We start from the raw sequence: 72089 nt of genomic DNA on the forward strand, positions 1-72089 counted from the left end.
AACAATTTATCACTTATATAGCACTGAAAGGCGTACACAACACTGTACATTTTAACATTTAATAGACGGTCCCTGCTCAGAAGAACTTACCATCTTGTACAGACAGACATGTCATATAGGGTTAGGGATGCAGAACCCAAAGTGCGAGGAGTTTGGAGTTGAAAACAGTCTTAAAAAGGTGGACTTATAACTGGGCCTTGAGCACTGCCAGAGATAGAGCCTGCCGTAGGGATTCAGGCAGCTTGTTCCAAGCATATGGCGTAGCAAGGTAGAAGGGACGAAGTCTGGAGTTGGCAGAGGAAGACAAAGGGTGGAGCTCATGGGGAAACATAGGGGAGATAAGTGAAGATAGTGAAGGGTAGCTGAGTGAGTGCATTTGTAGATCAGTAAGAGGAGTTTGAATTGTATTCTGAAACAAATGGGAAGCCAATGAAGTGACTTTAGGAGAGGGGTAATGCGAGTATAGCGGCTCTCTTGGAATGAGTCATGTAGCCGAATTCTGGACAGATTGGAAGGGAGTGAGATGGCTAAGTGGAAGGCCAGAGAGTAGTAAGTTGCAGTAGTCTAAGTGTGAGGTGATGAGGGCGTGGATAAGGGTTTTGGTAGTGTGCTCTGCTCAGAGAGGAAAGGTCAGATTTTGGTAATATTATAGAGGAAGTAGCAGGTTTTAGCAATATGTTGTATCTGGGTGGTGAAGGAGAGAGAGGAGTCAAAGATGACCCTGAGATTATGAGCGGACAAAACAGGGAGAATGAGAGTATTGTCCACATAGACAGAGAACGGGGGAAGTGGGGAGGTGGGTTTTTAAGTGGGAAGAGGAGCAGCTCTGTTTTAGCCATATACATTTTTAGATGGCGGCGAGACATTCAGGTGGCAATGTCTAACAGGCAGGCTGAGACTCTGATCTGAGTTTCAGTAGAGATATCTGGTGCAGAGAGGTAGATCTGGGAGACATTAGCATAGAAGTGATAGTGGACACCATGGGAGGAGATCAGCGCTCCAAGTGAGCAAGTGTAGATTGAGAAAAGGAGTGGTCCCAGGACAAAGCCTTAAGGTACACTATAATCGGTGCGATGGGAGAGTGGAAGAAAACTAGGAGAGAGACGAACTCTGGAATCCCAGCGAGGACAGCGTATCAGGGAGTAGGTAATGATCAACAGTATCAAAGGCGGCAGACAGATCAAGAAGGATGAGGATAGAACAGAGGCCTTTGGATCTGGCCAGGAACAGGTAATTGGAAACTTTAGTAAGGGCAGTTTCTGCAACGTGATTCTATCTATCTATCTATATATATCTATAGATATATATATGTGTGTGTGTGTATGCATTCCAGAGCAGTACACTCTAGACATGTAGGCACTGATATTCAACACCTGTATATGTAGGTTCAAATATAAAACATTCACACTTAACCAGGAAGATGGATTCAGCAAAAACCAAAGGAGATACAAGGTGTTCATACACCAAAGGGACCCCCCCTCAGAACCACAATTTATAATACCAAAATAAAATTATTATAGCTATATTTATTTTGATGTTATAAACTGCACTGAGTTCTCACGATTTTTTTTTTTAAACGCATATTCTGCAACCATTTCCCAAGAGAGGGTGTAGAGCAGAACTAGGACATTTCTCCATAGAACTCAACATACAAAAAAAACAACAAAACCCTGATTCTGGTATCTCCTCGGTAACAGTACCAGGCACACTGTGAAGAAATATAAAATATTACAAAGTCCCCTCAGGAAATATATACAGACGAGTCACATTATTACAGTAGACTCTCAATTAACTGGCACCCATGGGGATTGATAGATTGATTTATTTATAACACTTGTATCTCACATATCAACCATCTATGCAGATAAATGTAGTTTCTGGTTGCTTGAATTACTATTAAAAATAGGCCTAATTTACCCCATACTATGCCATACCATAAACTGTTTCAGACAAACTACCAGACATGAAGTAGGGAAAGCATGGGTGTACTTAGGTGTGATGTGCCAATTTCCACTAGAAATTGATTTTATTTTATTTAAAGTATTACAGTATTTTTTTTTTTTTGCTTCAGTTCCTGGTAACTGAGAGTCTACTGTATGACCACCTGCTAATATCCAGAATAACTGCCACTGGCAGTATGGATGGCAGCCAGACGCCATGGGAGTGACTCAATAAGATGTTGGGTGGTTGCTAGAGGTATCTGGAGCCATGCAGATTGCAGTGCGTCTGACAGTTGTCGATTGAGGTGGTCCCAAATGTGCTCGACTGGGTTAATGTCTGGGGTATTCAGAGGCCAGAGAAGTAGCTGGAAGTCTTGGTGGTGCTTTGCGAACCACTCGCAAACAATTCTGATGGTATGACATGTCGCATTGTCCTGTTGAAAGATCCCATTGGCCATAGGAAAGACTGTCAACATGTACAGGTGTATTTGATCGGTTGAGAGTGCCTTCCAGAGGTATCAAGGGACCCAAACCATACCAAGAAAACATTTCCCAGGCCGTAACGCTGTCTCCACCAGATTGTGGTTTCATGCTTGATATACCAATGAGCACGCTCAATCTGATATGGTCTGCTATCCACGGGCGAGGGAAAGTGTTCAGTTAACCAGTCTTCCAATACCAATGGGAGTTGAGCATCAGAAAGTTTAAGGAAACAGAGATCTTGTCGCGATCTATTTTGCACATCGTCAATTTTTCCCATGGCATCTCGGACCTGTAGGTTTGAGTCAACGCACGTGCGCTTAACAATATTAGAAAATACACCATGGAGAGAGATGAGTTGCTCAGTAATCGATTGGAAACGAGAGTCCAAGGCTCCCACTACTGTGGCGGTGATTTCATGCTTTAAATGAGACAAGTTAATGTCCAGTTTCTGGGGGGAGGTAGGTGCCATCTTATCCTCTGCGGCCTTTCCGTGTATGGATTTATCTTTTTTAGAAAGTCTAGACTCCATCAATTCCGGAGATTTAATGATATATTTGTCCATAGAGTTATATCACACACTGCTAGGATGGTGAAAAGTGCAAAAACCCAAACGGGATGGTAGATGTACAAAGATTCTAGGGGGTCCTCCAGGCAGTACCAGGCGTTACGTGGTCTCGGTTTGATAGTGATTTAACTCTTATTTTGCAAGCTTGATAGGGCCTTAGTGTCTTTCCTTATATTTTAACAGAACTTGCTATAAAATAATAATAAAAAACCCCACAAAACCTATATACATATGATTTAAAAAAGGTTTGGATAATTTCATAAAAGAGAAGTCCATAGGCTATTATTGAGATGGCTTGGGGAAATCCACTGCTTATTCCCAGAATAAGCAACATAAAATTTGATTTACTACTTGAGATCTAGCTATGTACTTGTGACTTGGGTTGGCCACTTTTGGAAACAGGATACTAGACTTGTTGGACCTTTGGTCTGTCCCAATATAGCAATTCTTATGTTCTTATGAGTGTAAGACAATGTATTTTTAATTATATCTGGGAGGAAACTATGGTAAAAACAGTTGCTGAAGTAACCCAATTTAAATCTATTGGGTCTTCTATTACAAACCAGTGTATTTTTTTTACTCCTTTAGCTCATGCACTGTTTCTCAGATAAATACAACCTCTAGAAATCAGAAGTCTTACATCTCAGCAGCAATCACAGAAAGGCAAAATACAAATGCATGACCTCTAAATCCTACGATTAATATAATGTCTCCAAGTATGGTAGGTGTGTAACTGGGTAAACACCAAAAAGTCCAACAGGACAGAGAACCCACGGGTATAAAAGAGTACAAAAGGAAGTGGGAACGGACAATGGCCTCCATAAAATAGTTAGGTCTTTTAGAGCATTCTTATAGTTTGAAAGGAGTGTTCAAGGCAAATTGTGGATGTTAATACATTCAACAGTGCAGGGGCAATAAAGAAGCCAGAATGCCCTACTAATCACATTTAACCTGGTGAATATATAAAGGATGGTCTGAAAGTGAGCACAATAATCTAATCTACTTAAAGAACTAATGTAAGTATTGGACAAACTTGTACAGTTTGTGTCCCAATGGGAACTCCACTAACTTGGAACACGAGGACATTATTGGCCAGACTTTACAATAGATATCCTGCAAACAGGATGGTTGGATAGGCTGGAGTAAGCTTGGACAGCAACTTCAGCAGTTGGAACCTAGGACATTACCAGGTGGACTTTAGTCTATGGCCCAGAAATATCAAAGAAGAGACAAGTTAACTTAATCATGTATCTCTAATGAGAATAACTAATGGGCAGACTGGATGGACCGTTCAGGTCTTTATCTGCCATCATTTACTATGTCATTCCCAGAGGAACTCGAACCGGTTAACAAAACGTAATCTTAAGAACATTGATAACAATAATAGAAGAGGGAGAATCAGTGAATGTCAACATGTTGTCAACTAAGGAGTTCTATCAGTTATCCCAGGACAAGCAGGCAGCCTATTCTCACATATGGGTGACGTCACTGACGGAGCCCCGATGCGGAAGCCTCGCAAGCAGACTTGCTTGTAGAAACTAGAAATTTTGAGTCAGCCATACCGCACATGCACGAGTGCTTTCCCGCCTAGCACAGGGTGCGTCTCCTCAGTTCTCCACGGAGCCGAGAAGGCCCTCTGACTCTCTGCATTCAACTTATTTACTTCGTGCCTTCTCTCACCGCGGTTTGTGTTGTTTTTTCTTCACGAATCACTGTATTTAGTTTATTTCTTTTATTTCTTGTTTAAAAAAAAAAATATTTCTTCCGTTTGGCTGCCGGGGCAGGCTGCTCGGCCGCAGCCCAGGGGCTTCGACCTTGCAGTGGCTGTTTTTCCTATGTCCTGACCAACAACAGGCTTCAAGATGTGTAACCAGTGTCAGCGTGCGATTTCTCTCATGGACCCACATAGTAAGTGCTTCAAGTGCCTTGGGCTAGACCATCACCCGAAGTCGTGCGAGCGCTGTGCTATTCTTCAACCTTGAGCCCTTAAACGCCGTCTGCTTTCAGTGGAGAAGCTCTTCGGAATGGATTCGACCTTGACTCCGAAGCCGACCTTGGTCTCACCTTCAACTGAGGCTCCTCCTGCCTCCACTGCTTCGACGTCGAGCCTCATCAGACCTCCTTCGTTTGCAGCGGCTCCTTCCTCAACGTCTTCTGTATCTTCCCCTGTATCCTCAGGTCAGATAGCTCAGCAGAAAGTTCCAGCGATGGTGCTTAAGGTGTCTAAGACTTCCAAGTCGAAGCACATTTCCACTGCCTCTGTGGAACCTCCAGCCACAGCAGGTGGTCCGGTTTCAGATGCGGATCCATCCTTGCCGGCTTCTTTCCAGACCATCTTAGAGCAGCAATTCATTCAGTTCCTTACTAATATGGGACCGAAGCTAGCTACTCTAATCCAGCCTGGGCATTCTGCAGACTCCTGCGAGGTCGAGCCTCTTCCTATGCCTGAGACTGAGACTACACACTCTATGAAGGGAGCAGAGTCTCTGCGAGTGTCTGGTCTGGCATCTATGCACGTAAAGCAAGGAGCAGGTTCTTTGCAAGTGCCTCGACAGGAATCCTCATACAAGGAGCAGAGTCTTTGGGAGTGCATCGAGGTTCCTCCATCAAGTCTCTGGAGCTTCGATCCACAGCTTCCAGCCCCATCCATTCCTTGGTGCCATCAACTGCTTCCATCTCCGGGGTGAAGTCTCCTTGAACTTCGAGATCTGCTTCCAAGCACCGTTTTCACTGACGTTCGAGGCCTTCATCGAGGCATACCCCCAAGCATAGCTCTTCTTCCAAAGAGCGTCCTTCTTCAACTAAGCCTCGATCTACACCGACTCCTCGATCGAGGTTTCCACTTCCACACCTCGAAGACCCAGCGGTTTTGATTGCTTTGTCCAAGTCTCCCTATTCTTTTGATGCCTTTTTTTCTGCCGAAGCCTCATCTTCGACCCAGGCTGCCTCGACGACCTCGAGTCCTTCTCAAGGCAAGGCATTGGCAATCAGCTATCTTTCTCCTCCTTTCTTCATCAGATGGCTATTGACTTGGATCTTCAATTGGATACTGGTTCTAAATACTCTAAGGAGTATCTCAAAGTCATGCATCTTCCTCAGCCTCCGGCAGAGTCACTTAAGCTTCCTCTTCACAAGCTTTTGTTCAGACTTTTACCAGATGCCTGGAGACACCTTATGCAATTCCAGCTGTTACAGGCAAATTGGACTCCAGATATAAAACTCTTCATTGCAAAGGTTTTGAGAATTCAATGTTATCTCACCAATCCCTACTTGTGGAGTCATCATTGAAAAGGTCTCAACCTTCTAAGGTTTATGCTACCGTTCCTCCTGGAAGGGAAGGGAAAACTATGCACAAATTCAGATGTCGCGTCTATCAAAATGCCATGATGTCCTCTAAAGTCCTTAATTACAATTTCCATTTTATCACTTATTTTGAGTTCCTCATTACTCTTTTGCCTAAATTTCTTAATTATTTAGATATTCAAGCACTTTGAATTTTAAGAAGTCTTAGCTTCTCTATCACAACTCAGATTACATCTACTTCAGTCTTCTTATGATGCCTTTTGAGTTGTCTGCCAGGGCGGTGGCTTGTTCTGTAGCAATGTGCTGCCTTGCCTGGCTTCGTACCGTTGACATGGATCCTAATCTTCAGGACCGCTTGGCTAATGTTCCTTGTGCAGGCAATGACCTCTTCGATGAATCCATTGAGGCAGCCATTAAGAAATTGTCTGACCATGAAAAATCCTTTGCTCCTATTGTCAGACCATAGCCTAAGCCAGTTCCTGCCAAGCCTGCACGCCCTCCTCCTATTTATCAGAGGCGTTTTGCTCCGAGAGCGGCTCCTTACAATCGTCCGCCTCCTAAGAAACAGCAGACCCAGAAGCACCAGAAACCTCAACCTTCTGCTGCACCTAAATGTACGCAGCTTTTTTGACTGTTTTAAGACAGAGCATAACCTCCACCGTTCTGTCTCTGTCCTATTGGAGGTCTCTATCATTTTTACCACCGATGGGAGACAATTACATCCGACCTCTGTGTGCTGTCAATCATCAAGGAAGGATACTCTCTTCATTTCACTCAGGTTCCACCAGAGCTCCCTCCAAGAGAGTATCCTTCCAGTCCATCCCAGACCACCCTTCTTCTTCAGGAAGCTCAAGTTCTGCTTTGTCTCCATGCCATCGAACCAGTTCCTTTGGAACAGCAGAACAGGGGGTTTTACTCCAGTTATTTCCTTATTCCAAAGAAGACGGGCGATCTGCAACCCATTCTGGATTTTAGGGCTCTCAACAAATTTTTAGTCAAAGAAAAATTTTGCGTGTTATCCCTGGCATCCCTTTATCCCCTCCTAGATCAGAACGACTGGTTATGGTCTCTGGATCTCAAGGAGGCTTATACTCATATTCCCATTCATCTGGCCTCCAGCCAATATCTCAGATTTCGGGTGGGGAATCTGCATTATCAATACAGAGTGCTGCCCTTTGGCCTGGCTTCATCTCCCAGAGTGTTCACCAAGTGCCTGGTAGTGGTAGTCACAGCTCTCAGAAACCATGGTCTTTAGGTTTTTCCCTACTTGGACGACTGGCTCATCAAGATTCTACATCTCAAGGGGTTACTGTAGCGACCCGACGGACTACGTGGTTCCTACAGAGTTTGGGATTCGAAATCAACTTTCCCAAATCCCAACTTCAACCCTCTCAGAATTTACAATTCATCAGAGCTGTTCTGGACACTATCCAACTCAGAGCATTCCTTCCGCAACAACGTCTGGAAGCTCTCCTTCAACTTTGTCATGCAGTGACTTCCCGCTCTTCAATCTCAGTGAAACACATGATGGTACTACTGGGTCACATGGCCTCCATAGTACATGTGACTCCTTTTGCCAGACTTCACCTCAGAATTCTTCAGTGGACCCTGGCATCTTAATGGCGCAGGTTTGCGACCCACTTTCTCGACACATTGCAGTCATTCCTTCATTGAGACAGTTTCTCCGCTGGTGGATGCTCTCTTCCAATCTCTCCAGAGGCTTGCTGTTTCAAATGCCCCCTCATCAGAAGGTCCCCACAACAGATTCCTCGACCTACGCTTGGGGCGCTCATCTCGATACTCCGTATTCAAGGCCACTGGACCAGTAAGGATTGTCAGTGTCACATCAATCTGTTGGAACTCAGAGTGATTTTCAAAGCTCTCAAAGCTTTTCAACATCTTCCTCAAGATCAGGTAGTCCTCATTCGGACGGACAACCATGTATTATGTCAACAAACAGGGAGGGATGGGATCTTCCTCCCTTTGTCAAGAAGCTCTGAAGGTTTGGGACTGGGCAATCCGCCACAACACCTTCCTGAAAGCTGTCTACATCCAAGGGGTGAAAAATTGCTTGGCGGACAACTTGAGTCGTCTTCTGCAACCTCATGAATGGACACTCCATTCCTTGCCTCTTCATCACATTTTTTCACAGTGGGGAATGCCTCAGATAGATCTCTTTGCAGCTCCCCACAATCACAAACTGTCTCAGTTCTGCTCCAGGATCTATTCTCTTCATCGCCTCGAGGCAGATGCTTTTCTTCTGGAATGGACAAATCTCTTCCAGTATGCATTCCCTCCATTCTCAAGACTCTTGTCAAGTTAAAGAACGACCATGCCACCATGATTCTGATTGTTCCTCGGTGGCCGAGACAATCTTGGTACTCCCTTCTACTTCAACTCAGCAGCAGGGAGCCATACCTTCTACCAGTTTTTCCATCTCTGCTTACACAGAATCAGGGATCTCTGCTTCATCCCAACCTGCAGTCTCTACACCTGACAACTTGGTATCTCTCAACATAACCCCTCTTCAGTTTTCTCAATTTGTAAGAGACATTTTAGAGGCTTCTAGAAAGCCTACCACTAGACAATGCTATCACCAAAAATGGACTAGATTTTCTATGTGGTGTTTTTTTTCACGATAAGGAGCCTCAACATTCCTCCTTATCTTCTGTTTTAGACTACCTTTTGCACTTATCCACCTCTAGACTCAAGTCTACATCAATCCTAGTCCATCTCAGTGCAATTGATGCTTTCCATCAGCCTATTGAAGAAAAACCCCTTTCTGCTCATCCGGTGGTTTCCAGATTCATGAAAGGACTTTTCAATGTCAAACCTCCTCTCAAACCGCCTCCAGTGATTTGGGACCTCAACGTTCTTCTTACTCAATTGATGAAGCCTCCATTTGAACCAATGTCTATGGATCATCTGAAGTATCTCACTTGGAAAGTGGTGTTTCTCATTGCCCTCACTTCTGCTCGAAGAGTCAGTGAGCTGCAAGCTTTAGTTGCTGATCAACCTTTCACAGTTTTCCATCATGACAAGGTGGTTCTCCATACTCATCCTAAATTCCTCCCTAAAGAGGTTTTGGAATTTCATCTCAACCAATCCATTGTTCTTCCAGTGTTCTTTCCAAAGCCTCATTCTTATCCTAGAGAATCAGCTCTTCATACTCTGGACTGTAAACGTTCTTTGGCTTTCTATTTGTAACGCACCAAAAAACACAGAACTGCTCCTCAACTTTTTGTCTCCTTCGATCCAAATAAGTTGGGACATCCTATCTCTAAGTGTACCATCTCCAACTGGATGGCTGCTTGTATCGTTTTCTGCTATGCCCGGGCTGGATTACCCCTACAGAGTAGAGTCACAGCCCATTAGGTCAGAGCAATGGCAGCTTCAGTAGCTTTCCTCAGATCTACACCTATTGAGGAACTTTGCAAGGCTGCTACTTGGTCCTCAGTTCATACTTTCACTTCTCACTGGATGTTTTCTCCAGATGGGATGGCCATTTTGGCCACAGTATTACAAAATTTATTCTCCTAAATTGCCAACACTCCCACCATCCCATTCTGGTTAGCTTGGAGGTCACCCATATGTGAGAATAGGCTGCCTGCTTGTCTTGGGATAAAGCACAGTTACTTACCATAACACCTGTTACGGTAAGTAACTGTGCTTTATCAGTAAGATATTTTGTAAACAGATACGTTTTCAAGGTTTTTCTAAAGCAAGTCAGCGAAAAGAGAGTTCTAATAACTGAAGGAAGATCATTCCAGATTTTCACCATAGTAAATGCCAAAGAATGTGAAAGCCTACCTAAAGTTTGAATCCCTTTAATGGAAGGGAATATTAATTAAATTTATGTATGTTCCTCATAGACTGAAGATAAGAATTAAAAGAGGAAATAATGGGGAAAATATCCCATATAAACTCTTAAAAATCACATTCGCACACTTAAACTGAACCCTCCAATATATCGGAAGCCAGTGCAATGCCCTCAGCAATGGAGTAACATGATCATATTTATTTTTACCATAAATTATTTTGGCAGCCGTGTTCTGAATAAGTTGTAATCTCTTCAAGTTACATTTACTTAAACCAATGTAAAGGGAATTGGCATAGTCTAGATAAGCCAATATTATAGCCTGAACCAATATAGTAAAATGATGTTGATGAAAAAAACTGCAAACTCTCCTTAGCATCTGTAAACTAAAAATTTATTTTTAGATATGTTATTAATTTGGTTGTCATAGAAAGAGTGGAATCCAAAACAAATCCCAGGATTCTAGATGAATATTCAATCTTTAGTGGAATATAGGGAACACTCAGTGTGGCAAGGTAAGAGGCAAAACTTATGTGTAATGCCTTGAGTCAAAGCAAGTATCTTCAAGCAAATGCAGTACTCAATAAGTGGCCAGTGATAACAGCTGAACAATAGGGTAATGTAATCAAACTTAGAAGCATGTGGAGGATCCGAAGTGCAGGCCAGAGTATATCACTTTGCAATGGTCCAGTTGTACATGGTATAAGTGTTGGTGCCCATGCAACAACCTAGGCTCTATTCTATAACTGAATCTGGGCACCCAGATGTCATTACTAATACTATCTTGGTGTACAGATTTTGGGCACCTAATCTTTAGCACCATTTAGAGAATTGCCCCTAGTAAATAATCAAATATTCCCTGCTTTCCAAAACACATCTTTCAAATGGGCTCCTGGAGTTACTATTTAAATTCTCAGTTTAGAACATAAACCCCCACCCTTTTACAAAACCATAGCACGGTTTTTAGCGCTGGCCACAGCTCCGATGCTCATATGAATTCTATGAGCCTTGGAGCTGTTACCACCACAGCTGGGGCTAAAAACTGCACTACGGTTTTGTAAAATTGGGGGAAAGTGACTATGTTCTGATACTATTGGTGAAAATAAATGTGAAGATATTCCTTTTGCAGTTTCACCTTAAATCAGTGCATAATTTTCCTGACCAGTGCTTTAAATCTTAATTTAAATTAATGTGATTTAGATTCATAATACTAGTCAAGAAGCAGAGTGAACTTTTAACACCGTTTTTATTGGATGAAAATAAAAAATCATCTTTTACAACAAACTGGTATTTGTATAAAGACTCAAATAGACATTACCAGCTAGGTATAAAATATTGTTTTACAATTAAATAAACCCACCACCCCACCTCCTCCCTCTTTAGCCAACCACCCCTTTATTTTTTTATTTTAATTTCTTATATACAGTACTCCCCCGAAATTCGCAGGGGTTCCGATCCAGTGCCGGCGGGTGAAGAAAATCACTTGCGGTCTGCTTCGACCGCCTCTTCCTGTAGTAAAGTTGGGCTACACCAATCAGGAGCTGCTTCGACACTGGATCAGTGAGCAAAAGAAAGCACAATGTAGCACTTATTACCTAAAACAGAATCTTTAAACAAGAGAAGGGCACAAACTCCAGCTCTTTCCCTCCTCTGAAAACCTTGCTCTAGACAGATGTTAATTCCTTTTCTTCAGATGCCTCCTACCCCTCCGCCAAAGTACTCCTTCTCAAAGCGCAGAAAATCTGCCTCACTGAAGACGCTCTTCTCTTCCTGTCTTTTCTTGTCTTTCTCTGCTGGATGATCTTTTGACTTCCTGCCCTGGTTCTGACTTACAATCTGTGCAAAAGGAAGAGAAGAGAAACAACAGTTTAATGGTCTTTTTCCTTCTTTACCACACTACATCATGAAGGGATACTGGACAAGAAAATAAATAGCTTTAAACTCTCAGCTCAGCCCTGGGATCTGAGCCTTCATTTTGCAGCTACTCAGTTTTCCCCTTTATTTATTTATTTTTAACTTACATGTTACCCCCCTCCCTCCACACTAGTTGTCATCTTTGAGTGAAGATATACAGTAATTCCCTGCATCCCCTCTCCTTAGGGTGTCTGAACACTACCTTTGCATCCTTCCTACCCAAGCAAGGTACAGTGGTGCCTCGCATAACGGACGCCTCGCACAGCGAACGCTGCGCACAACGAACTTTATGTCTTGATTCGTACAACGAACTTCGTTTCACACAACGAAGTCGCCCGAGCTGCATCCTTCCGCGCAGGCACTGCGCTTAACTGCCCTCTCTCCGCCTGGCTCCCTCTTGCCCCCCCCCGACTCCCCGACACGATCGGGGCAAGAGGGAGCCCAAGCCCTCTTGCCCCCCCGACTCCCCGACACGATCGGGGCAAGAGGGAGCCCAAGCCCTCTTGCCCCCCCGACTCCCCGACACGATCGGGGCAAGAGGGAGCTCAAGCCCTCTTGCCCCCCCGACTCCCCGACACGATCGGGGCAAGAGGGAGCCCAAGCCCTCTTGCCCCCCCGACTCCCCGACACGATCGGGGTAAGAGGGAGCTCAAGCCCTCTTGCCCCCCCGACTCCCCGACACGATCGGGGCAAGAGGGAGCCCAAGCCCTCTTGCCCCCCCGACTCCCCGACACGATCGGGGCAAGAGGGAGCTCAAGCCCTCTTGCCCCCCCGACTCCCCGACACGATCGGGGCAAGAGGGAGCCCAAGCCCTCTTGCCCCCCCGACTCCCCGACACGATCGGGCCAGGAGGGAGCCCAAGTCCTCCTGGCCACGGCGACCCCCTAACCCCACCCTGCACTACATTACGGGCAGGAGGGATCCCAGGCCCTCCTGCCCTCGACGCAAACCCCCCCTCCCCCCAACGACCGCCCCCCCCAAGAACCTCCGACCGCCCCCCAGCCGACCCGCGACCCCCCTGGCCGACCCCCACGACACCCCCAACCCCCTTCCCCGTACCTTTCTGTAGTTGGCCGGACAGACGGGAGCCAAACCCGCCTGTCCGGCAGGCAGCCAACGACGGAATGAGGCCGGATTGGCCCATCCGTCCCAAAGCTCCGCCTACTGGTGGAGTCTAAGGCGCCTGGGCCAATCAGAATAGGCCCGGGAGCCTTAGGTCCCTCCTGGGGGCGGGGCCTGAGGCACATGGGCCCAACCCGACCATGTGCCTCAGGCCCTGCCCCCAGGAGGGACCTAAGGCTCCCGGGCCTATTCTGATTGGCCCAGGCGCCTTAGGCCCCACCAGTAGGCGGAGCTTTGGGACGGATGGGCCAATCCGGCCTCATTCCGTCGTTGGCTGCCTGCCGGACAGGCGGGTTTGGCTCCCGTCTGTCCGGCCAACTACAGAAAGGTACGGGGAAGGGGGTTGGGGGTGTCGTGGGGGTCGGCCAGGGGGGTCGCGGGTCGGCTGGGGGGGCGGTCGGAGGTTCTTGGGGGGGGGGGCGGTCGTTGGGGGGAGGGGGGGTTTGCGTCGAGGGCAGGAGGGCCTGGGATCCCTCCTGCCCGTAATGTAGTGCAGGGTGGGGTTAGGGAGTCGCCGTGGCCAGGAGGACTTGGGCTCCCTCCTGGCCCGATATTGTCGGGGAGTTGGGGAATCGGCGGGGCAAGAGGGCTTGGGCTCCCTCTTGCCCCGATCGTGTCGGGGAGTCGGGGGGGGCAAGAGGGCTTGGGCTCCCTCTTGCCCCGATCGTGTCGGGGAGTCGGGGGGCAAGAGGGCTTGGGCTCCCTCTTGCCCCGATCGTGTCGGGGAGTCGGGGGGGCAAGAGGGCTTGAGCTCCCTCTTGCCCCGATCGTGTCGGGGGTGCCAGGGACCACACGGAGTCACCCACCGTACCACCCGATTCGGGTAAGCGCAGGTATCGGTGGGTGGCTTATTTGCGGGGGGGTGCCTTATTTTACATTTTTTTCTAAAAAGGGGGGGCTGTCTTATTTGATGGCCCTGCCTTATCATCGGGGAAACACGGTAGAAAAAAAAAAAAATGAACAGTTAAGTCCCAGTTTTTGCCGCTGAGACTCTGCCCTCTCTCACTGTAAAATTAGACTCTACTTAGTCTGTCTTTAAATTTAAAAAATGTGTGTTGTTTTAAAAAACAATTATGTTTTTAGATGTATCTAAATAAAAATAATAACCAAAAATTTATCTTTTTTTATGTCATCTTAGCATATTTTATGCTGCAGAACGAATTATTTTTTTTTACATGTATTCCTATGGGAAAACGCGTTTCACATAACGAACGTTTCACATAACAAACTTGCTCCTGGAACCAATTAAGTTCGTTGTGTGAGGCACCACTGTAATAGAAAATCAAACATGGACCTTTCATGTGAGAGTGCACAGCCAAATAATGGCCACACTGGAAGTGTAGATAGTTGGCTATTTGCAAGTTCTAATGATTTTGATCTGAAAAAGTATTTTAAAACATTGTGTTGTAGGCATGAGTTTTCTTGCAATATTAAATAAAAAGCCTTTCAGTCTGCCAGTCTGAAGAAAAAAAGCAGGTTACCCAGACACAATGTGGTTTTATTTTGGCCCTGAAGCTCATTTCTGCTGCTTGTGGGCATTCTACTCAGTGGGTATAGGTGGGTCACTACTGAGGCTATTGGAACATGAACTGTAATTCACAGATACTCAGTATTTTCATCTTTTTAAAGTTAAAATCCATTTATATTAATAAAGATACAAGGAACTTTGTAGAACATTATCCCAAGACAAGAGATAAGAACAGAATGGAAATCTTACATATACCATACAAATAACAAGCAGAGAATAAATTTTAAAATGAATCCCTCAACTCATTCTAAACTGAAGTGAAAGGCCTTATTTCTTATAACCTCCTACTTTATTAAGCAAAAAACGCTTCCTTATATTCCCCCTCCCCCAATCCAACTAAACTGAGTAATACACCCAACCTGAAGGGATATAAACCCAAATCCAACAACACAACATTTCAATGAACCCAAATTATTATAAATGCCATTTATTTAAGATTTCTCTTGGAGACAAGATTTGATACATGTGTTCCAAATAGCTAAGAATAACCTGTGCTTAAACATAGAAACATGATGGCAGATAAAGGCCAAATGGCCCATCCGCAGAAACCATTATCTCTTTCCCTTTCCAAGAGAACCCATGTGCCTATCCCAGGTCCTCTTGAATTCAGAGACAGTCTCTGTCTCCACCACCCCTTCCGGGAGACTGTTCCATGCATCTACCACCCTTTCTGTAAAATAGTATTTCCTTAGATTTCTCCTCTTAACTTCATCCTATGCTCCCTCATTCCAGAGCTTCCTTTCATTACATAGGCATTTAAACGTCTATCATATTTCCCCTCTCCCGCCTTTCCTCCAGATTGAGATCTTTAAGTCTGCCTTATGATGAAGACCACATACCATTTTAGAAGCCGTCCTCTGGACCTATTCCATCCTTTTTATATCTTTTTGAAGGTGCAGCCTCCAGAATTGTACACAATATTCTAAATGAGGTCTCACCAAAGTCTTATATAGGGGCATCAATACCTCTTTTTTCCTACTGGCCACACCTTTCCCTATGCAACCTAGCATCCCTCTAGCTTTCGCCGTCACCTTTTCAACCTGTTTGGCCACATTAAGATCATCACATACAATCACATCCAAGTTCCGCTCGTCACCCCCTAAAAACTGTACCGTTCCCTCGGGTTTTTACAGCCCAAATGCATGATCTTGCATTTATTAGCATTAAATTTTAGCTGCCAAAAGCGAGATCCACTTTAGTTCCCACATCATAAAGGTATGTGGTTGATTTTGCCATTGCCAGAATGAAGGGGAATCTGTTGAGAAGATGCACTTTTTCCCACGAAAGTAACCTTTTGAACAACTAACTTATGGCACTTACTTCACACACCCAGATCTCCCCCACAGAGCACTAAGGAGCTTGGAGGTTTTCACAGGAGTGGGAACATGCAAAGGATCAGTGAAGCTGAAAAATGTCTACTCTGCTTCTGGCTCAATGGACAAACATGGTTCTGGTGCAATCTAAAAAAAACACCTGGATCATAGGGCCTGCCTCCTATTGAAGTTTCTCTCAGTTCTCCAGATAACTCCTCCCCCTCCACCTAATCTTCTCATTGCAGGGTTGTCCCAAGAGGTTCCCCAGTCCTCTTGGGGCTTCAAGAGAGGACTGCTGCTACACTTCAGTCAGTTTCCTTTGTTAAATTACCTTCAGTAATTGTGGTAGTGGACTCTCAGCTAGAAGCCCCTTAAGTGGATGAAGCAAAGATATTTGGCTTCTTAATTTGCAAATGGAAGGGTTACTTAAATCAGTTATTTCTTAGTCTGTCTCTTTTTCAGTAGAAATGGTGGACAAGTTAACTAACGTTGATTCAAATGTTTCTGTTTGGACAAACGGGTTTCAGGATTTGTAAGCTCAAGTTGCATAATTCCAGAATAGTTCTGTTTCTGCAATTAAAGATTCATGTGTTTTGCATTCAAAGTTAGAAATGATGGAGAATGTACTTAGAATTTGCGCTTTACATTTTCCCTCAATTTATTTGTTATCACCTGAGATTCTATTACGGAAGTATTTTAAGGAGATATTAAAGTTGGGAAATGCTTAATGTTTGGTAATTGTTACTATTTGCCTTTAAAGAGGAAGCTCCAGTCTAAATCAAGTCTCTAACCTCGTTGTGACACATTTGCGGCCCACAGGTCTGAGCTGTCATTTGCCTTACTTTCTGATCAGTACTTGAGCGCTAATTGGCTCAGGCACTGACAGGAAAAAAAAAGCCAAATAAAGATCAGCAGGAGAGATGCCCACTGTCTCTCTTGCCGCGTTGCACAATCGCCCCACCCTGCAGCGGGAGAGATGCTCGCTCCTGCCACCAAGCAATGCCCCCCAATACCACTCCTGGCAGTAGGAGAGATGCCCACTCACTCCTGCCAAGCAACGCACCCCAACACCCCCCTGGTAGTGGGAGAGATGCCCACTCCCTCCTGCCACCACGCAACCCCTCCGTGCCTCCCTCATACCTTGCTTATGATGACTGGCCAGAGAGATGCCTACTTCCTCCAGCCAGCAGGCCCTCTTCTTCAAAATGGCAGGCCTTCCTTTCCCCAGTGCATCCTGGGATGCACCGGGGAGAGGCCTAAGGCTCCGATTAGTCCAGGTTAAGGCCCCTCTTATGGTCTGGAGGTGCCAGTAGCGTTAAAAAAGCGCTGAACAGCAGTTTTTTTAATGGGCATAGATGTTGTGCGTGTATTATATACACGGAATATTTGTCTCCATTAAAAAAAAGCTGTGCCGGGACCTCCCAGTCCCTCCTACCTTTGGCCACCTGGACTCTCCCTCTGCCGCCGGAGACCCTGCGACTCCCCCCCCCCCCAAACCCATACCTTTTAGATGAAAATCTGGCAGAAGGGATGCCCACTCCCTCCTGCTGACTCAGTCAAAAAATACTCAAGGGCCAAAAAGCTCAACAATTCTTATCTGTTGAGTGACTACAAATGGATAATACAATTTGTAAGAAAAGTCACTCTGTAAAGTTCAAAAGAATGACCAAGATTTAATTCATATCTTCTCCTAATCAAACTCTGCTCAGATACATGAAGGCAGTTACCACCGCCTCACCACCCAATCATTGCAGTGTTCAATATGGGTCAGAACAAATGCTGATAATTATTATTTGGAGTATGGAGAGGAAGTAATCTGTCTGTAAACAAGCGATTTCATGTAAAGTTTATGAGACTACACCCTAAAAAAAGAGTTGAATTTTAATGCCGGTTCCCGTGGCACGTCGGAACTAGAAAGATTTAAAAGCTAAGTCTCTTAAACTTGAAATTTAATCTAATCTAATCTAAACCTTAAGTTTATATACCGCATCATCTCCATGAGAATGGAGCTCGACATGGTTTACAAGAACTTAAAATAGTGGGTAGAGAAGAAGAAAAAGGATTACATGAACTTATGTGTAGAAGGGGGGAGAGAAAGGGGGGAAAGATAGAGCTACAATTTGCTGAAAAGCCAGGTTTTCAGTTGTTTGCGGAATAACTGAAGGGAGCTCAGGTTCCGCAGCGGGGTGGTGAGGTCGTTCCAAAGACCTGTGATTTTGAAGAGAAGGGATTTTCCCAGTTTGCCTGAATAGTGGATGCCGCGTGGAGAGGGGAAGGCTAGTTTAAGCCTTTGGGCAGTTCTGGAGGAGTCGGGACTGGGAGGAGTTGAAAGACAGTGGGATAAGAGGAGGCAGGATTCCGTGAATGATCTTGAAAGCCAGGCAGGAACATTTGAAATGGATTCTGGAGATTATTGGGAGCCAATGAAGTTTGGCAAGGAGTGGGGAGGCATGGTCAGACTTGCGTTTTGAGAAGATCAGTTTGGCTGCAGTATTCTGGATTAGCTGGAGTCTTAGAATACTTTTTTTTGATAGATTTAAGTAGATGGCGTTGCAGTAATCTAGTTTGGAGAGGATGATGGATTGGACAAGGATGGCAAAGTGTTGTTGGCTGAAGTAGGATTTAGCTTTCCTCAGCATGTGAAGGCTGAAAAAGCATGATTTTGCCAAGGAGTTGAGGTGGTCATTGAGGGAGAGAGAGGAATTGATAGTGATACCAAGGACCTTGCATGAGAACTCGAGCTGTAGTGTATCGCCTGTGGGTAGTGTGAAAAGTGTGGGCAGGTGTTCGAATTTTGGGCCGAGCCAGAGTAGTTTTGTTTTAGATTCGTTTAGTTTCATCTGTACCGAGAGGGACCAGGCACGGAGTCTCATTATGCAAGCTGTAATGTTTTCGTGGAGGTTGGTGAGGTTCTGGTCAGTCTCAAGGAGGACAAGGATGTCATCTGCATAAGTGTAGATTGTTTCAAGGGGGGATAGTTGAAAGAGTTTCAGGGAGGACATGTAGATGTTAAAGAGAATAGGGGAAAGGGGTGATCCTTGAGGGACACCACAAGATGGAGTCCAAGGAGTGGACATGGTGCCATTTGTGTTGACGGTGTAGGAACGGGAGCGTAAGAAGTTTGAGAACCACATTAGGACGGTGGAGTTGATTCCAATCTCGGAAAGTTGGTAAAGTAGTATGTCGTGATGGACGACATCAAAAGCAGCGGAAAGATCGAATTGTAGTAGGACAACGAATTTGTTACGTGAGTGTAGTTGTTGTACCTTTGAAATTAGGGAAACTAGGAGGGATTCAGTGCTAAAGCAGGGTCTGAAGCCAAGTTGGTAGGGGTGAAGAATGGAGAATCTCTCGAGATAGGAGGAGAGCTGGGTAGCAACTATGGTTTCTAGAAGTTTGGTAAGTAGAGGGATATTTGCTATGGGAATATAAGTTGAAGAATTAGCCCAAATAATAATTATCAGCATTTGTTCTGACCCATATTGAACACTGCAATGATTGGGTGGTGAGGCGGTAGTAACTGCCTTCATGTCTCTGAACAGAGTTCAATTAGGAGAAGATATGAATTAAATCTTGGTCATTCTATTGAACTTTACAGAGTCACTCCCTCCTGCTGGCAGGCCCACTTCTTCAAAATGACAGACCTTCCCCTTCCCGGTGCATCCTGTGATATACTGGGCAGGGACTAAGAATCGGATTGGATGTGCTTAGATGTATGAATAGAGCTGATTAAATATTTTTATACAATTATCTTATGCATTGATTCATTTTTTTAAATAAATCATTTTAGATTGAATTATTACTATTAATGTCCGAGTCAAATTGTAGACTCCTGAGGAAGGTACTTAGGTGCTGAAACACTGCCTGTGTAGAGTCCAGTCGTGTTCAGATTTATGTTTAAATCATATTTATTCAGCAACAGAAAACAAACACAGCCAACACGTGAACCAGCAATACAGAAAAAAAAGAGTATCAAAACCAGTAAATAGCAAGCTTAAACATTTTACAATTTTAACCCATCCCATCCTCCCCCACCCACCAGCCAACCACCCACCCATCCCAAGGCAAGGGAGCAAAGAAAATAAAAGAGAGAGAAAAAAAAAAAAAAAGGGAGGACAAGAGGAAGATACATTGTTTGATGTGCACAGCATCTCAGAAGTCTACTCCTTGCGACGGGGGAAAAGGAGTTCCAGAAGGGTCCCCAAATGTGCATAAACTGCTGGCCTGCTGAAGATTTCAGAGTTTTGAGCTGGGTGCGCTCCATTTTCAGCAAAGTGAAGAGTGGGGGCCCATTGCTCCAGCCAAAGCAACAAGATAGTCTTTTTTCCTTGAAGCATCGCTCGTTGAAGAAAAGCAGGGTAGCCCTTCAGAGTAGGGGATTGCAGAGAGAAAACATCAAAGAGGACATTTGCCTCCAGCTTTACGCCACACTTCCAAAGAGAAGAGAGGGCCTGCAACAATAGGTCCCAAAAGTGTTGCACCGGGGCACTGCCAGAACATATGTCCCAAAGTTGCCTCCTGGCATCCATACTTAAGACAGCCGGAGGTCTGAGCTATTCCAGCCAAATAGGCCCGGCGGGGAGATATATGTAGACGAAGAGCAAATTTATACTGGAGCTCCCAACTGGCTACATGGATTGTGACCTTGTGAATAGCAAGAACAAAGGATTTGAAAGTAGCTTTTAACAGAGTAATGGAAAGATCCGACTCCCATGCTGCGGCATAAGCTCGGTACATAAGGGCTGGAGAAGAGTCCAATAGAGCTCTGTGATGGTATCTTAGAGTAACTTTATTTTGAGTCCGCAGAGTAAATAAAAATCCTAATTCCTCCTGGACATCTTCAGTCAGATCAGTTCAACAGAGACACCATATGTAATTACGAAGTTGTAGGTAAGGAAATATATCCCGCGGAGAAAGAGAGAACTCCCTTTGTAAGTCCGAAAAGGGCATCATTTTGCTCTCCTCTTTAAGCACATGAAAAAGATAATGAATGCCCTTCTGCGCCCAGCATTGAAAGTCCGGAGAAGAGGTACCCACTGGAAAGTGTGGACTGTCTCTAATGGCCAGGTAAGGAGAAGCCTTAGCAGAAAAATGATGGCGTCTGGAAATCCATCTCCATGCGGCAACAGCTGTAGGAAGCAGGTGAGACAGCGTGGCAACAGATGGGGAACGCAATCTCAGAACATGGAGGTAACAGCTGAAGTACACAGAACCCAAGAGTGACAGTTCAAGGCTAGTAGTGGTGAAGTCCTCAGCAGATCGAAACCAATCACTTACATGCCTCATAGCAAAAGCAACAGTAAGGAATTTGACATTTAAAAGGCCCAGGCCTCCCATGGGGGACCGGGATACAAAGTGCAGTGTAAGATAGCCTCGCCCTCTTTCCCAGCCACAGATAAGCCTGTAAATACCTTTGCAATCTCCGATCATCGCTATCCCTCAAAAAGAGGGGAAGGATCTAGAAAACATACATCCACTTTGGAGCTAAAAGCATGTTAAACAAATGGATTCTACCAAGCAAGGAAAGAGGGTAGGCTCGCCAAAGATTTAACTGCACAGCAGTATGTTGCAATAAGGATTGCACATTAAGAGCATACAAATGAGAAAGGGGAACCGGAATTAAAACCCCTAAATATTTGATATGGCCTACTGCCCATTGCAAAGGAAAGGGGCCCACCCACGAGGCCCTAACCTCGGGAAGCAGAGGAAGAGCCTGAGACTTACGATCATTTAAGGTAAACCCAGAGAAGGCCCCAAAGCGAGAGATGGTATCCAAAAGAGCAGGTAAAGACTCCTGAGGGTCAGTGAGCACCAGCAGAAGATCATCAGCATAGGCAAGGGCCTTGACTGGGACAGCCGTCAGTGTGACCCGTTTGATATCTGGGGACAGTCGAAGCAAGGAAAGTAACGGCTCTAACGTTAAAAGAAAAAACAATGGGGAAAGGGGACACCCCTGCCTGGTTCCTCGAGCTATGGGAAAAGGAGGGGACTAACTAACTAACACACAAGCAGTCAGATTATGAGATAGAGCTTTAATAGCTTGGAAAAACATGCCCTGCCCACCCAGATGTGAAAGGACCCCGAACAAAAAGGGCCACAGCACTTTATCAAAAGCTTTTTCAGCACCTAGGCTAGCCACCATGGAGGGCACCTCATGATGTTGGCAGTAGGCCAAGGCCATAAGTAGTTTCCTGACATTCAAAACCTATTGACGGCCTCTAACAAAGCCCACCTCTTCCTCCCAAATCGTCCGGAAGGATCGTGGCCAGCCTGGATGCCAAAAGAGTAGAAAACAACTTAAGATCTACATTTATTAAAGAAATCGGGCGATATACGGTCACAAGTTCAGCATCAGCCTATGGCTTGGGGATCAAAGTAATCAATGCTGAATTAGCCTGGTCAGGAAACGCTCTCTCCTGCAAAGCTGTATTGTAATATTCAAGGAGGGGTCTCACCAAGGAAACCTGTAACATCCAAAAGAACTCCCCAGAAAATCCATCAGGTCCCAGAGCGGAACCCAATTTAAGAGAAGTGATGGCTTTCTGGAGTTCTTTGGCCGTGAAAGGAGAGTTCAGAATGTCTAATTGGAGTTCAGATAGGCAAGGCAACTGGGACTGGAACAAGAAATCTCCAAGGGAGGCCTCCGAAGAGAGGCTTCCCTATCATATAAGAAGAATTTTATGAACCAGCGCGAGATTTGATCAGGCTTAGAATGTACTGTGCCTGCAGAACTTTTAATAGCTAAAATGTGTCTTGCCCCCCCCCCCAAGCCTTAACGATAGATGCCAACAACTTCCCATTCTTGTTACCATAGCGAAAGAACTTGCCCTTCCTATGGGTAAAGGATTGTTACCATAGCGAAAGAACTTGCCCTTCCTATGGGTAAAGGATTGGCTAGATGGTAGGCTTCAAAGGGTGATGGTAAACGGTACCCCCTCCAAAACATCAGGAGTAACGAGTGGAGTACCTCACGGCTCCGTCTTAGGGCCGATTCTATTCAATTTATTCATAGGAGATTTGACCCAAGGGCTTAGAGGAAAAGTATCACTGTTTGCCGACGACATCAAACTATGCAACATAGTAGGCAAAAGCAGTGTTCCTGACTTTATGATGCAAGACCTACGGAAACTGGAACAGTGGTCATCAACTTGGCAGCTAGGCTTCAATGCTAAAAAATGTAAAATAATGCACCTAGGCAAAAAAAATCCACACAGAACTTACTCACTAAATGGTGAAACCTTGTCCAGGACCACGGTGGAACGTGATTTAGGAGTGATCATTAGCGATGATATGAAGGCTGCCAATCCGGTGGAGAAAGCTTCGTCCAGGGCAAGACAAATGATGGGCTGCATCCGTAGGGGTTTTGTCAGCAGAAAACCTGAAGTCATAATGCCACTGTACAGATCCATGGTGAGACCCCATCTCGAGTATTATGTTCAATTCTGGAGACCATACTACCGGAAAGATGTGTTGAGTGTTGAGTCAGTTCAGCGTATGGCTACCAGGATGGTCTTGGGGCTCAGGGATCTCACGTATGAAGAAAGGCTAAAAAAATTGCGGATGTACTCACTGGAGGAGCGAAGAGAGAGGGGGGACATGATTGAGACCTTTAAGTATATCACAGGGCGTATAGAGGTGAAAGATGATATCTTCAGTCTTACAGGGCCCTCGGTAACCAGAGGACACTCGCTGAAAATCAGGGGAGGGAAATTTCAAGGTGATGCTAGAAGTACTTCTTCACCGAAAGGGTGGTCGATCATTGGAACAAGCTGCCTCAGCAGGTGATTGAGGCCAGCAGCGTGTCAGATTTTAAGAGAAAATGGGATATTCACGTGGGATCTATAGGGGAGTAGAAGTCAGGGAGTGGGTCATTGGTATGGGCAGACTCGATGGGCTGTGGCCCTTTTCTGCCGTCAATTTCTATGTTTCTATATAGCAGCATGCGCATAGTGCGTTCGTGTATCAGAGTCCAAGACCAATTGAGAGGTCAGCAAGGTCTCCTTGTTAGCTCGAGAGGGGACCCTAACGTATGCCGCTTTGTGTTTCCGAACTTGTTTCTACAATCCCAAGATACCAGCTGCCAATCTCTTATTGCGAGCACTGACATAGGCAATTATATCTCCCCTAAGCACTGCCTTCCCCGCCAACCAAAATAAAAATGAGTCAGTAAGATGTTGTGAATTATTGTGAGCATAGTCCTTCCACTTGTTGTGAAGGAAGGTCAAAAAGTGGGGATCTTTTTACAAGTAAGCGGGAAATCTCCACCCCCTCCTGTTGGTGATAATAGTGAATGGTGTGAGGACTCCAATTCAATCCATACCATGCAATGATCAGACACCTCCCCAGGGCCCACCGCCGCCGAAGAAATGAAGAGAAACATCCCCCGCTGGACAAAAATATAATCCAAACAGGAATAAGTGCCATGAGCCCTGGAGAGGTGTGTGTAATCTCGCTCCCTCGGGTGTAAAGAGCGCCACGTATCCACTAAATCCAAAGCTGTAGTAAAAGTCACCAAATCATTACTCGCTCCAGACGGGAGACCTGTGGATCTAGCCAAAAGAGGGTCATGAACCAAGTTCATATCCCCCACCACCATCAAGTTATCTAAGTTAGCAGTAGTGTAAAGGCGCAGCAGATCTCTATAGAACTGCTTATCTCTATGGGCGGGACCTTAGACAACTAACAAAGAAATAGACCCGGCCTCGTAAGTTCAAATCAAGTAATAGGTACTGTCCCTGAGAGTCTCTCTGACAGAGAGTATCTGTGCATTGTAACGATTTGCGTATGAGAACTGCCCCCCCCCCCCCGCCCCGCCCCCAGAGGAATAAAAGTGGACAGCACCAACCCACGAAAGTTGTAATTTGAGGTGTTCAAAATCAGAGAGGCGTATCTCTTGAAGGCATGCTATGTCAGCTCCTTGCCTCTGAAGGGCCTGTAAGATTTTGGTACATTTTATGGGAGAATTGATACCCTCCACATTCCAAGAAACAATTTTAGTGCTAGCCAAACTAAGTAAGAGTGAAGAGAAACAGTAATAAAAGTACGATGTTCAGCAAAACTAGGGGGGAAGACACTCAGCCCACCCCCCACCCCCTCACTCAAGCGCAAGAGAAACCATCCAGTCCCTTCATCAAGAAGAACAGAATAGAAGAGCCACAAGAAACAGAAGAAAAAGAAAAAAAAGGAAAAACAGAAGAACAAAGGACCAACCCAAAGCCCAGATTGTGAGCCTCCCCCAAACCCAAACCTCAAAAACCCAATCCCAGTCGAACCACCTGGGCACTAGTCCCACAAAAAACAGTGCAAAGCACTGGGGAGAATCACAAAATACACAGGGCCCCCCCCCCCTCACCACTAGCCACCTGTGCAAGGCTCAATAGGCCCGAGAATGGGCAACCTTGTTCCAGGTAGCAGAACAATCTGGAAACAACAGCATCAGAAATCAAGGCAGCCAAAGGCTTGAAAATCAAGTATTAAGAGTGTCCAGAAAGGCCTGCGCCCGATCCACACAGTCAAATACCTTCCAGGAGCCATTATGGAAAATTTTCAGAGTAGCAGGACAAAGAAACAGAAAACGGAAGCACAAAGAGGTTGGAATTTTTTCTGGTGAGATTGCAACACAGGAGAATAGTCCTGGAATATCTGGACTCTGCAGCCATCGTAGGTTAAAGTATCCCGGTGGTCTCTATATGTCCGCAGCAAAGCAGTTTTGTGTAAGAAATGATGTATCTTGGCTATCACCGCTCGCGACCGCTGTTGTTTCTCCGCAGCCCGACCCAGTTGATGGGCCCTCTCAAAACAAATTGGACACATATCAGCAGGCAGGGGCAGCTCTTTCTGGAGCCAGGAGGTGAGAAGGGTGCCAAGTTGCTGCTCAGGTAGGGTTTCAGGCAACCCCACAAAGCAGAGATTCCCCTTCCTGGACCTATTTTCAAGGTCATCAAGTTTGGCGGCCTGCTCGGCAATCTGTTTCTCCAATGCCGCAATCGTAGGAGCCACTGCCAAATTAATGTCCTCCAGCGCAGATACTCGCTGCTCCAACTCCCCCGTGCGCTGCTCGGTGTCCACCAGCAAGGCATCCTCTAGCCCCAGCTGACACGATAATTTTTCAAGCTGGGGCTCCAGTGCACATTTCACAGCACTAGTAAGCTGTGTCAGCTGGGCGGTGGTAAACTCCTCCGGGGAAGCCAGCGACTCAGGCAGTGGCTCCATCTTGTCTGCTCCATCCCTGCCTGCCTCCGCAGCTTCTTTGTGGATTTACTGGCCATGCCTGCGTCGGAGGGGTGGAGAAATTTGTCCATATGAAAGGCAGGACATGGTAAGCAAAGCGGCAGCCCAAAAATAAAAAAATAGGTTGTGGTACTAGCAGCGATGTGGAGTGGGGCCCAGGAATAGAGCTGAGACGCATCCTCTCTGCTTACATCGTCATGTGATCCTCTCGTGTTCAGATTTATGAATAAATATGTTTTATTGGAACATCCTAGATCAGTGTTCTTCAACCTTTTTACACCTATGGACCGGCAGAAATAAAATAATTATTTCGTGGACCGGCAAACTACTAAGACTGAAATTTTTTTAAAAAAACAATCGCCACCCCGTCCCCACGAGGTCGGTCCCACAAACCATCTGATTCCATCTGCACAAGCCTCAAATAGTTATGATTTTATATTGAACATATTTTATTAAAGTATTAAAAAAAACAATATTCTATACAATTGTCTTTTATAAATACAAATAATACAGGGCAAAGATCAACAAAACCCCTGTCTCCCCTCCCCTTCACATATATCCCCTCTACTATCAAGAAAACTGAATAAGCCAAATTATTACAGAATGCTACACAAATATCATGTAACAGAATACCACAGTCACACATGGCAGGAATGGTGTTAGGGGAGTGGAACTAGGACAACTGCTCCCTGGTCAGAGAGAGCCCTAAGCCAGCTGGAAGCTAAAGAAGCACTGCCTGGGCTTTGCACTCCCCAGTTATGTCTAGCAAGATACATATTTCAAATCTGATATATTTGAATCACAAGATAGAAATAAAATTATTTTTTTCTACCTTTTGTCGTCTCTGGTTTCTGCTTTCATTGCCTTTTCACTCTCTTGCAGCCAGTGTCTGCCCTAAGAACATAAGAATTGCCACTGCTGGGTCAGACCAGAGGTCCATCATGACCAGCAGTCCGCTCACGCGGTGGCCCTCTGGTCTAAGACCAGCACCCTAACTGAGACTAGCCCTACCAGCGCACGTTCTTGTTCAGCAGGAACTTGTCAAACTTTGTCTTGAATCCTTGGAGGGTGTTTTTCCCTATAACAGCCTCTGGAAGAGCGTTCCAGCTTTCTACCACAGAACTTCCTTACGTTTGTACGGAATCTATCCCCTTTCAACTTTAGAGAGTGCCCTCTCGTTTTACCTGCCTTGCAGAGGGTGAACAACCTGTCCTTAGCTACTAAGTCTATTCCCTTCAGTACCTTGAATGTTTCTATCATGTCCCCTCTCAATCTCCTCCGCTCAAGGGAGAAGAGGCCCAGTTTCTCTAATCTTTCGCTGTACGGCAACTCCTCCAGCCCCTTAACCATTTTAGTCGCTTTTCTCTGGATCCTTTCGAGTAGTACCGTGTCCTTCTTCATGTACGGTGACCAGTGCTGGACGCAGTACTCCAGGTGAGGGCGTACCATGGCCCAGTACAGCGGCATGATAACCTTCTCTGTCTCTTCAGTCCAGCATCTACCCCTTCCATTCACTGTCTGTCTTTCCCTGCCATCTCTCCTCCTGCCCCCCCCCCCAATTTGGTCTGGCATCCATCATCTTCCTTCTGTTCCCCTCATGGTCTGGCATCTCTGTCCTTCCCTCCCCCTTGTGGTTTTTAGCATCTCTCTCTTCTCATTTCCTCCACTCAGATCTGATATCGTTCTCTGCTCTCTCTTCCCTTTTCTTCTCTGGTCTTCCTTCTCTATTTTCTGCCTCCATCTAAATTAAATTCTTTCTTACTATTTAGTCCTGTTTCCCTCTTTTCACCGTGTCTACCCACAGCTTGTCACCCCTTTCCCTCACCCCTCCATTATCTTACTATTTTCTTCCCCCTTTATTTATCTCCTCCTTCCATCCAGTATGTGTTCTTTCCCCTCTTCCATTCAGCATCTGCTCTCCCCTCTCAACTGACATCCATCTGCCTTCTGCTCTCTCTCCCTTCTTCTCACTTCCATCATCTGTCCCCTTCTCTCTCTCATCTCTTCCATTCCATCATCTGCCCCTTCTCTCTCTCCCCCCCCCAACTTCCATCATCTGCCCCCCCCCTTCCCCTCACCTTTGCGGGTCACTTTCTTTCCCCTGAGGGTGGCTCATGTCAGAAGGGAATCTTTGGCTGAGCAGAACCGCTTGCAAGGAACAGTGAAACTTACTTGATTGATGTCGATGCTGGGGCCCGTTGCCGTTTGAAGGAAAAAAAAAAGGGACCTGCAAAGGCGAGAGGAAGGGAGACCTCCAGGAAGCTGCTCTTTGCCTTTCTTCAGCGGCCCAAGAGTCCAGACCAACAGCAGAAGCTCTGTGTACTTTTAACTTCAGCACAGAGCTGCTCCTAAGCAGTAGTTTAGCGCGGTTTCATGAGGCAGCCTCGGGGCCTTTGCTAGGCCGGCCCGCTTCGATGATGCGATGTGGGCCGGCCTAGCAAAGACCCCGAGGCTGCCTCATGAAACCGCGCTAAAATACTGTTTAGGGGCAGCTCTGTGCCGAAGTTAAAAGCATACAGAGCTGCCGCTGGTGGTCTGGAGGTGCGGAGACAAGGCAGGAGGCAAACGCGGTGGAAGGCAGGAGTCCCGGCACAGTGACTGGAACAGGAAGTTGCAAGTCAGCTGACACCGGCCTTTCGTTGCGGAGGGGACCGAATCCTTTGCGGACCGGCAAGATTTTTTTGCGGACCGGCGGTTGAAGAACTGTGTCCTAGATGGAAGCATTTCTTCATCCTGATTCTACTGACTTGCCTAGCTATATTCCACAGATCCTAGATGAGGACTGAGTGGTACATCATCATAAAGCAAAGATAGGACAGATTTTTTATACTCATTTTGAAAGTTTATATGAAGCCCAACCCATGTATAGGCCCAAATATGGCAGATTATATAAAGGATGCAGATTTTCCACATCTCACAGAGGAAAAGCGCAGGCATTTAAATGCACCTCTTTGGGCTAAAGAGATCCAAAGAGCTATTAAGCTTAAAAAAATAAAACCCCAAACACATAGCACATGAGCATTTTTTTTGGAGAATGACTCACTTTTTAAAATCACTACAATAATGGCTGTGACAGCGGCCCATTGGTTTTTAACATAAAGTTTTGAGAATCTAGCCCCGTCCAGTATGGTCAAATACTGCATGGGTTCCATGGTCCACTGCTGGATCAGTTCTCCTTCTAGAAGACTCCGCAGTAGAGATACCCCAATCAACATCTGACATGCTAAAAATCACCTATTAGTAATACGTCCTTTTTTACAGCAATATTCTGAATATCTACTACAGTATTAAAACTCTGGCTACTTCTGTCTGTACAGGCCTGTATATCACACCAATGTATATACATTTTCCATTCCCTCTTTCCTTACCCTGCATGTTCTGCAATTGTGTCTTTAATATGATCTTTAACATAACACGCCACTGCCCCTCCTTTTCTTCTTACCCTGTCTTTCCTGAATAGATTATAGCCTAGCATAACTATATCCCAGTCATGGTTCTCCATTTACCACGTCTCTGTGATGGCCACTAAATCCAACTCAGCCTCTTTCATCACAGCCTCTAGATCCAGAACCTTGTTTCCCATACTTCGAGTATATATTGCTTTCCAGACATTGCCCCCTTTTCCCATTTGTGTAGAGATATTTAGTGATTCAGTTACCTGAGGTCCAAGTCCACCCAAATCATACCATGGTCAGAAATCTCATATAGGCCAATCTCAGTCATAACCACTTTATCCCTCAACTCCTGAGATACCAGCACATATCCAGTCTGGATTGTGGAGTGGGCCCTTGACAAATGAGTACAGTCTCTGTCCATAGAGTGAAGAATCCTCCACATATCCAGCAAATCCAAAAGAGTATATATAAAAGATATTCCTTTATTGGGGTTTGGAACCTCCCTTGCCAGACCACCAACTCAGTCCAACGCTGGATCCTGAAGGTGCTGCTAAACCTCCAAAGTGTTTGAATGACCTCACACCGACAACCCAATTGCTGTAATAAATAGTAATAAATAAAAGACAGCTTCTATAAAAATAGTATCCAAATAGGATATAGTATCAACAAATTAGGCTAACAGAGGAGCTTACACAGAGTACCGGTATGTCATGTGTTGCCTAATCCGTTCTTAAGTATAAGTCACCAGGAATGCTACTTTTATACCCTAGTTTAGTAGCCTAGGGTTAAGAGTGCTACCTGGTTACAAATTACATACTTAATTTCTATTGGATTACCACATTTGTCATTTTTGTTGATTGGCTGGTATACATACTGGCAATTGAGTCATAATGAAGCATGGTGTCACTTGGTGTCAAATATGACTTCTCTATTTCCCCTTACAATGCATTCTTAATACTAAGGTTAATAATTCCCTGAAAGTGGGCCCCCTCCCGCCTAGGCTTGATTGTAGATCTGTCAGCTCTTTTCACCTGCGCTTAATATGATTTCTGGTAAGTCATCTTAACCTAGATTTATGTGGTTTGGTTTTCTTCTTGTGACCCAAGCACTTTCTTGAAAGTCTCAGAATATCTAATGCTGTCACAGTCAGCAGGTGTTTGCCAGCTTCTAGGGCAAAGATGAAGTCCTCTTGCAAAAGTATTATTTGTGCTGACAGGAAAATATACACTTTTTGCACAGTTCATAGACTTCATGGTAGGTTTGATTCAGTAGCACAATGCCCCTCCTGACGGTCTCCTAAGGGTCTTTTTCCCTCTCAGTCCGCCACCAAATTAAAAACCTCCTACAAGACTATGGGAATCTCTTCAAAACTTAATAAACGAGTAATCAAAATGTGCTCAAAACATGCCATATTTGTTGGGAGAGTAAATGTTGCACAATAGTAGGGGCCATCTATCTAAATTCACATGTGCAATCACAAACCTGCCCAACACATCCACAACATGGTTATGTAATATGAATGAGACACCTTTCTTAATTAGGATTACCAGCCTCCCTTTATGGTATCTCAGCTGTGGTACCAGAAAGGGATCCCACCCCCCATCTCCTGAGTTTTTATCACGTTCCACTGATGTAAGGTGGATTTCCTGCAAACAAATCCAACATCTGCTTTTTTCCTATGAAGGAGTTTTGTTTTTTTTAATGGAGGAGGAAACACATCCCACATTGCATGAAAAGATTTTCATTATTATACAATAAACTGGCATTGGCATCGCCAACATAATGGACATTGTAAGTAAGACAAAGAGTCATCCCAGCTTGCCACACCCTCCCAAGCTTGAGTAAGCCACATCCCTAGCAGGACTGTAAAATCCACCTATCCCAACCCATCTCTCCAAAACCTTAGATTTTTATCTTTTTAATCCTCTTCCTGTGGCACCTAGCGCTGTCAGGGCCAGGGACCACAGATCATAGCTCTTCTCAAGAGCCAGGTATGCATGTACTCTAAATCTGAACAGCTCATATGGTTTTTGTGCTGAACTGGACTCCTCTCCCCTCTTTCGTAGCATCCTCAAATCCAGATGTCCCAAGGAGGGGAAGGTCTAATACAGAACTAAACTTGGCTCTCCTTCATGACAGTGTGAGGCCCTGCCACTAAGCCACTGGTCAGTTCACTCAAGCATTTATAACAGCTAGCCCATGCCAACAGTCTGCACCTGGCTACAGTATAATTCCAGGAAGGAGTCAGGTCAGAGAAATATTGTGAAGAGGACTATACTGCTGGTTTAATTCTCTTCAGTGGGACTGCCTGGTTACAAAATCTGCCTTAGGTGCATGGCAACATCCTGTACCTGTCTTGTCACTTTGTCATTTGGCACAAATGTGGTTCTTAGCATGTACTTCAGATTGCTTTGCAGGTGATCCTTCTGCTGGTGCTTCCGATATTCCTCTGGAGGAGGAAAGAAAGCAGGTATTTAGACAGTGAGGAATGCATATGGAAGGCAGAACATAGAACAATATCAACAGGAACCTATAGGGAACTCACATGCCTCCAGCTGGCAGATAACAGGGAGCATATACATCTAGGAATATCATATGGCGCTAGAAAAAGGAGGACAGATTGATCCAGTCCAGGGCCTACCTCCACTGAAAGTAATAGAAGTAAAATCCAGACTGGCTCAATCTGTCCTCCTTTTTCTGTCGCCATATGATAATCCTATATATACCCTTCCCCCAGGGGCTTGGGATTAGCACGGATTTCCAGCACTCCAGACACCACCCCCACTCAATAAGCCTAACTCATTTTAAGCAACTGTACTGCATTTCATATTTAATATCTGCCTATTTTAATGTTCACTTTGGTAAAGATTCAAACAGTACAGAGTATTTAGTGAACTTTTTTTGCCAATCCTATAAAATTCTTGCTAAATTACAAGAAGATAAAAGTTATACGCACCTATAAAAAGACCAAAGGATGTGTAAGAATCAATTTCTTAAAAAACTTTTGAATAAGGAGGGAGAGATTGACAAAAAATACATTGGTAACTTCTGTCCAATAGAGAATGACATGGGGAAAAAATTTATCACCGTTCCCACCCCATCACCCTAAGCTTGTCCCCGTCCCATCGAGCTTAGTTCCCGTCCCTGCCCTGTCCCCGCACTGTAAACTGTCAGATCCCACCTACACAAGCCACGAATAGTTATGATTTTATACTGAACTTATTTGATTAAAGTATAAAAAGAGACTATTCTGTACAATTGTCATTTTACAAACACAAATAATACAGAGCAAGGATCAACAAACCTCCCCGTCTCCCCTCCGTTTCACAAATATCCCCGCCACTATTGTGAAAACTGAATCAAATTACTACAGAATGCTACATAGAAAAATCAGTCACACATGGCAGGAATAGTGGTAGGGGAGAGCAACTAGGGCAACTGCCCTAAGTCAGCTGGAAGCAAAAGAAGCACAGCCTGGGCTTTGCGGTTCCCAATTATGTCTAATACTAGCTCTAGCAGAATACATATTTCAAATCTGAAATATTCTAATCACAAAATCATTTTTTTTCTACCTTTTGTTGTCCGGTAATTTTATTCTTCAAATCACATTGGTCTCAAGTTTGGGTTCCTTCTGTCTTCACTGTGGCATGGCTGGCTCCTGAAGGTAAAATAGGCCCAAGAGGAGCTGGGGAGGATTTGCCGATTCTAACATGGGTGCAATTTTTTTACCACAGGAGCAAGACTTTTCATCGCTTCCACAGGACGGTGAAAGGTCTTGTCCCCATTCCTGCGGTAAACCAATTGCAAATGTCTCCATTACTGCGGGTTTACTGCGGTGACCACGTCATTCTCTACTGTCCAATTCAAGAATCTAATCTTTTTTTCTTTTGTATGTACATGAGGTCGGATGACTTTTATGGTACAAGCTGTTTTGAGAAACAAAACATCAGTCAAAACAGTCCCAAGGGAAGCTCAGCCAGTGTGCTGTTTCATCATGATAAATCATTTTGAGAAACACAGGCTACTTTCTACCTACACATTCAGAGCCAGCTTCAATAAAAGTGCAGAAGATAGAAAAGGAGTTTTTATAGTCAGCACCATCAACCAATAAAACTCCTAACTGTACTAGAAGGAGGTAGGGATAAAGCATGGCTCTACCTCCTCATTCCTCTGCATATTTTGCCACCAATAGCTGTAGTTTACCTCCCTAACCTCTATTTAATCTGTTTGTCTGTTTTGATTAGATTGTAAGCTTTATCAAGCAGGAATAGTCTCTTACATGTTTAATATACATATACAATGCTACACTAAAGAAATGTTTAGAAGTAGTTCCTCTAAAACTAATGCACCCATCAGAGCCGGGGGATATCCACAAGAGACCTCTCTGCTGGGAGATACATTAAAGAACATAGGTAATGCCCTCCGTTTGAGGGATATCTCTCGGAATATTGCAATTCTGTACACAGAATTGTGCTAGATGATGCTCTTACCTATGGCAGATTTAACCACGCGGCCTTTCACGCTAGCTGTAGTCTGCTGACGGCTGCGAGCTGTCACTCGTTTTGGTGGCCTCTTCTTCAGCCCAGTCTTACAGCTGCTGAGCTCCAAGCCATGCTCCACTGGAGATTTCTTGCCTTTCTTTGTGACAACAGAATCTTTACCTACATGGATTCAATGGATTTTCACTTTGTATTTTAATGTTTCTGTACACATAGATACACACATCACCAAGATTTAGGACTGTTAAGGTTTTGGTCCTGTAAACTAGTTGCAAATCTGTCATATTTAATCTATTTATTTATTTTAAAAAGTCTAAATAAAAAAACTGTTACCATAGCATTCAACCTCATACAACTTCCCATGATATATAATTCACTTCACTATACAAAACTCTCATTTTCAATAACTTTCGAAAGTGTGTGGCGCAGCGGTTAAAGCTACAGCCTCAGCTCCCTGGGGTTGTGGGTTCAAACCCATGCCGCTCCTTGTGACCCTGGGCAAGTCACTTAATCCCCCCATTGCCCCAAGTACATTAGATAGATTGTGAGCCCATTGGGACAGACAGGGAAAAATGCTCGAGAACCTAAATAAACCCATGCAAACCATTCTGAGCTCTCCTGGGGGAACGGTATAGAAAACTGAATGAATAAATAAATAAAATAAAAGATAGCTTTTCATAGATTGCAATTCAACTGGCAGCTTATATTCAACATATATACAGTAACCCAATGGTCTCAAACTCAAACCCTTTCCAGGCCACATTTTCGATTTGTAGGTACTTGGTAATGCTGCCCGATTCAGGAAAATTTTTATTGATTCAATTCGATTCAGCCTATTGAATCGATTTTTCAATTCGATTTTCCTGCCCAATTGGGGGTGGGTTTTTTTTTCAAACATCCTGGTGGGTTTATTTTATAGCCTCTTTACCCACTTTGCCCTCTCCTGTCCACACTGGTGCTGTGGTATAAACAAACAAAAAAGACTTTTCCTCTCTCTGTTAAATCCTAAGCTCATGTTCGCAGTCTAACACCAGCTCTGGCAGGATACAAATTTCGAATCTGACATATTGTAATCACAAAACAGAAAATAAAATAATTTTTTCTACCTTTTGTTGTCTGGTCATTATTCAAATCATGTTGGTCCCAGGCTCTGGTTGTCTTCTGATCAGGATCTCCTTCTTTCTTTGTGCTAACCATCCATCTTCCATCTCTGTCCTCCTCTTCCGTTTCCCTTACCTCCCCGGAGGTCTGGCATTTTTCCTTTTTTTCATCTCCATCCCCGCAGCTGCTGCGATGGACCCCCACCATCTCCAGATCCACCATCTCTCCTTTTCTCAACTACCCTTCATCCAGCATCTCTCCCTCCTTCCCCACCACCCCAGGGTTCTCTAGCTCTCCTTTTCTCTTCCCAACTACCCTCCTATCCAGTATCTCATAGTTTCATAGTTCATAGTTTATTAAAATTTGATAAAATGCTTCTCCTGGAATACAAAGCGTTGTACATTAAAAATGTAAATATAAGTAGGGAACAAACAACAAATAATAAACATAGACCGTCCAAGACAGACATACTTGATTTGGTTGTGAATGAGAACAATAGGAAAAAAAGGGAGGATCTACAATTTATTAAGAAAAAGCACATGAAAGGGAAGTACAGTAGGGAGGATGTGACAGGTTGAGTAATAATAATGTTTATGAAAGATAAATCAATTGTAGGCATTTTAAACTACTTTTGAATTTATCCAAGTTTTGTTCAGCTCTGAGGTATAAGGGGAGAGAGTTCCAAATTGAGGGGGCAGTAACTGAGAAAATAAGAGAACGACGGGTGCCAATTATTTTTAAGGATGGGACATTTAGAGAGTGTTGTGAGGCTGATCTTAAGGTTCTGGGGGGGTCATATGGAATCAATAGTCTATCTATAAATGCAGGAGCATTAGTCTCTAGAGTTTTGAAAGTTAGAAGAGTAATTTTATAAGTAATCTGGTGTGGAATAGGCAACCAATGAGCTTTCTTTAACAAAGGGGTGACATGATCGAATTTTTTGGAACTTGAGATGATTTTGATGGCCGTATTTTGTTTGAGTTGAAGGCGCCTAATATCTTTTTGACACAACCCTTTATATAATGAGTTGCAATAATCGATTTTGGATATTATAAGAGAGTGAATTAAGAGGGACCAGAGATCTTATCATCCTAAGTTTGAAGAAACAGTTTTTGATCAAAGCACTGATTTGGGGACGAAAAGAAAGTTTATTATTAATGATGACACCTAATACTTTGGTTGATGGAGTAGATTCGAGAGGGGTATTGTCAATGGAAACTGGTGCGACTAGCTGTAAACCTTCTTTTCATGGGAAAAGAACAGTACTTGTTTTTGAGATGCTTAAAGAAAGCATATTTAAATTTAGCCAATCGTGAATTTTAGCCAATTTAAGGTTAATGGTGGCAATATCATTTAAATTAGTGGGGTCGATGGTGTGAAAAAGTTGAAGGTCGTCAGCATAAGCATAGACAGAAAAACCGATTGATTGACTGAGGGTTAATAGAGGGGCCAGATAAATATTGAAGAGTAGAGGGAACAATATGGAACTTTGTGGAATACCAAAGTTGGTATTAAAAGACTTAGGGCTCCTTTTACTAAGGTGTGCTAGTGTTTTTAGCGCACGCAGGATATTACTGCGTGCTACGCAGCTAGAACTAACGCCAGCTCAATGCTGGCGTTAGCGTCTAGCGTGCGCTATTCCGTGCGTTAATGCCCTAACGCAGCTTCGTAAAAGGAGCCCTTAGAGACTGAATTATTGAAATGAACAGTGGAAACCCTGTCGGAAAAGTAAGATTCATTTTTTTGTTTGTTTCAAATGTTTATTGAGAAAATGCACAAAAATACAAGCCAACAAGAAACACACAAAAGCTAGACAATCCCAACAACCCCAATCCCACCCACCAACCTCCCTTCCCAACCTAACCCTACAGAAAAAAGTAAGATCGCGGCAAAGCCAACGTGGTGCTGAGGACGACGGCAGCAGCCTGCAAAGATCGCTACAGCACCGTGATCCTCTCTGCAGGCTGCCAATTATCTTAAGGTAAGAGCGGGAGGCCGGGGGGGGGGGGGGGAGCTGGAGGACCCTGCAAAGGGCCAAGGCAGCACTTCCTGACTGACCCTCCCCCCTCAAGCAGCAGCGGCAAGCCAGCAAGATTCAGTACTGCCGCTTCTGCTTTAGGGGGGGAAGGATTGGTAACTGAATCGACGAGGCTGATTTTTTTTTTTTTTACAAATCGATTTGAATCGATTCACCTGATTCGAATCGGAAATCGGCCAGCACTAGTACTTGGAGGGTCTAAGAAAAAAATAGTTAATGTCTTATTAAAGAAATGACAATTTTGCATGAGGTAAAACTCTTTATAGTTTATAAATCTTTCCTTTAATATCTTTCCTTTTCCTTTCAATTAGCAAAAGATTATAACAAGTTATAATCTTTTGTTAATTCAAAAATTACAAATGTGGTAGGTAAAGCATTGGTGTTTTAATAATAATGAGCCTTGTAGGATCCCTTAAAATTGCTTCTGATAATTTCAGCTATACACAAGCTGAAAGCAGTGCAACATGCAGAAAGTGAAAAACTATCAACTAGTATCAACTGCAAGAGACAAGATTTTGGACCAATTATTTTGAGGCCCTCGATATTATAAAGAATGATTCTTTATGGATAACTTGTGTCTTAAGTGTCCGGTGGTCGTGTCCACAACCACCTTCAGCTTGTACCTCCTTCAGCACTGGACACACACACAAGCTGCATTGCCTCCAATGGTTATCTTATGTTCGGAACGTTGCCTGCAATTATCCTCTCCACTCCACCTCACAATCGTGTACAGACACAGGAAAGCGCTTGCGTGAGGCTGGACACTTAAGGCACAAGTTTTCCATAAAGAATCATTCTTTATAATATCGAGGGCCTCAAAATAGTATCTGATGGGCTGCATATGGCCCATGGGTTTGAAACCACTGGTGTAACCTCTACACTGTAAAACATTAGTCAAAAAGAGATGAAATTTTAAAAAACCCAGACAATCCACAGTCAGAGGATATGGCTGGAAAAAAAAATTTAAGAAAACAAAGCAGTATGGTAAAAAGCCTAAACATGGCCATGTCAGGCAGGTGACTTTCTATCAGCAAATGAACATTATTAGGGGCCCCTTTACTAGGTGCGCTGTTTTTAGTACACGCAGCAGATTAGCGCGCGCTAACCCTGCGCTACACGGCTAGAACTAATGCCAGTTATTCCGCGCATTAAAGCCCTAACGCAGCTTAGTAAAAGGAGCCCTAAGATTTTTTTCCAACACTGCTTTATTTTCTTGATTTTTTCCTTCTCCATCCTCTGACCATTGTAAAACATTTCCACGTACATTCAGCAAATTTACACATACAAACCCCAGAGGCAACAAATACAACACAATATATTCAATAATCTTTCCATATCTAGTGGAAAAATGGTGGAACTCTCTCCCAACACAGCTCTTCCTCCTACAGAAACTTATCTATCCCATCTTTTACTAAACCGCGATAGCGGTTATTAGCACAGGGAGTCGCACTGCTCCCGACGCTCATAGGAACAACTTTATGTCATTAGTAAACGGAATGATCTCACTAGTTATTCCTATCTCTGGATCATTGATAAATATTTTAAAAAGCAGCAATCTCAACACAGACCTCTGGGGAACCCCACTATTACCCTTTTCCACTGAGAATATTGACATTTAAACCTACTCTCTATTTCTTTCAACCAGTTCTTAATCCATAGGATATTACCTTATATCCCATGACTCTCTAAATTTTCTCAGAAGTCTTTCACAGTCCATATCTCTTTCCTCAGCCTCTTTTCCTCTCACAACCTATCACTGCTCTTCAACTCTTTCCTTTCCCTGCTTCTCTATCAATTTCTCATTCCTTTTCCAGTGCCTCCCTCAGCACTTCCCTGCTCTCAATGGTAGCCCAAAGGTAGGAAGTCTGTCTAAAACTTACACTGCTGCTCTTCTCTGCTCCCTGCTATTAAGCCATTGCTCAAACATTCCTTGGCTAGCAAATAGGCTGGAGGAAGAGGCAGTATCAATAGCTTAGATAACACCAGCCTTCTGTCCTATTTTTCCTTGTGGCCTATTGGTACACTAAGGAATTTCTGATCAATGGGCTGTGCACGGGAAGGCAGAAGCAGCAGCTGCACAGCCTTATCTCTTGCTTTCAGCTGCAGCTCTACATCCCAAAGATATCAGCTCTGATGTCTGGACAGTACTGGAAAGAATATTGGGGATGTTCTAGCACCCACAGCGCTGGTGCCTATGGTTTAGACCAGTGGTTCCCAACCCCGTCCTGGAGGACCACCAGCCAGTCAGGTTTTTAGGACAGCCCTAATGAATATGCATGGAGCAGATTTGCATACCTGTCTCCTCCTTTATATGCAAATCTCTCTCATGCATATTCATTAGGGCTGTCCCAAAAACCCGACTGGCGGGTAGTCCTCCAGGACAGGGTTGGTTTAGAATACTAGTACTGTATATATCAGGGGTCTCCAAAGTCCCTCCTCAAGGGCCGAATCCAGTCAGGTTTTCGGGATTTCCCCAATGAATATGCATGAGATCTATGTGCATGTACTGCTTTCAATGCATATTCATTGGGGAAATGCCGAAAACCTGACTGGATTCGGCCCTCGAGGAGGGACTTTGGAGACCCCTGGTATATATGCTTGTATACGCCAGCATGCCACACTTAGGCACTCTCAGTAACACCAGCAAGTGCCTGCACTACTTTATAGATAACACGCCACTCTCCATGTGTAAAATTTCCACTTTTAAGGAATTCAAGGCCTGATTAAACTACGGTTAACATCCAGTGAAACTGGGACGCTCAGACACTTCTTGTGATTAACTTTATTGTGTCTCCCTGTCCTAGCCTTCATGTTTCACCTCTTTTGTGGTAAATCTTTGTGAATACTTTTCTACCAAATAATTGGAATTCTTTTCTTTTAAATAAGCCTGTAAACCGCTTAGTTCTGCACCGTCAGTTTAGCGGTATAGTAAATGTAAAATAAATAAATGCATACCCTCGGGGTACCTTAATGTAGGTGCCAGTTACAGAATTGTCTTCCACATCCTAATTTCCCCTAGAAAGGAACACCTCCCTCCCTACCAAAAATCTCTCATATACAGTAGAAAACACTCAAGGAGAGATTAACTCTGGAATCATCCGGGATAGGTCACTATGGACTTAGCAGCCTTTGTGATAAAATCAACAATAAAAAAATAAATAAATCAGCTATGCAGATAGACCCCCATTGCCCTCGTCCCATGCAAAATCTAATGACTACAAGTCCCAGCAGTGCAGGGTGGGAGGAGCCCCCTCGTCTCTTTGCGCTCACCGACTCCCTTACCCTGCACACAGGGCTCAGTGGCAGGGGATTCGATCCTCCGCTCCGCTCACCTCGCGCCTCCGCCGCTCCCAGGAGCTCCAGCCCCCTCCTCAGAAGAGAGGCGGACATTTCACCCAGCAGAACAACAGAACGCCAAGCACGAGCACCTCACTTCCGGGAACTACCAAATCCCCTGGCGCTCTGACCTCGCGCAGTACGTCCCAGGATGCAACGTCAAAATGACGGCGCGAGGCGTGCGACGTCAACCTTGTTCTTATTTTGGTTGCAGCGGTATTGTCGCTGCTCAGGCAGCTTTTGCTGTTATTCTTTCTGCTGCATGTTTGAAGGGGTTGGGCTATGCTGTTAGTTTGTAGAAAGCCCCCCTCCAAAAAAAACACAGAAAGGAAATACAGTAATATACTTACAAAAAGTGATCTAGTTTTTTGTTCATTGCTCTAATAATATTATTTCCAGGTGATCTTTCATATTGAAATATGTGCAAGGCTGTTTTTAGTTAATAGGCAGAGGGGTCATCTGTCTTAGGTCCGAGGGAGGGGGGCGGCTCATTAAAAAGTGAAAAAAAAACTTTATTGGGAGATAGGTGTGATTCTTCAAAAGTTCTATCCATTGCGCTTAGTGGTGCCTAATACCAAAGTAGGTGTGTGTAGGACTGGAGAGTGAATTAAGCACAATTCTCTAAAGGACATAATACAGGCTTGTAAATCCTGGCCTACAATATAGGTGCCTAAGTTTTAAGTGCTGCTAAACATGATTCTGTAATTGACACAAGTGTGGATAGGCAACCATCTTTTTAGGCGCTAGTTACTGAATCCAGCCCTGTGTCTAAGAGTTTGAAAATAAGTCCCCTAAGTCTTTTAATAAACATAAACAAAAGCCACCAATAATTACTTTTGACTCTGTGGACTGCACACCTGAAACGGTGCAAGCAGCTTTTGACCAAGTACCCGGAGCACTGCATCAGCTTCATCTGGCTTATGGATGAAAAGATATTTACAGTAGCTCCACTGACTAACACACACGATCTATATGTGCCTTCAACAACACTGAAGCGTAAGGCTAATGCCAAACGCCTACTATGGACCCACCTGACCTGCCAATCAGTCATGTCTTGAACACAGTCTCAAAACTCAGATTCACAGATCTGTTTTCATTGATCCTTGGGTTAAGATCAATGATGTATACTTCCAGGACATCCTCTTGATGCAGAAGCTGTTACCAGTGATCCTTTGCATTTTGGGAGACTACTTTATCTTCTAATAAGACAATGCCCCAGCATATCGGGGCAAAGGACACCATAGAACTGCTACATCAGGAGACCCTGGACTTCATTGGTCCAGACCTCTGGCCTGTGAATTCATCAGACCTAAACCCAGTTCTTGTACAATCTCACTTTATTCCGGGACTAGTGGGTTATTTCCCTCTACCCACCAGGACCAGTCATCTTGCAGTGATAATTGAAAGTTTGACAAGACTGCCTAGATGGAACTTATACGTTGTGACTTAGGCAATCTAAAAACAGGTGTAAGTGGCCAGAAGGTATCCAAAGTGACTATATAACCATTGCAGGGACAAATTACAGACCCCCACACAGTCCCCCAGTGATCACTAACCCCTTCACACCGCCATAAAATTTGGATTAAAAACGTACATAGCTGCCACTAGAACATTGGAACTTGTCATAGGAAAGGCTAGTTGAGCTGCACAGAGGTGGCTTAAATAGTCTGGGGGGTGGGCTAGTGAACCATAGAGAGGAGGATCTAGGCCCATAAGCCACTTTAACCACTGCATTTATGGTGGAACATATGCACCCACCAAAACCCCCCCAAACCCTACTGTACTGCTATATAGGTGGCACCTGCAGCCATAAGGGCTATTGGGGTGGTAGACAGGTGGGTATAGTGTGTTTTGGAGGGCTCACCATGATCTGCAGGGGAGTTGTGGTGAGATGATTATATGGCACCCTTTTTGTGAAGTTCACAGAGGTGCCCCACTACTCTGTTAGTTATGTCTGTGTGGCCAGTCCATCACATTGCTGACCCCTTCCATACCCAAAAGGTTTTTTTCTAGGCGTTTTGGACTTGGATGATTTTTTGGACGAGAATGCGGTGTAAAGATAAGATGACTTGGCGATCTGGATGATCAAACGGCCCAGCGGCAGGAGGGAGTGGGCATCCTTCCTGCTGATTTTTGTACCAGAGGTACAGGGAGGTGTGGGTGTATGTGTCAGGATTGTGGGGATGTCGGAGGGTTCAGGGGATGTTGGACGGGATGGTGTAGTGCATGGGCTCTCTGTGGAGGGGGCTGGAGGATCTGTGCCTGTGAGGGAGGCAGGGAGAGAAGAAACTCCCTGCCAGTTCAGCTTGGTAGGGGGAAACCCCATCAGCTGAGTCAGCAGGAATCCCCCGAAACCGGCTCAGTTGATGGGGATTACCCTGCCACGATCAGCTGATGGCAAGCTGTTCTGATGGGTTAGGACAATTGGGTACTACATCCAAACAACTAGCTTTTATGTGTTTTTCATGTGGATGTCTTTATATTTGGGAATGTCAAGAAAAGATAGACGTACATTTTCAAATAAAAAAGTTAGACATGTGGCAGTTTTAAGAATGGACATTTGAACTACTGAATTTCTGGATGTCTTTCTCAAAATGTCCAAACTGACTTAGACATCCAATCGAAAATGCCCCTCCATTTCTTTACAATAACAAGCATAAAAATCTCTGATCTGAAGGGCTGCTTTATGATTTAGGGATGATACAATAGTTGCACCACACTGAATTCCATATCCTTGGAAAGTACAACTCTGCTATCTCTGATACAGAGCAATCCTCTCAAAGTGAGGTAAAGGTGACAGACAAGCTGTACAAAAAAAAAAAAGCCATGGAAGAATTGCAAGGAAATTTTAAGTCTGAATTACTAAAAGTGACATTTTGAGCAATATAGATAATATTTATGTTAAGATCCCTAAAATGGGTACAGTACTAAGTTCAAAGAAATGGACTACAAACTAGAAGAGCAAGCTGAAACAATTATAGATTTACAGTCCAGTGTCAGCTGAGCAACTCAGTGCCATGCAGAGTGTTCCAGGTTCCAATCCCAGCTCAGATTGTTTACTACCTAGGTCAACCAGGATGGGAGAATACTGCAGAGTAAGCATTTACAGCCCCTGAGTTTAGAGAGTTGTGGTTACTAACAAGGTGGTGCCTAGGTTTAGAGCTCATGATACAGGTTCCAGAAGGCCATGACCCGACTCTGAGCCATTGCTGCAGTGATCAACAGGGGGAAGGAAGAGCTAAGAAGATGGGGAAAAAAATCCCTGGATAGTTACAGTGGTGGTTAAGGAAGCAAATAGAATGTTAGGAATTATCAGGAAAGGAATGGGAAAGAAAGATGAGAATGTTATAATGCCTTTGTATCGCTCCATCTCAAATATTGTGTGCAATTCTGGTTGCTGCATCTCAAAAAAGATATAGCAGAATTAGTAAGGTACAGGGAATGGCGGCGAAAATGATAAAGGGGATGGGATGACTTGCTATGAGGCAAGGCTAAAGTGGCTAGGGTTCTTCAGCCTGGAAAGAGACAGCTCAGAGGAGATACTCTATGGTAGAAGTCCATAAAATACTGAATGAAGTGGAATGGGTAGATATGAATCACTTGTTTACTCTTTCCAAAAATACTAAGACTAGGGGGCATGCAATGAAGCTACTAAGTAGTAGATTTAAAATAGACCAGAGAAAATATTTCTTCACTCAATGTGCAATTAAACTGGAATTTGTTGCCAGAGAAATGTGGTGAAAGCAGTTAGCTTAGCAGGGTTTAAAAAAGATTTGGCTAATTTCCTACAAGAAAAGTCCATAAGCCATTAGTAAGATGGACTTGGGAAAATCCACTGCTGAGCAAGATGACTGCGGTGTAGTGAGGACGCTCACTATATGCTCTCCTGCTGAAACAGTTTCCTCCTGAATATTGGGTTTACTGCCTAATACTTAATGCCTAAAAGAAGGGGAAGAGTGGCTGCTACAGCCTGGCAGAGTGAGCTTATCCCGGGAAGGCAGGAGACGATTCTGAGCTTTTTTACATTTTCACCTTGGGGCAAACTGGTAACGCCGAGTCAGAGGGAAGTCTTGGCGCTCAGGAGCGAGGTATCGCTTAGCCCTGCAGGACCCATGCCTCCCCAACAGCCACGAGAGAGGGAAACTATGGCGCCTCAGAAGGGACAGGAAGGATCTTCCCTGACAGAGCTGGAGGGCTTACCGGGTCCCAAGTCTCCCAGGCAGAGATACCATCATTGGAGAAGGCAACGGTGGCATCAGCAGTTGGAAGACAAGTTCTTTCGGTCCCCCCACTAGTAAGTCCAGCGGAATTCACTTTGGAATCCATCTGGACTGCTTTAGACTCCTTATATAAATTATGTGCATGAACTCTCCCTCTGGTAAATGCACAAACTTTGAGAATGGACTCTTTACAGGAGAAAATAAAGTCACAGGGGGAAAAGGTGGACCGCTTGAACCAAGGAGTTCAATGTATTCAACTCAGCCTACTTTAATGTAGGATAGACTGTTGCTAATAAGGAAGGTAGAAAATTATACCAAAATGTTGAATTTGAGAATTCTTAACTTCCCAAAGACACTAGCAATGGCTCCTAAAGATTTATTTTATAAATTTTTGAAGGACTCATTTAAATACCCTGAGACTGGTTTTTCTCCTTTACACAAGATTTATTATCTTCCAGTTTCTAAGAAAGCTTCTAAAACTGAGGCTTCATCTGATTCAATAAGTCCTATGAACGTAACAAAAATTCTGGAAACCTCAGAAGACGAAGTTATTTCACATTCTACACTTCTGGTGACATTCGTCTTTCAACAAAACAAAGAGGCACTTCTTAGGCTGTTTTTTAGGCTTAAAGAAGTGACCTTTATAGATTCTAAGATCTCCATGTTTCCAGATGTTTCAAAATTAATTTAATCCAGAAGGAAAGGGTTCCTGGAAATGAGACAATCTGTACTATATTTGGGGGTTAAATTTCAACTTAGATACCCTTGTAAATGTTTGATCTATTTTGATCAATATTCATATATTTTTTTTCGATCCCCCCACTGCTATGATTTTTTTCTTGAGGCAAAAGGAGCAATACTTTCCAGTGCTTCCATAGCGAAATAAGGTCCAATTTTTCAGTGGACGATGTAACACTACATTAATAATTTTCTTTATTTCCTGTATATATCAGACCCTATGATTTTGAATTGCTTCTCCTATAATGTGGGCTTCATTTGAGAGATTGTTAATATAAAGTCTCTGAGCAAAAGAACAACCCCCCCAAAAAATATTTAGAAATGAAGTTAGACGCCACTGTAAAAGCATACAATGACTTTCATTCTAAAAAGAAATGGTACAGAAAATGGAGGAATGAGGAAATAATTAAGGACTAACTGTGAAACCGTACAGAAGCACATAACTGAAAAGATGCCAGAAATCTTTAAGCTGATATTAAACTGTGAAACAAAATCTGAAAAGTATACACTGATTAAAATTGAAAGGTCACATTGTACGCTTGATCTCTGCCAAATAATCAGTCAAGAGACATTGTGGAGAGATTTCACTATTACATGAATAAAAAAAAATATAATTTAAAAAAGGCTGAAAATGGAGCAAATTTAAGAGGAAGGGTGTCTTTTACTAAGGTGTGCTAGCCGAGCAAGTTGACCCCCAGATAATTTTAGGGCTTTTGGAGACTTCTTTTAGCATCTTGTGGTCTGCTCTGGGGGTCATCTTGCTTGGACAGCCAGACCTGGACATGTTGGCAGATGTTTGGAAGGTCCTCCACTTGTACACTATTTTCCGGACCATGGAATGGCTAATGTCAAATTCTGTCGATCTTTTTAAATCCTTTACTAGATGTATAAGCTGCTACAATCTTCTTTCTGAAGGCCTCAGACAGCTCTTTTGATCTCACCATGTCTGATGTTTAAGTAGGGCAAACCTCCTTCAAAATGCTTAGTAACAATGTTCTAATCATGTGCACCTGATGTGATACACCTGTGTGTGATTTGAGTCACTTTAGGTAGAAGGATATGTTGGGGTGTCCTCATTTATTCCTGAGTTAGAATACACATTTTTGTGAATATCTTTTGTTTTATGAGTAAATCAAGAAAAAGTTTTGTTGTTTTCCTGCAATTACATCACTTTTTTTTCCATGATAAATAAAAGATTTGACATCGATATGTGAACATTTTTTAAGAAAGAACTGAATATTTCATGGGGTGTCCTAATTTTTTCACAGACACAGTCATGTGAAAAAAAGAAAGTGATGTAATTGCAGATAAACAACAAGGTGGCTGCTGTCATCCGACTCCAAATGTAAGCTTTTAAAGGAGAAAAGATGGCGGCGGCTTGAAACCTCGGTGTTTAAATACCTCCACCCTTTACCATGGAAATGTTGCCTCCCCCACTCTCCTATTGGCCCAACCCTCAACCAATCATTGAAGCCCACTCCAGTTCACTGTTTAACCCCCTGGGTGCCACTGTGTCCAGCGTGAAAATATGTCTCTGTTCCCTCTCATTGAGTCTTCTATGATCTTTCCCACCGTCCCTCCCCACCACTCTTTCAATAACCCTCCTCTATCTTATGGCCTCGCTCTAGCCAATGCTCAACTAGAGGGGCCTGGATAATCCTGTTGACAATTCTCGATTTATGTTCAGTAAGTCGAACTTTTATCTTATCCCAGGACAAGCAGGCAGCATATTCCCACACATGGGTGACGTCACCGACGGAGCCCCGCAGCGGACAGCCTCGAAAGCAAACTTGCTTGAAGATCTCGATCTTTCGAGGGCTGCACCGCGCATACGCGCGTGCCTTCCCGCCCGAACTAGGGGGCGCATCTCCTGAGAGGATCCTCAGTTCGTTTAATTCCGCGGAGACAAGAAGACACGTTTTTCTTCAGCTCTGCAGCAATTTTGCCTTCTCTTCACCGCGGCTGTTTCTTTTTTTTCAAAAAGTTCGGTCACTGTGCTCTATTTTATTTCTCCTTTTTAAAATTAATAAAAACAAAAAACAAATTTTTTGTTTCTTTTCTCTACGCTTGTCCGGCCGGTGAGCCTTGGGCCTAGGCCCAATTGCTCCTTCCGTTCGACACGGACTTTATTTTTTTCTATGTCCCGGCCTCTCACCGGGTTTAAACATTGTCGTCAGTGCAATCGTGTGATTTCGGTCACCGATCCCCACTGCCACTGTCTACAGTGCCTGGGTCCAACCCATTCCCCAGAAGATTGTCATCGTTGTTTCACTCTCACTCCACGGGCTTTTCGACGCAGGTGTGCCCAATTTTCTCAACTTTTCGGAGACATGGAACAACCTTCGGATTCGACTTCGACCTCGGCGGCTGCCCCGGTATCGAAGGCTTCGACTCCGACAACATCAACGACCACGGTCTCGAAGGCTTCGACCCAAGTTCCGGCTGGAGCTTCGGTCTCGAAGGCCTCGACCTTGCCTGCTTCGGTTCCCTCGAAGACGGTGCCATCGGTGAAGACTTCCATGGGGGGTAAGTCTCCGGGTTCTCTTTCAGGTACCGTACCCAAGAAGCCGCTAGAGTTCTCTGCACGCCCATCTTCTAAGCGTACCTCCAAGATAAGGGAATACTCACCTTCGAGGTCGCCCTCTTCGGAGCGTACTGCTGCACCTACGAGATCAGAACCTTCTGTCTCGGTGCCGATGTTGGAGGACATGCTAAAATCTATACTGACCACTCAGATTTCCTCTTTAGTGGCTCAATTGGTCCCGTTCTCAACCTTGCCTCGGATGGATCAGCCTGTCACCCAACCGGAGCTTCCAGTATCTCGAGGCCGATCCCGGACACTGAAGAGAATACCTTCATCTGATTCTTCTCCGGAATCACCTCCTCTGAAGCACCGGTCGAAGCCTTCGAGACATATTGCTTCTAAGCTTCGGAGGGAGTCTTCGGCTTTGGATACCGAGACTTCTCTGCCTCATTCTTCGAAGTCGAAGCACGGATCCCGACACCATCGAGCATCGACTCGAAGTCCTTCTCGACCGAAGACTCCTCCATCGAAACCGGCTCGTCGAGACACTTCACCTCAGACCTCGACTCATTCGGTACCACGTACACCTGGTACTTCTCCATCCAGGAGTCTTAAGAGAAAACATTCTCTTACTGCACTCTCACAGTGCAGCTTCTTCTGTGACTCTACGCCTTGACTCAGAACCACTGTCACCATATTCCAGAGAGGCTTCTCCTTCATACTCAGGACTTCCTAGATCTCGCAGTGTGTCTCCTGAGGAAGCATCTGATTCCAAATCCATTTCATTTGCCAAATTTATCTTTGATATGGGACAAGCTCTCAAACTAGATCTTCATTCTGATTCTAAATATACTCCTGAATATTTAGCAGATATGGAGCTTCCTCATCCACCTAAAGAGTCACTACGTTTACCAATGACTCCTGTTCTTAAACAAACTTTTGTTCGTAACATGGAGACTCCTTATTCCATCACTGCCATTCCATCTAAATTGGAATCCCGTTATCGAACAGTTCCATGTAAAGGTTATGAAAAGTCTCAACTTTCTCATCAATCTCTGGTGGTGGAATCATCTTTGAAGAAAGCACATCCTTCTAAAATCTACGCTTCAGTTCCTCCAGGCAGAGAGGGTCGTACCATGGATAAGTTTGGTCGCCGTTTATACCAGAACTCTATGATGGCAAATAGAGTTCTTAATTATAGCTACATTTTTACATCTTACTTCAACCATTTTCTGAAGATATTACCATCTTTTTACCCGGATATCTCCACAACTCGTCTTTCGGAATTCAAACTCATCCTCAAGACTCTTTCTCAATTGCGACTCTTCATGTTACAAGCCTCATATGACGCTTTTGAACTCTCGTCTCGAGTATCTGCTTTTGCTGTAGCCATGCGTCGTTTAGCATGGTTACGCATTGTTGACATGGATCCCAATCTTCAAGATCAGTTGGTGAATCTACCTTGTCAGGGAAACGAATTATTCGATGACTCTATTGAAGCAGCTACCAAGCGTCTCTCAGAACTTGAACGCTCTTTTGCTTCCCTTATTCGACCAAAACCTAAACCTACACCAACTAGAGGTTTTAAACAGACTCCACGTCGTTATCCTCAGAAAACGACTCCTGCTTTTTCCAGGCCTCCTCCTCGTCGTCCTCCTCAACAACAGCGCCAGCAAAAGTCTCAGACTCCTGCTGCCACCAAACCAGCTCAGTCTTTTTGACAGTCTCAGCCTGAGCATTCCAATTTCTCTGTTTCCAAATTCTCCCCTCCCCATAGGGGATCATCTGTCCACATTTTATCACCAGTGGGAGCTCATTACATCAGATCTCTGGGTGCTTACCATCCTACAAGAGGGATACTCTCTTCGGTTGCTGCAGGTGCCTCCAGATCGCCATCCAAGAGAGTGTCCTTCCAATCAGTCGCACCTTCCCCTTCTTCTTCAGGAAGCTCGGGCTCTGCTTCGCCTGCGAGCTGTGGAGGAAGTTCCTCTTCCTCAAAGGAACTTGGGATTCTACTCCCGTTATTTTCTAGTTCCCAAAAAGACGGGGGATTTGCGACCGATCCTGGATCTCAGAGCTCTCAACAAATATCTAGTCAAAGAGAAATTTTGAATGCTCACTCTGCCAACTTTATATTCCTTAATAGATCAAGGGGATTGGATGTGTTCCCTCGATCTCAAAGAGGCGTATACTCATATCCCTATTCATCCAGCATTTCGCAAGTACCTCAGATTTCAAGTAGGAAGCCTCCATCTGCAGTACCGAGTTCTCCCCTTTGGGTTGGCTTCTTCTCCCAGAGTTTTCACAAAATGTCTAGTGGTGGTGGCTGCAGCTCTTCGCAACCAGGGTCTCCAAGTATTTCCATACCTCGACGACTGGCTCATCAAAGCTCCCTCTTTTTCAGGGGTTATTGCAGCGACCCAACAGACTATTCTTTTTCTACAAAGTTTGGGATTTCACATAAACTTTCCCAAATCTCAGTTGATTCCCTCTCAGTCTCTCCAGTTCATAGGAGCAACTCTGGACACTATCAATCTGAGAGCCTACCTTCCACAACCACATCAGGCCGCCCTTCTTCAGATTTCTCAAAAAGTCTTCCACCTTTCATCCGTTCCAGCACGACAGATGATGGTTCTGCTCGGTCACATGGCTTCTACAGTTCATGTGATTCCTTTTGCCAGACTTCACCTTCGTATTCCTCAATGGACACTGGCATCCCAATGGCAGCAAACCGTGGATTCACCATCTCAACTGATTTCCATAACTCCTTCATTGCGGAAGTCTCTCCGTTGGTGGATGCTCTCTTTGAATCTTTCAAGAGGCTTGCTGTTCCATCCTCTTCCTCATCAGAAAGTCCTCACAACCGACTCGTCAACGTACGCATGGGGAGCTCATGTGGATGGTCTTCGCACTCAGGGTCTATGGACTCAGGCAGACCGTCGGTGTCATATCAATCTGTTGGAACTCAGAGCGATATTCTATGCTCTCAAAGCTTTTCAACATCTCCTTCACGACATGGTGATTCTTGTACGTACAGACAACCAGGTAGCCATGTATTATGTCAACAAACAGGGAGGGACGGGATCTCATTCCCTATGTCAAGAAGCTCTGAAATTGTGGCATTGGGCAATTCTTCACAACCTCTACCTCAGGGCTGTTTACATTCAGGGTCAACACAATTATTTGGCGGACAAATTGAGTCGTCTTCTACAACCTCACGAATGGACGCTCAATTCTCCTACTCTTCACCAAATCTTTGCTCGTTGGGGAACTCCGCAGATAGATCTGTTTGCATCACCTCTCAACTTCAAGCTGCCTCAATTTTGCTCCCGCATTTACACTCCTCAACGTCTCGAAGAGGATGCATTTCTACTGGATTGGAGGAATCAGTTCCTTTATGCCTTTCCTCCGTTTCCTCTGATTCTCAAGACTCTAGTTAAACTGAAGTCAGAACATGCCACCATGATTCTGATAGCTCCTCGGTGGCCCAGGCAACCTTGGTTCTCCCTTCTACTTCAACTCAGCACCAGGGAGCCTCTACTTACGCAGAGTCAAGGATCCTTGCTTCATCCCAACCTGCAGTCTCTACACTTAACAGCTTGGTACCTTTCTACATAACAGACTTTCCTCAATTTTCTCAGTCTGTTCAGGATATATTACTTGCTTCCAGAAAGCCATCAACTAGACAATGTTATGGCCAGAAGTGGACTAGATTTTCTACTTGGTGTTCTACACGTCACTTGCAACCTATCTCGTCCTCCTTAGCATCAGTTCTGGACTACTTACTTCATTTGTCACAATCTGGACTTCAAACTACATCTATTCAAGTCCATCTTAGTGCTCTAACTGCTTTTCATCAGCCTCTGGATGGAAAACCTCTTTCTGCACATCCTATGGTTTCTCACTTTATGAAAGGACTTCTCAATCTCCATCCACCGCTTAAACCACCTCCAGTGGTTTGGGATCTCAATGTTGTTTTAGCTCAACTTATGAAGCCTCCTTTTGAACCGCTTGACAAAGCTCACCTCAAGTATCTCACTTGGAAAGCTGTGTTCCTGATTGCTCTCACATCTGCTCGACGAGTCAGTGAGTTACAAGCTTTGGTTGCAGATCCACCTTTCACAGTTTTTTATCATGACAAGGTGGTACTCCGTACTCATCCTAAATTCTTACCTAAAGTTGTTTCAGAATTTCACATCAATCAGTCTATTGTTCTACCTGTATTTTTTTCCAAAGCCTCATTCTCATCCTGGAGAAGTGGCCCTTCATACCTTGGATTGTCAATGTGCCTTGGCTTTCTACCTCCAAAGCACTCAACTGCACAGAACATCTCCTCAACTTTTCTTCTCTTTTGATCCGAATAGGTTGGGACGTCCTATCTCGAAGCGTACCATCTCCAACTGGATGGCTGCTTGCATTTCTTTCTGCTATGCTCAGGCTGGTCTTCCTCTGCAAGGTCGAGTGACGGGCCACAAAGTTAGAGCTATGGTGGCATCTGTAGCTTTCCTCCGATCAACTCCTATTGAGGAAATCTGCAAGGCTGCCACTTGGTCCTCGGTTCATACTTTCACCTCTCATTATTGTCTGGATACCTAATCCAGGAGGGATGGTCACTTTGGCCAATCTGTTTTGCAAAATCTTTTTTCATAAATTGCCAACTTCCCTCCGTCCCTTTTTACTTAGCTTGGAGGTCACCCATGTGTGGGAATATGCTGCCTGCTTGTCCTGGGATAAAGCACAGTTACTTACCGTAACAGTTGTTATCCAGGGACAGCAGGCAGATATTCCCACAACCCTCCTACCTCCCCTGGTTGGCTTCTTGGCTAGGTATCTGAACTGAGGATCCTCTCAGGAGATGCGCCCCCTAGTTCGGGCGGGAAGGCACGCGCGCATGCGCGGTGCAGCCCTCGAAAGATCGAGATCTTCAAGCAAGTTTGCTTTCAAGGCTGTCCGCTGCGGGGCTCCGTCGGTGATGTCACCCATGTGTGAGAATATCTGCCTGCTGTCCCTGGATAACAACTGTTACGGTAAGTAACTGTGCTATCCTGCTTGTTCTGCCTACATAACCAACCCGCATGGGCACATTATTATATAGACCACATCGGCCGAGTTGCAGTCGGTGTCCATATTTGATTTCACAATAATATCCCTCCCTGGGACTTGCCAAAATTGTCCCTCTATGGTGAAGGTGCACCATTGGCACCTTCCACACTTCTTATGTTGTCCTCCAATCATCTTATTGTAACATGCATATTTTTGAAAATTACATCTCTGGCCTAACGTGGTACCTCTGGAGTATGCTATCCTGGGGAAGTCCTGTAAGGACTCGTGAACTTGAACTATAAACCAATGGCGCTGCATAATCTTAACTATCATAGCTGCCACCCTTGAAAATGGGAGAACACATGTGAGGAGGTCTGCCTCCTCACCCTCGTGATCTTTTTCTTGTAATAGTAGTTCCCGTTGGGCGAATCTCGCCCGCTTATATGCTAACTTTAATGCCCTCTCCGGGTATCCTCTATCTTTAAGCCTCCCCTAGAGGAGTTTTGCCTGTGTTTTAAATTCCCTATAGTTGAGCAAACTCGCCGGACCCGTAGAAATTGTGCTATTGGCAAATTGAACCTTAATTTGTAAGGGTGAAAACTCTCAAAATGAAGCACCGTATTACGTGCGACCGATTTTCTAAAGAGGGAAGTTTGAATGTAACCATCATGTACATTTAAGGCAATATCTAAAAATTCCACCTGGGTCTGGTGACATGTCATTGTGAATTTGATGTTAGGATCTACTGAATTTAGATATTCAAAAAATTCTTGAAGTTGTTGTCTGGAACCCTGCCATATTAAAAAAATGTCATCCAGAAAACGGACCCAGAGTGGGACCTGTGAGTACCATGTGGTGCCATATACTAGTGTGTCCTCAAAACGAGCCATGTATAGTGAGGCAACCGATGGGGCCAAGGTGGCTCCCATCGCCACCCCCTTAGTCTGTTGGAAGAATTCTTGATAGTACTGGAAGTAGTTATTCTGAATGACCCATCCGGCCATTTTCATGAGACATTCCGTCGGGATACGTTGGGGGGAGGGACATCTTTCAAGTTTCTTCTTTATCACCTGTAAAGCCTCTGTCTGGGGAATCTGCGTGTAAAGTGACACTACATCTAGGGTTACTATCCATTTGTTATGCATCACTATGTCAAGTTGGTCTAGTCTCCTCAGAAAATGTGAGGAGTCTCTAATAAAAGAGGTGATCTTCGGTACCTCCTCCCGCAAAAAGTGATCAATAAATTTGGAAAGGGGTTCCAGGACGGAGTGGTGTGTGTTTACTATGGGTTGGCTGGGAGGGTTACTCAAGGTCTTATGAATCTTTGGGACAAAATAAATCTTAGGAATCATTGGATTGTTCTCATTCAAAAAAGCCAGTTCCCTTTTGGTGAGGATACCATTCTTGTAGTTAGTGTCCAGATATTCCCGAATGTCCCGTGCTAAGGCATCTGTAGGATCACAATCCAGTTTAAAGTATGCTTGAGTGTCACTAAGCTGGCGTTTTGCTTCCTTGTCATAATCACTCCTATCCAGCAGCACTGTGGCGCCCCCTTTATCAGCCTTAATTATAACAATATTTTCATTTTCAAGCAGTTCTTGAAATCCACGGTGTTGCTGTCTAGTAGTGTTAAAGGGACCCCTGTGTTCCCATTTTTGCTGAAGTTCTCTCAAATCTCTCTCCACCAGTTGTCTAAAAGCATAAATCATGGGGTCCATAGGACCGGGGGGGGGGGGGGGTCCATCTAGATCTAGTCTTGCAGATGTCCACTGACTTAACTGTAACTTGTTCTTCCTGATCTCCATCCTCTAGTTGGACGCCCTCAGTATCCTCCCCCTGTTGGAAAAAGACTTTCAACTGCATTTTCCTTATGAAAGTATGTAGCGCTATGTGGAGTTTGAAAAAGTCAGGTGGGTGGGTCATAATAAACCCTAACCCCCGACCTAAAATGATGGATTGAGAAACAGTCAATAGGGTAGAAGATAGATTAATCACTGTCGGTTGGTCCCCGTCCGGGTCTGAGGTATTGGTTGTTGTATCTGTCCTCTTCCTCTTTGTTGATGAGTGCGTCCCCTTCCTCTCGTTGTTTGGTTGGTCGATTCCCCCGACTTTTCAGTTGTACCATCCGTAGATCCTTCACTAGTGACATCCGACTCACCAGACGTGCTACCAAACGCCACACTCTTACGTGTGGTGATGGGGGTGTTCTTCCGTTGGTGTTCTCCTAGATGATGAGACTGCCCCCCCCCAAGCAATCCACCTGGCTTGACCTGGAAAACATAATGAAGAGGGCGGTGCGAGCGGAGTTACACAATAGTACCCTGGTGCAATATCTTAAAAAGACAATGATTCCTAGAGGATTGCGCATCCTAAAGGAGCCTAAAATGGTTTCTTCTGATAAGACATTTGGTGAGAAATGGATGGCAATCCTTAATAGATGCTCCAGGGATCTTATGATTCTTTTGGTAGAAACGACTGAGGTCACTGAGAAAGAACTCTGTATGAAGGCAGGGGAGTTGGAGATCGAACTACAGCAACACCAAGAAAAAGATGAGTTTGAGAAAAAAACTTCAAGATCTGAAAGCTTCAATGAAACAATTTAGGGAGGAGATTAGACAAATTAAGATAAAAAAATGGAAAAGAGATGAGAGGGACTACCAGGTGGGTTTACTCCTGGCACCAATGGAAGAACACCCCCATCAGACGTTCAAATACGTTACTGGCCGCATTGAGGTGGAAGAAGATATCTTCTTCCTTACAGGCCCTACGGCGACAAGGGGGCATCCGCTGAAAATCAGGGGAGGGAGATTCCATGGTGACACTAGGAAGTACTTCTTCACTGAAAGAGTGGTCGACCGTTGGAATAATCTTCCACTTCAGGTAGTTGAGGCCAGTAACGTGACTGATTTTAAGATCAAATGGGATCAACACGTGGGCTCACTTCAAAGAGGAACTTAGAGGGGAGGGTTATTTGAGTGGGCAGACTTGTTGGGCCGTAGGCCCTTTTCTGCCGTCATATTCTATGTTTCTATGCTTCTATCACCACACGTAAGGACTTCGTTTTAGTCATTTATTGTTTTGTTTCCCCAACACTGTATTTTTTATTATGTACATCGCTTAGAATCAAGATTAAGTGATTAATCAAAATTTTATTAAACTTGAAACTTGAAGGGGCGGGACTGCGACGGAGGAACCATCTCCGAAGCGGTACTAAGATTGCTAACACCGCAATCTTGTTTGCAGGCTGTTCCGGCTGGAAGGTAAACAGTGCAGGGAGGCCGGGGGGAGGGGGGAAGCGGAAGGCCAGGGGGTTAGAAGCCGGATGCCGGGGGGAGGGAGTGAGCAGTCCTTCAGGGTGGGACAGGCAGGCAGGCCTTCAAAGGGGGGTGGACAGGCCTTCAGGGGTGGGATAGGCTTTCAAAGGGGGACAAGCCTTCAAGGGGGGGAGGCAGGCCTTCAAGGGGGGACAGACCTTCAGGGGAGGGGGGCCCTGGTATAGAAGTATACGTTGGGAGGGAAGGAGGGTTCAAAGAGATGTGCATATGCTGGACTTTGGGGAGGAAGAAATGGGTCTGAAAATAGAGGAGAGGGAGCGAGGGAGAGAGATGATGGACAATGGGATTTAGGGAGAGAAGGAACAGAAAGGAAGAGAAGTTGGACGCAAGGGATGGTATGGAGGGGGGATAGAGATACTGGATAGGAGGGTAGTTGGGAAAAGAAAGGGAGAGATGGTGGACCCTGGGGTGGTGGGGAAGGAAGGAGAGATGCTGGATGAAAGGGTAGTTAAGAAAAGGTGGATCTGTGGAGGGAGACGAAAAAAAGGAAAGATGCCAGACCTCCTGGGGAGGGAAGTGAAACGGAAGGGGAAGATAGAGATGGAAGATGGATGGTTAGCAGGGAGAAAGAAGAAAGGAGACCCTGGCAAGCAAGTTATCAGAAGACAACTAGAGCCTGAGACCAACAAAATTTGAATAATGACCAGAGAACAAAAGGTAGAAAAACTAATTTTATTTTCTGTGTATCCTGTCAGAGCTAGTGTTAGACCGCAAACGTGAGCTAGGATTTAACAGAGAGAGGAAAAGTCTTTTTTGTTTGTTTATTTTGTTTACACCACAGCGCCAGTGTGGTTAGGAGAAGGCAAAGTGGGTGAAGAGGCTGTAAAATAAACCCACCAGGATGTTTTGAAAAAAAACACCCAATTGGGCAGGAAAATGGAATCGAATCGAAAAACCAATTCAATAGGCTGAATCGAATTGAATCAAAATTTTTTTTCCTGAATCGGGCAGCACTACTGCACACATTAGCAAAGTAAATTTCTATATAATACATGGCATAATAATACCTAACAAAAATAACTTGGAACTTTACTCACACCTGCCTATCCCAACTAGAATGTCCCTTATAATAGGGACATAATACATGCACATACTTTCAAACACGCAACACATACCCTGTTTATCAACGTACACTATCCTGTCTGCAACTTTCGGCAACTATCATGCATCCTTACTTCACCAAATTCACATCAGCCACAAGTCAAACCTGAATCTGTAACCTTTCCCATGTCCTTCTCCCCTGGTAATTTCCTAACATCACCAATTTCTCATTCTCTGTATCTTGTCTTGTTTTCCCAGTTCTTTCTTTTCCAGGTTTGGTCACATAATCATAAATACAGAGGTATTCTGAAGTACAGCAATGTCAGTTCTAAGGGGGAAGAAGAAACATATTAGGTGCAAGGTCATTTCAAGGCCACTTGAAGCATAACTTTTTCCTCCTTCTTTTTGTTCAGCCAAAAGATTCTTTGTGCAAAAAAACGGGTCCAGAACAGCTCTGTATGTATGCCAAATGACTGCCAAGACAAAGAAGAAACATTTCAACTCAACACCACCCTTAAGGTCACTTAGCCATGCTCCTTTCAAGCTGACCTGGAACCCCTGTCTGCCACCTGGGTCCCGCTACACTCTGAGAAGTGGGCAGACTAAATGTGGCTTCTTTTGTCTGCACTGTCTTTACATAATAACTATCCCCTTCCTCTGGAGTTTTAACTACCAAGTTTATTTTAAATTTATTTCTTTTTCCATTGGTATTTAGAATTTGATTGATAACACTTTATGCATGGGAACAAAAAAAAATCATATTCCAAAATATGAGATACGACAGAACTAATAAAGAACACCAGTATAAAGACACAAGACTGGAAAGCAAGGGAGATCATTATTTTTATAATTCTCCATTCTGTTCCTCTCTTCCTCCCCTGCTAATATCATATACCACTGTTTTCAATCCTTTTTCCAAAGTAATACAACAATTTTCCCCTGTGAGGGGTTTGTTTGTTTGGTTTTTCCTTCTCACTGAAAGCAAGATAAAGATACTGATATACAGTGTACTGTAAATCTATAAAAAGCAGAACTTAAAATACTATGTCATTCATAGACGTGAAATATTCTATCATAGTTATAATTACCTACTTAAAAATATTCAGCGCAACTTCTATGTTTCTACAATGTATTTGGTACTTCGGTTCAAGCATATAAATTAAATACTAGGGCATGAGTGAATGTTTCCCTTTTTCCCCCCATCTCTTTCTCACATTCTCTAGGTTAAAGCGGGAAGCAAGATAAGACTCCTAAGGATTTATGACATAGGCAAATAGATTGCACATACAAAAACATTTAAGTCTGGCTTCTAATTACGTTGAGCCCTGTTTTACTCATTAAAACATCGAATTGCAAAGATCTCTACACCTTTAGCTCAAATAGGCTATTTCCACGGTAACACATCTGGAATTTTGGCTCATACAAACTCAAAAACCTATTAATACATCCCCTTAACGGGCAGCTTAACGAAAAATACACCGGAAATAAAACAATTTTCCCTGGCTCTTGTTGCTCTCCACACTCTTCCTTTATTTTCCAAAGTGTACAAACTACTCTCGCTTTTCAGTACAGGAAGCTTGTAATGATCTGTAAATTAACTCCCTGTACTCCTCAGTATCTTAATTTAATCATAATTGCTCCATCTACCTTTATAAATTATATTTTAAAATTCCTCAACCGGCTAATGTAATTGGGAAAAAATCTCACAGCAACCCCTCCCTGTTCACCACAACTGGGAATGAACCTCCTGCACTGTCTGTCCTTCTAAGCTCTATACCGGAAAAAATCAAATCTTTCTTTTATATTGACATACATATACACATCAGCACATTCCCTAATGCTGTGGCTTCATAACTCTTGCTAAGCAAATATATATATATATACAGGCATCATACAAAAACAGATTATACTTATCATTCGATAATATTATTCCTGGTATAATTTTACAGGCAGCACATGAATATCATATAACAAAATAAAGCATGCATATATAAAGAATTTACATTTACAGTCGGTTGGCCACACCTTCCATAACATATACAATCTTCACCGTACAGGAAACCCCTAAGCTACAATATTAGCCTCCATACCTCCTCCCCCGGGATTCCACCCAGGGATAGAGGTCACTTTGCTGGCCACATTCTACACCCCACTTCTGGTACCAATTTATTCTGCCACGTGTTTATCTAACAAGGGTATGTAGAAGTCACCTCCAACAAAGCTTCAGAGTAATATGATTCTTTATTGCATAAACATCAGATAATGCCAAATAATGCAGATAGACATCAGATAATATACAGGATATAAGCAGAGAATAATAATAATAATAATTTTAATAATTTTATTTCTTATATACTGCCAAAGCCATGGAAGTTCTAGGCGGTTTACAGTAAGAAGAGCTGGACAATCAGCGACATAGTTACAATGAAGAATCAATGAATACAAGTACAAAGAATGCAAATACAGTGAGAAAAAGCTGGACAATCGGCGACAAGGTTACAATGTAGAAGCAATGAATATCAGAGTACAGAATAGGAGAGATGATGAACAGACAAATTCTTAGGTAACAAATCGGTTGAACAGTTTGTTTTTACTAATTTTCTAAAACTAAAATAGGATGAGGAGTGGGTGATAATGTTTCCTAGCCAATCGCTCAGTTTGCCTGCCTGGAAAGCTAGAGTTCTGTCCAGGAATCTATTGTAATGGCAGGCCTTTATTGTTGGGTGGGTAAATATGTGGATTCTGCGTGTGGGCCTGGTAGTATAACCCAGATTAAAGTGGGAAACCAGGTATGAAGGGGCAAAACCAAAGATTGATTTGAAGCAGAGACAAGAAAATTTAAACAAAACTCTTGCTTCGAGGGGCAGCCAGTGGAGTTTTTGATAATAGGGACTTATTTGTTCCCATTTTTTTAAACCGAAAATCAGGCGTACTGCCGAATTTTGAATAATTCTAAGTCTTTGGAGGGTTTTCTTGAAAGTTCCCAAATAGATGATGTTGCAATAGTCCAGTGTGCTTAGAATAGAAGATTGCACCAGTAATCGGAATGATGCTGCATCAAAGTATTTTCTGATGGTTCTAAGTTTCCATAATGTCGAGAAGCATTTTTTTGACAATAAATCCGTGTGAGTGTCTAAAGTAAGGTATCGGTCGAGAGTCACTCCCAGAATTTTTATGGAATCGACAATAGGGAATTCCTGACCATTCAAGGAGATTTTAGAATCTTTGATTTTATCGTTAGGGCTTGCGAGAAAAAATTTGGTTTTATCTGAGTTGAGTTTCAGTTTGAATTCTGTCATCCATAATTCAATTTGTTTTAGGACAAATGCCAGGTGATTCTTTGTCTCTGAAGTTAGGTTTGTGAGGGGAAGAACTATGGTGATGTCATCTGCGTAGATATAGAATTTGACTTTTAAGCTTTGCAATAGATTCCCTAATGGGGCAAGGTAGATGTTAAACAGGGTAGGGGATAGGGGGAACCCTGCAGAACAGCGCAAGAGTTTGTCCATCTGCTGGATTGTTTATTATCACTGTAGACTTGGTAAGATCGTTTGCTCAAGAAACCCTGGAACCAATTTAACACTTTACCAGAAAGTCCAATTGACTTCAGAAGGTCACTTAGAATGTCGTGGTTGACTAGGTCAAAGGCACTGCTTAGATCTATTGTAGGACTAGTGCACTAGAACCTTGGCTGAGTAGATTATGTAGGAGATCTAGTAGTGAGGCTATAACTGTTTCAGTGCTAAAGCCTGAGCGGAAGCCTGACTGATTCTCTTGTAGAATACCGAAGTTGTCCAAATACATTACTAAGTTCTGGTTGACTAGGCCTTCCATCAGTTTTATAAATAAGGGGATGCTTGCAATTGGTCTGTAGTTTGATGTCAGCTTGTAGGATTCTTTCGGATTTTGTGTGATCAGAATCTGACTTAAATCCTCGGGAAATGTACCGGTCAGTAATAGAGAAGAGAGCCAGTTATATAACTTAGCTTTGAAGGAGGCAGGGACAGCTTTCATAACGTTTGGTGGGCAACTGTCTAGTCTACAGTAAGAATCCACGTATTTCGAGTAAAATTTGCAGAATTGACCCCAAGTAGGAATGATGAATTTGTTCCAGGACATGTCTACCCTAGGTTCATCTGTGTATTGTGCCACTGGGTAGTTCAAATGATTAGATGAGGAGGCTGGCAGTTCGGATCTCAAGTTGATGATTTTGTTGTTAAAGAATTCCGCCAGCGTAGCAGCAGATGGGGGGGAGTCTGAGGTAGAGTGGGAAACGGTCTGTGTGTCGTAGAGAATGTTTACTAGATTGAAAAAGTTTTTGGTGTTGATGTTTTGGGCATAAAAGTTAGAGCATTTAATTGTTATAAGTTTTTTGTATTCTTTTAGTTTTAGTCTCCAGTTCACCCTCCCTTTAATGTCTCCAGATTTCAGCCATTGTCTTTCGAGTTTTCTTAGCTCGCATTTCAGCGTTCCTAACTCGTTGTCAAACCAGCCATCTAAATTTTTGTTCCTCTTTCTTCTTAATTTGATGGGGGCCATTTTGTTTAGTATCTGTGTACTCATGTTGTTCCAGGAATCTGCAGAAAAGGACTCTAAATCTGGGTTAGAAGTCAAGTCAAAATGTGACCAGAATTCCACTGGGTTCACCAGACCTCTGCTAGCTATAATATCTTTGTTCCTTTTTGCCTCTTTGGGTTTGAATCAGGAACATCATGCTTGCCGGTTAAGTTGGAAGTTGCATAGTCGGTGATCTGACCATAAAGAATCAGTCCAGGTAGCTTGCATTCAGGAGATCTTGGGGTTGACTAGTTCTTTAGAGGCAAATGTGACTAGATCTAATTGGTGGCCTTTTTGGTGGGTCTTTTCAGGGGCCGGCACAAAGAAGTCTAGTGAAGAGATGAAGGATAGAAAGTCTTTGGAGTCACCTTTCTCTGCTCTAGGTGAATATTTAAATTGCCGGTCAGTAGGCTATAGGGGCCTGCTATTGAGTTTGTGAGGAGGAATTCAAAAAGGTTGGCTTTAGCTGTGGGCCATTTCTTGGGGGGGTATGTAAAATAGAGTAATTATTAGGCTTTCTTCTAACTGATCCAACCAAAGTTTACAGGATAGAATTTCAAGATCTGCTGTGGAAGTCGACGCTATGATGGTGGAGTGGAAGGAGTCGCTTGATATGATTGCTAGTCCTCCCCCTCTTCCCGGGTAGGGATATACACCAAATAGAATACTTCACTATGTCTGCCACATTCCGCCTGATCCTGATCGGGAATTCAAGCGATCAATAGGTCGGTACAGTACATAGTTTCCAGGGCCATGGCTGAATTCAAATTCTAAGATGTGACTCTCAGTCTTATATAGCACAGAAAGTGCTGAATTTTACCAGGCTGTCTCTTTCTCACAGACACTGCTGCTTCTGCAGTAACAACAGGTGTCTCCCTTATCTCCTAACTTTCACAGATGGAATGTTAACTGCTGCTCGAACCCTCCCTTATCACAGTAGCATGAGAACTCTTCCTCTGCAAGACATGGAACAGTATAAGATATATGACACAAGCTGATAACAACTTGCTCTTATGAAAGTAAGTTGTCTGGCACAGATGTAAGACAAGAATTGCAGCTAAAAAGCAAGCAGACATGAAGATTCATACCTAATAGCCAAAGTGACCACTTGTCATGCCCTGGCCAGCCATGGGCATAAAAGATGGATACTATTTAGGCTGCCCTGTTGGTCTCCCATTGAGCTTTGTTTGAGCCTGAGATAGACATTTTTTTGAATGGGGTTTTGTCAGATTTTGGACGTTTCCAAAGTGATCTTCTAAATACAGTTCAGGCATTTTATTCTGTGATTCAGTCACCACATAAATAGGACACATCCTTACAAGCATATTGAATTTAAAGAACATTAATTAGCTAATAACATTGCCTAAAGAATCAATGTTATTAGCTAATTACAGCACATGAAATTCACAGCTTTAGGTTTCAAGCTCCAAATAACACCTCCTTTCTCACTAAACTTTGCTCCAATCAGTTCATTCTTCTAAGCAAAGAAAGCCTATAACTTCATTTGGCAAAGCTTAAAAACAGAATAAAACACAGAACATACCTGAATGTGGCTTCTAGCTCATTGCAAAGGGAGGTGTGCAGCTGCACAATGCCTCATTGAATTGAAGCCTCATTGCGAGATCATCAAGGCATACCTGCAAGGTACAATGCCACAAGTAAAAGACAGGCTGGGAGTTGAACTCACAACCTCTGCATAGAGCTTTTACACATTGAGCTACACCACCTTTCACTCCAGTTTCTCTGAATCCCCTGCCATATCATAGCTTAGTGATCTGCTAAGGTATCATCTGCTTAGCTATCATCTCACAGGTAGCTGAGACAAAAGACTGGTAGCTCAATGGCTTAAAGCAGGGGTGTCCAATGTCGGTCCTCGAGGGCCGCAATCCAGTCGGATTTTCAGGATTTCCCCAATGAATATGCATGAGATCTATTAGCATACAATGAAAGCAGTGCATGCAAATAGATCTCATGCATATTCATTGGGGAAATCCTGAAAACCCGACTGGATTGCGGCCCTCGAGGACTGACATTGGATACCCCTGGCTTAAAGCACTGCTTTCATTGTCCCAAAAGCCAGAATCTCAAGTATGGTTGAATAAATGTGACATGGAGCCAAATACTGCTGTTTTTATCAGTTGCAAACTCTACTTTTGGAATTGATTGCTTCTAGTATTGCTAATGTTGTGCTGTTTGAGATGAAAATTAGATTTGATTGGTCTGTAGCTTGTAATTTTTATTAAAATGAGTATTGTGTCAGTTAAGTACATGAGGGAGTCGAACCCACACCAGGCTCACATGCCAACCTTCATTCTAACCACTGTGCTACACAATGAGACATAAAATCATAGCAATTCAGGTTTGATTATACTGTTCCGTTTAGGCGTCATCATGGCAGTAGCTACAGCATTTCTTGCAGCTCTGTAGTGGAGCGCCTGAAGCACACTGAAACAGCTGCAGTTAAGCATATCTTAAGCTGTCAGGGTAGGAAACTTCTCCCCTGACTGAAAGAAGCCATTTCTGGCTCACCAAGTTAAGGCACCTTGTTCATCCTCTCCAGCTCTCATATAATGTCATTTTTTTCAAATATTATGCTGGTTGCAGGCTGTAAGGCAGGAGACATGCCAGCTACCCTGTGTGCCACCCCCTAAGGGCCTTCCTACTTCTCTCCTTTGCAGCCTGGGCCTCATGGAACACTAGATAAGACAAAGGTCAATGTGACGAAGTAGCTGAAGTGGTGCTTATTAAGGAAACATTAATGCCCGGCTGCTACTCAATGCAAATAAGCACAAGGTGAAAAATGGTTTAAGATTTTTATTGCACAGTCTAGGAAAGCAGCATGCAAGTGTAATATCAGGCAACTGCAGTTCAGTGAGATGGATGACAGGTATGCAGAGTAAGCCACTCTTAGGTCCAAGTTGTTACTGTGGTAGAATTGTTAAGGTCCCATAATCTGCTCCTGGTAGGAGAAGGCAGGCTGAAGAAAAAGGAAGATGGATTGAGACAAATCAAGAGTTTATTGGTGAGTTTTAGGCTCTCTTTCACAAAGGTGCACTAAATCAATGCATGCGCTAATTACTAACGTGTCCATAGGATAACATGCAAGCGTTAACATTTAGCACATGCTAATGGCGCCCTAAATGGTACCGCTTTAAGAGCGTGGTAAATGTTAACGTGTGCATGTTATCCTATGCACGCGTTAACAGCGCATGCATTGATTTAGCGCATCTTTGTAAAAGAGAGCCTAAAATTCATCAATTTACTGTTCTCTCAGAAAATCATCAATAGCTACAGTCGTCTGAAGGAAAAAAAGTGTGAAACATGTTAGTATTGTGAAAATATATATAATTCATCACAAGGGCAAACAAAGCAAACAAAGGTTGCAGTACATCATTCTCACCTATTCTTTCTGTTTTGGTATTTGAGCTGCTGGCTCTTTGGCCAGGTGCAAGCTGGTGTGCTGAACCCAGTTTGAACAGACCTGCTCTGGCCTCTGGGAAACACAAGAGGAGTCATTAGCCACTTTAGGAACCTGAAATCAGGAGAAAAAGGGGAAAACGTTAGAAAGACATCTGTGGCAAAAATAAAAAACAGAAGTTGTGGGAGAATATGTCACAGCATAGTTTCAAAATAACAGCTAGAATGAACAGAAGCACAAACACTGTTCCCTTTTTATAATAAGGATGCCTAACAATTATGACTAAAAAGATTTACCTTTAGTTCTATGAGGAAAAACACTACTATAGGTCCAACATATTCATGTAACTTGCATATCCATTTTCCTGGCACCAAAGTTTCAAACAGCATGGGTGTTTTTTCAGCCAACACACTTGGAACCAAATTTTATCATCAATAATTCTCAGACCTGCTAATGACCCTGTGGAATGGAGAGAGTTGTGGCAGATATCAGGGGGACAAAAAGTTAATGGAGAATCACCATAAGCAATAACACAGAATGGGAGTCCAAAAGAAGAAATCAGTTCTACCTGAGCTTTTATCTAATAAAGACACCTAAGTAGCTAGTAATATATCATTCTCACCTGGATTTGGTATCTGAGTGCTAGCAAGGAGTTCCTTGCATAGCTGCAGCATAGTCACCTGGAAAGATGAAAAAGGTTAGAAAGACATCAAAATTGCAAATTACTATAGCGCTAATGGTCCTGTGAAATGGAGAGAGTTGTGGCAGATATAGGAAAGAAAAGGTTAAAAGAAAATCAAGAAAGGTAAGGTCTCAAAAAAATCAGCATAAGCAATAACACAGAATAGAAGTCCTAAAAGAGAAAATGCTGCTCTGATGGACCTTCTTATACTAAGTACGCCTAAGTAGTGTCTGACATCATAGGCACCATTAGGACTTCCCGCCAGAAAACTTTCAAATCTGATTGGGCATGCTTTGGGTGTGGTTTAGGCAAACATACCTGTACTGATTTTTAATTATTTCCTTCACTTCTCAAAGCTTTGACAAGAAGCCATTTCTCATCTGCTTAGTCTGTAGAGGCTCTCTTACCAAATGCTAAACAAGGTTTCATCTATAGCTCTATGCCTTAAGGCACTGCTTTTATCTTCCATACATCACGGGGTTCAAGTCTTGAGTGCAGTTAGCAAATATTTTATATTCATTTTTCTACCAGAAAACCTTCAAACTCTTTGGCCATTCCTTTGCTTAAACATATTTGGGTTGATCTTTAAAATGATCTTCAGCAATTCTCAGATGTCTAAAGCAGCCTGTTCTCTCTCATCCTAAACCCCCTCTCCCACCCCAACACACACACAACCCAATTCAAAAGCCAAGCTGAATTTACCAATAGTAATGTCTCTAGGATACATCTCAAAGCATGTACCTTCCTTCAACACCTTCAACACCTGTCCAAGCCTTCTGAAGTTTTAGTAAACTCTTATACCTGTTGCCCTGTGTGGATATTGCATAAAAAGAATTGCATTCCTACCACAATGGCTTGTAGATGAGAGCATTTGAATGTATCTGATGCACCTGTGCCTGCAAACTGCAGAATGCTGATGAAAAATAGCAAAGTCCACCACTTATGAGAGCTGTTAGGATGCTGTTAAAATGTGTGAAGGTGAGGGTGGGATTTGAACTGGTGAGCTGGAGAGGACAGACAAGGTGCTTTAACTTGGTGAGCCACAAATGGCTTCTTTTGGTCAGGGAAGAAGTTTCCTACCATGAGAGCTTAGGATGTCCTAGCCATGGCAAGATCTAAATAAATGTGCCTGCAGATTGCACAGTGCTGTTGAAAAACAGCAAAGTCCACCATATACACTCCTATGAGAGCTGATAGGAAGCTGTTAGTAAGTTGTTAAAATGAGTGAAGGTGAGGGTGAGATTTGAACTGGTGAGCTGGAGAGGATAGACAAGATGCAACAAAGTGCTTTAACTTAGTGAGCCATTTCTTTTGGTCTGGGGAGAAGTTTACTACCATGAGAGTTTAGGATGTCCTAGCCATGGCAAGATCTAAATAAATGTGCCTGCAGATTGCACAATGCTGTTGGAAAACAGCAAAGTCCACCATATATTCTCCTATGAGAGCTAATAGGAAGCTGTTAGGAAGTTGTTAAAATGAGTGAAGGTGAGGATGGGATTTGAACCGGTGAGCTTGAACAGATCTTTATAAACAATCTGGACATTGGTACGACGAGTGAGGTGCTTAAATTTGCCGACGATATGAAGTTATTCAGAGTAGTGAAGACACAGGGGGATTCCGAAGATCTGCAACGTGACATAATCAGGCTCGAGGAATGGGCATCAACATGGCTAAGTATAAAGTGATGCATGTAGGTAACAAAAATCTCATGCACGAATACAGGATGTCCGGCACGGTACTTGGAGAGTCCTCCCAGGAAAGGGACTTGGGAATTCTTATCGACAAGTCGATGAAGCCGTCTGCACAATGTGTGGCGGTGGTAAAAAGGGCAAACAGAATGCTAGGAATGATAAAGAAGGGGATCATGAACAGATCGGTGAAGGTTATCATGCCACTGTACTGGACCATGATGCACCCTCACCTGGAGTACTGCGTACAGCACTGGTCGCTGTACATGAAGCAAAAGATTTTTCCCTATGTGCCTTAACTGAGATATTAAAGTTGAGCAAGTTAAGTGGCTCAGTTTAATCATTAGGCAGACTAGATAATCGCCTAGGGCAACAGCTTCTGGACTTTGGTAAACAGCAGCAGCTGCAGCAGTCAAAGCAATACAAAGAGATCCTGACAGCCACAAAGAGTGTGTACATCTACCTGCGGAAAGGGCAGGCAATTTTCAAATAGTCCATTTACCCAGAAAAATAGCCTTTTACTCAGGTAAATGGCTTTTGAATATTGTCCTAATTATGGGAGTAATTTCTAAGTGAATTCAGTGTATAGAACAGCATTTTTACGTAAGTGCTATAAAATTGCTTGTAGATGCTGAGAAAATATACGTGGAGGGGCATAATAAAAAAAAAACGTCTAAGTCCCCTTTTGGCCTAAGGCTTTAAATGTTTAAAATAGAAGCAGGGAAAATGTCCATTTCAAAAAAGTCCAAAAGGAGTTTAAAAAAAAATAATGGCCTGCCTCTACGTTCAGCTGTTTAAACGCCCAGACCATCACTACGTCTAAACTTATACCCTATAATCAACCAAAAAAAAAGCCTAAGCCCCAAACGTCCAAAACAAGAGCTTTTAGGCGAAGGAGGAGCCAGTCCTTCGCCTAAAAGCTAGATTCTGTAACCGGTGTCTGTCAAAAACAACACCAGTTACAGAATCCACCCCCCCCCTCACGACATCGGGGCAAGAGGAAGTCCAAGCCCTCTTGCCCCGTGGCACCCCCGAACCCCCAATGAAGATTGAGGCAAGAGGGAGCCCAAGCCCTCTTGCCCCACGATCCCCAACCCCCCCCCCCCCCGCCGAGTCCGATGGGGCCAGGAGGGAGCCCAAGCCCTCCTGCCCCATGGCCTCCCCGATTACGTTCGGGTCAGGAGGGAGCCCAAACCCTCCTGCCCCGTGATCTCTAATCCCCCTGAATCCGATGGGGCCAGGAGGGAGCCCAAGCCCTCCTGGCCACGCGAATCCCACCCCCTACAAGTTCGGGCATGAGGGAGCCCAACCCCTCCTGCCCAGGTGGACCCTCACCCCCACTAAAATACGGGTAGGAGGGATCCCAGGCCCTCCTGCCCTCGAATCTCCCCCCCATGACCGCACCCCCCGAACCCCCGATCGGCCCCCCGCCGACCCGCGACCCCCCAGCCAACCCCCATGACCCCCCCTACCCCCAATCCCACCCTCCATACCTTGTCAACATTGGCCGGATGGACGGATGCCAAGCCCACCCATCTGGCAGGCCAGCTGGCCCCGGAATGGGGCTGGATTGGCCCAGGCGGCTTAAACCCCACCCACAGGTGGGGCCTGAGGCGCCTGGGCCAACCAGAATAGGCCTTGGAGCCTTAGGCTCCTCCTGTGGGCGGGGCCTTAGGCACATGGGCCGGGTTGGGCATCTCTCCTGCCACGGGTCGCGGCAGTTCGGGTAGAGGGGTGATCGCATCGCTGTATGGGAGATGAGGCATCTCTCCTGCCGCGATGGTTGCGTTGGGGGGGGTAGGTTGCTGGGCCACTGAACTGATCGCACCAGCCACAATCAGCTCAGCGGCCCCTTTTCGGCACTTATACCTGTTTTGACTTCATCCAAAACAGAAACACCAATAAGGGCAGACAGTCTGGAGTCACTATGGGTTAAGCTGACAGGAGGGGAAGGAGCTGACATTAAGTTAGGACTGTACTATCGCCCACCAGGACAGCCAGAAGCAAACGACCTGAACCTGGAGGCCGAACTGAGGCAGGTGTGTAAAAGTGGAAGGGTGGTGGTTATGGGGGATTTCAACTATCCGGGAATAGACTGGGACATTGGGCACTCAAATTGCACGAGAGAAACTAAATTCCTAGAGGCGATAAGGGACTGTTTCATGGAGCAGCTGGTCACGGAAGCAACGCGAGGGGATGCCACTCTGGACCTAATCCTCAACGGGCTAGAGGGACCCGCAAAGGAAGTGGTGGTACTAGCACCATTAGGGAACAGCGATCACAACATGATCCAGTACAAATTAAACATGGGAACATCAAAAGTGAAAAGAACCACAACGACAGCACTCAACTTCAGAAAAGGAAACTACAAGGACATGAGGAAAATGGTAGGAAAAAAGCTCAGTAACAGCTCAGGGAAGGTGAAGACCGTAAAGGAAGCCTGGACACTGCTTAAAGGCACAGTGCTCGAGGCACAAGACCTGTACGTCCCAAGGTTTAGGAAAGGGTGCAAAAAAAAAATCAAACTAGAAACCCAGCATGGATAACAACTGCAGTTAAAAAGGCGATAAGCGACAAGAAATCATCCTTCAAGAAATGGAAAAAGGAACCAACAAAGGAAAACCAGGAAGAGCACAAAAGACACCAGAAAGAATGCCATCGAGAGGTCAGGAAAGCAAAGAGTGAATGTGAGGAAAAACTGGCAGGAGAAGCAAGAAACTTCAAACCCTTCTTCAGGTATGTGAAAGGGAAACAACCAGCCAGAGAGGAAGTGGGATCACTGGACGACGGAGACAGGAAAGGAGCGATAAAGGAGGAAAAAAGATAGCTGACAGGTTAAACAAATTCTTCTCGTCAGTCTTCACCAGAGAGAACACATCCAATATCCCAGAACCCGAGGTGATTATAAACGGAGAACACGACGAAAGGCTGGTACAACTAGAGGTAAGCAAAGAGGATGTCCTCAGAGAGATAGACAGACTGAAGAGTGACAAATCACCGGGCCCGGACGGCATCCACCCAAGGGTGCTAAAAGAACTGAGAAATGAAATAGCAGAGACACTTCGCCAAATATGTAACCTCTCCCTAAAAATTGAGGAGATCCCAGAGGACTGGAAAATAGCAAATGTCATGCCCATCTTTAAGAAGGGATCAAGGGGTGACCCGGGAAACTACAGGCCTGTGAGCTTGACCTCGGTTCCGGGAAAGATGATGGAAGCAATGGTAAAGGACACAATCTGCGAACACATAGAAAACAATGGACAACTGAAGGCGAGCCAGCATGGCTTCTGCAAGGGAAGGTCGTGCCTCACGAACTTGCTGTACTTCTTTGAGGGAATAAACAGCCAGATGGATAAGGGGGAATCCTTAGACATTATTTACCTTGACTTCCAAAAAGCCTTCGACAAGGTACCTCACGAGAGGCTACTTAAAAAGCTGTGGAACCACGGGGTGCAAGGGGATATCTATCGATGGATCAAACACTGGTTGGCAGGCAGGAAACAGAGGGTTGGAGTAAAAGGCCAATACTCAGACTGGCAATGGGTCACGAGCGGAGTTCCACAGGGGTCGGTGCTGGGACCTCTACTGTTCAATATATTTATTAACGATCTGGAAACGGGGTCAAAATGTGAGGTTATCAAATTTGCTGATGACACCAAACTCTACAGCAGGGTTAGAAACACGGAAGACTGTGAAGACTTGCAAAAGGACCTAACGAGACTGGAAGACTGAGCAAAAAAGTGGCAAATGAATTTTAATGTAGAGAAATGCAAGGTCATGCATGTAGGGAAAAAGAACCTGATGTTCAGCTACAAAATGGGGGGAACACTGCTAGGGGTGAGTAACCTTGAAAGGGACCTGGGGGTGATGGTCGACACATCACTGAAACCATCGGCGCAGTGTGCGACAGCCTCAAAGAAAGCAAACAGAATGCTGGGCATCATCAAAAAAGGTATCACGACCAGGACGAAGGAGGTCATCATGCCGCTGTATCGCGCAATGGTGCGCCCGCACCTGGAGTACTTTGTTCAATACTGGTCGCCATACTTCAAGAAGGACTTGGTGGTACTCGAGGGAGTGCAGAGGAGGGCAACTAAACTGATAAGAGGTATGGAAAATTTTTCATACGCTGACAGGTTAAAAATGCTGGGGCTGTTCTCCCTGGAGAAGAGGAGACTTAGAGGAGACATGATAGAAACCTTCAAAATCCTAAAGGTCTTAGAGAAAGTAAATAAGGACAGATTCTTCAAACTGTGGGG

The 72089-nt window shown here is 44.2% G+C and overlaps 1 protein-coding gene across 1 annotated transcript; it reads right to left on the reverse strand.

Annotated features, from left to right (window-relative positions):
- Positions 1-11337: 11337 nt before the first annotated feature.
- Positions 11338-40762, reverse strand: RPS19BP1 (ribosomal protein S19 binding protein 1). Its single transcript, XM_033934191.1, has 4 exons — positions 40581-40762; positions 34101-34271; positions 31962-32059; positions 11338-11944 (listed from the first exon to the last, which is right to left on the reverse strand). The coding sequence occupies exons 1-4, from the start codon at positions 40636-40638 to the stop codon at positions 11798-11800; spliced, it is 474 nt and encodes a 157-aa protein (XP_033790082.1). The 5' UTR covers positions 40639-40762; the 3' UTR covers positions 11338-11797.
- Between the last annotated feature and the right edge of the window lie 31327 nt (positions 40763-72089).

This window comes from Geotrypetes seraphini, chromosome 2, assembly GCF_902459505.1.
Source record: "Geotrypetes seraphini chromosome 2, aGeoSer1.1, whole genome shotgun sequence".
Taxonomy (NCBI): Eukaryota; Metazoa; Chordata; class Amphibia; order Gymnophiona; family Dermophiidae; genus Geotrypetes; species Geotrypetes seraphini.

Coding starts and splice junctions, on each gene's coding strand:
- RPS19BP1 (XM_033934191.1), bottom strand. CDS start 40,638: ATGTCCGCCTCTCTTCTGAGGAGGGGGCTGGAGCTCCTGGGAGCGGCG. Junction 32,060..34,100: donor CGTGGTTAAATCTGCCATAG/GTAAGAGCATCA, acceptor TTCCTCCTCCAG/AGGAATATCGGAAGCACCAG. Junction 11,945..31,961: donor ATGACAAAGTGACAAGACAG/GTACAGGATGTT, acceptor CCTTTTGCACAG/ATTGTAAGTCAGAACCAGGG.